The sequence below is a fragment of the Henckelia pumila genome, chromosome 4 (assembly GCF_033568475.1).
Source record: "Henckelia pumila isolate YLH828 chromosome 4, ASM3356847v2, whole genome shotgun sequence".
Classification (NCBI taxonomy): Eukaryota; Viridiplantae; Streptophyta; class Magnoliopsida; order Lamiales; family Gesneriaceae; genus Henckelia; species Henckelia pumila.
Window position 1 is genome coordinate 19,183,587 of NC_133123.1, and position 72,089 is coordinate 19,255,675.

Here is a 72,089-nt window from a genome sequence, read left to right on the forward strand (position 1 = left end):
GATTTCGATTCCATAAAGTGTTCTGGAATCCTTACGATGAGGGTTTCGATCTCGTGTAAGTTTTATGTTGTGTTATATGGATTTCAAAATCAATAAAGGGCAGATATCAGATGTTGAGTTTTCGATTATGTTTATCGACGTTTATGCGATTCTATATCGAAATCGGATTGAGAAGTTTGTATTACATGTATCCAATCTTGATTTCAGCATGTTAATCGATTTTTATAGCTATTGAGATGAGGATTTGAATGATTTATCAGCTGGTTATTGACTTGAATATACGTATGATTGGGTTTTGAAATTAGAAATGGTTTCGGGATTACGTCGGTTACCGATTTTGAATCGCTACGCCGTTTAATCGAGTTTTTGGACTGTGTTGTTATTCGATAGCTAAGCTGAAACACTTATCTTGATGATGTGAATGTTATGGAATTTTATTCTTCCGTTTCAGTTGAGTTTGGAAGGCCAACGACTCGAGACAACGACTTTGAACCGAAGAAGTTGGATTGAGGCTTGAAATGAGTTTGATCGATGATCTTATGTTGTTTTTGACTCGATTTTGATATGATAGATTGGAATGAAGTTGATATATGTATTTTGGTTGTATCTTTTAGATTTGAAGAGTTCAGAATCAAAATAAACGAAGGTATAATGAAGACATCGCGAAGTAGGAACTTTGAAACTCAAGAACGACTAATCTTGAGTTGGCCCGCAAAAACCACATACTTGTTTATGTTTTTGATTTGATTGTGATGTTGTCGATCCATCACAGGTAGTGGATCTTTATATTCGAGTTGATATGATGCTATATTGAATTGATTCTATGCCAAGGTTGCTGTTAACCTTATTTGCGAGTCGGTTACGAACTCGTTAGATGGATATCCATGTCAAGATCAGTTATGAATCTTGATGGCTTTGAAGTTATATGAATCAATTTGTATGTAAAGCGTTTACATACTCTATTTGTTGAGTCGAGTTTAAATAGAGTCAAGATGATTTATTTAACGATTTCTATATGTTGGTTATACTGAAAATGTTTTCTCACCGGAGTTTATCCGGCTGTTGTCTTGTTTTATATGTGTGCATGACAACAGATGGGGCAAGAGCTGGTCATCGACGTCATTGACAGCTGGGAGAGAGTCTAGCACGTGAGGACTCGGGTTGTAGATGATGTCTTGAACTTTAGAAGCACTAAACCTTAGTTATGTTGGTTTTGGAATACATGTATGAAACTTGATATAGTTGTGGTCGTTTACGATCTTTATGTAAGAGTGGGTGCCCAGTGAGCCAACTGTGTGGCTATGGGCTTTGATGACTCTTTGTATGAACAATCTTTTGTTTAATATTATTTACACTTTTATGGCAATGACTTTATATTACTTCATATTGTTATATTGTGATATACTATTGTTGTTTTGATAAAGACCTTGAATATACTATAGTGTATGTAAGATGTGGTAGAACATGGAGATGTCTATCATGAAATACATCTTATAGTCACTGTATGTTCTAAAACCGTTCCTAGTCGATTGAGCCGTCCGATAATAAGGATAAGGATCGCTCGAGTTTGAGACTAGCATTTGCGATGCGGAGTACCACGTTTCATTGGTAGGGAACATGGAGATGTTCGAAGCATGCAAATGGATATTCATAGGATGAATAGTCGAACTACCCTATCCGGACTTTCCAAGTGGTTATCACTTATCGATTGGATAAAGTCCGCGGTTTTGGTTGTACACCATTAGTCCTTACGACTTGAAACATCATGGAGACTCTATATGCTAGTACTGTGCTTTGACTCGTTTACCGACTCTGAGGGGGTCATCAGGTGTCGAGATTGGGTACAGTTACGACACATATAGGAGTCAATGCATTGTTGTCAAGGATTCACCACATACTTGCGAGTGTGGATATCCTATGCGATCTGAGGAGATATTAGTGTGACAAATCTCTGGCCAGAGTACTTGATGTGATTTAAGAAATGGTTTCTTAGTAGCACATGCGATGTCACTAATTTGATCTTCAAGATGCATTGCATAGTTATCGAATCTTGAGCGACTCTCGATATACCAATGGTTGTTGATTCGATCGGGATATATGGATGAAGGGACCGTACTGTACGCTAACCAAAATCTACTGGTTCTTGTAGGCACTATCAGTGATACCTAGGGAATCATGGGGCGATGTTGCTAGGCGCTTTACCATGATTCGTTGGGCAAGTCGGAAAGTGTTGTTCCGAGTCACAAGGAGTTGTGAGCCCACGGCTAGCTGTATCCCTGAACCATTGAGGGTCACACAGTGTAATGGAGTTTTAATCCCCGTTGAGATAGTTAAATTTAAAGAGTTAAATTTAATGAACTAAGGAGTTGGACTTCTTAAATAAGAGTAAGGGAGTAGGATTTCCTAAAATGACATAGGGATGGACATTTTTGGAAACCACTGAATTCGGATTCAGGAAAATTTATTTTGACTTTAAAACGTGCAGAAATGGTTTCTGTGCACATTGGTGAAATCGTTTCATCAATCGGAGTCACGATGAATTTTATATTAATTTCTGAACGAGTGGGCTTTGCTTGTCGGGCCCCAGCTTATGACTAATGGGCCCTAAGGTGTTAGTGGCCTGCATTATAAATAAGTTATTTCAGTACAGAAATTACACACAATAGGTCATAATTTTGAGACAGGATTTTCGAAACCCTAGCCCCTCTCAAAAACGTTTTCGGCCGCCTCTCCCTCCCTCTGCCCGAGAAAATTCCGGTCTGTGATTTTGAATCGCAGTAAGGAATAACGAATCAGATTCGTTTATTCTCTTCGCAGAAAACTTCTGATAGATTTTCTAGTGCAATCTATCAGAGGGATTAAACCTCTGTTCGTGGACCTGATTGAAGGAGTTCATCGGTTCCAGGGAGAGACAACAAGAGCAGATAAAATCTGTTGGTGTCCATTAATCTCGTTGCGAGATTGGAGGTAAAATTTAATAACTGTTATTTAAATTTTACACACACAATAATTTAATCGTTGAACGGTTGATACCCACACTATGGAATTGTTCCATAACAAAATTTTTAAACTTCCGCTGCACCGGGTATCAATCGTGATTGATCTGAGACCGCCAGTTTTCCAACAGTGGTATCAGAGCCAGGTTGCTCAGATCAATCGATTGAATTAATCAATTGTACAAAAATTTTTGAGTCTCGGTTTTTGAAACAAAATAAATATTTTTAATAAAAAAAATTTTTTTTTCGGGGGCGAAACCCGGGCAGCGATTGGATCGCTGCCCGGAAGGGGCAGCGATGGTCGCTGCCCCCAGGGGCGGCGCACGGCGCCGCCCAGGGCGGCGCTCGGCGCCGCCCAGCGGCGGCGCCAGGCGCCGCCAGGGCAGCAAGCGTTGCTGCCCTAAGGGGGCAGCCGGGCTGCCCCGGCCCGCGCCCCGGGTGCGGGCCAACCCGGGAGTGTCCCGGGTGGCCCGCGGGAAAAATTAATATTTTATTAAAAATTAATTTTAATATGTTAAAATTTTATTTTTGGTCCGGTCAAAAATTGTTTTTGATTGGTTCACGAGATTTCGGATCGAATTGTTCGAGTCCGTAAATTTTAAAATTGATTTTGGATAAATTTGAATTTTTGGAAAATTTTAATATTTTATCCGTAAATTGAATTTTGAAATCAATTATTTTGGTACAATTGATGATAAGATATGATCTTATGATATATTGAGTAAAATATGATTTTATTTGTAAAATTGGATTTTATAGATAAAATATGATTTTATTTGATATGGAGATAAAATATGATTTTATATGTGAAATGTGATTTTATATATAAAATATGATTTTATCTTGTTTAAATTTGAATTGCCACAGCATGTTATCCAATAAATTAATTTTGAATTAAATGTTATTGGATAAGGATGATCGATTGCCATGACCAATTTTGTAGGTGTATGTTAGGAATTTACATTTTGTCTTTATTGTTGTTGGTTTTATTAATGGGCCTGGTTTATGGCCCGATATGAATGTCATATGTAATAAAAGTGGGCTTGGTTTATAGCCCGTTCCCACCCCCTAAAAATGTATCCCCTACTTGTCATTGTTATTTATTGTAAATACATTAGATTTAGTGGGAGATCAAGATTTGAAGATGGTGGGCCCAGCAGACAATGAAGACTGAAGAAATGTAAATTGGAAGCATATGTAATAGGATTGCATTTGCATACTGCATATTACCTAGGATTGGACTAAGACCCGTGATTGGCAACCACGGGTCAATTAGAAATGGAATCGATCATCCTATATAATATGTGATATTATGATTGTATGCATGTTTAGACATAAATTGCGTGAATCCGGCAATGCATGCAATAAATTAAATATGATGAGACAAATAATTTTAATAAATAAAATCCCTCATTTTAAATATGATTTAAAATTTATATCAAGATAAATAAAGGAAATTTAAATATTGTTTAAATGTTCCTACCTTCCATCAACGGTCAATGTATGTGATGCTACCCGCGGATACGGTCCGGCTCATATTATTGGGGGGCCCGTCCGTCGGAAAGCTGTACATTGGATCGACAAATGTTGTAAGTTGGGTGGAACTCCCATGGGATCGGCTCATATTATTGGGGGATCCACATGGCGACCGTCCATCACAACTTAATATTGATGGGTCATCTTGACATGTCACTTTAAACGGCGTCATATTATTGGGCCCTTATTGGACATGAGGTAAAAACATGGGGGTTGCTTTGAAAGCAATTGGGCTCTACCTTTTGAGAATTATGGTTGGCTGATATTATTCGGGACCATAAGTTTGTCAATTGGACTCCATGTTCTCACTAAGGAAAAAGTTTCCCGTTTTCACTAGAGGGTGGTGAAATCGTTAAAATAGTGGGAGTGAGATTCATAAAATAAAATTCGCCAATTTTATGTCTTAGTAAATTATTTAAACAATCATCGATAATTGTCTGTTTTATCTCAGTAATCCACATGTTTCTGTTCTCCAACAAAACAAACTTATTGACGCAAACAATACAGAATGATTCCATAAGTTAAGATTGTCCTAAGTTCGGAAAAAGATTTTCTAAGTGTTAGAAAAGGCTTCTCCGAAAACAGCCCCGGCTAATGTAACTGCCGAAAGGTTGGCCGAATTAGAGAAATGGTTGGACCATGATCTCAAGGCCAAATGTTACATGAAAAATTGGACAAGTCTAAACAAGTTTGCCATCACTGCAAGAAACCCGGTAATTGGAAACGTAACTGCAAGGAATACCCCAAGCAGTTGCGAACTGCAAAGGGTATGTTTTACATTGAAATAAATGTTTTTCTTAATACTACTTCTTGGGTATTGGATACCAGATGTAGATCTCATATTTGCAATGAGTTGCAAATGATAACAAGAATTAATAGGATAAGGATGGGTGAGACCCAGTCAAGGCTCGGGAATGGTTCCAGAGTTAAATCCATAGCTATGGGAAATATTTATTTTTTGCAGAACGGTTTTAAGTTACTTTTGATAGATGTTTTATTTGTTCCAGATTTAATTAAAATATTATTTCTGTTTCTATGCTAGATAGAGATGGTTATTCTTGCAATTTTGTGAATGAGATTTGCAATATTTACAAGAATGAATGTTTAATTGGAAATGGACAATTTGAAAACGATCTATACAACTTAAAACTAAAAGACGTTCCAGTGAATTATGTTGATAAACCGGCGACAACAAACAAAAGGAAAATCGATAGTCAAACCCGGCAAACCTTTGGCATGCTAGGCTAGGTCATATTTCCTCAAGGAGGATGAACAAGCTAGTGGGAGAGGGCATGTTTGATATGTCTGATATTAATTCTCTACCTACTTGTGAATCCTGCCTAAAAGGAAAAATGACTAAATCTCCTTTTAAGGGGAAACCTGAGCGTAGTCAGAATCTGTTGGATTTGATCCATACAGATGTTTGTGGTCCATTTAGAGTAAGGGACTCAACATGGCCACACCTACTTCATTACCTTTACTGATGATTATTCAAGGTATGGGTATTTATATTTAATGAAATATAAGTCTGAAGCATTTGAAAAGTTCAAAGAATTCAAGGCTGAAGTAGAAAACAAGCTAGGTAAAAGTATTAAAGCACTTTGATCGGATCGAGGTGGAGAATACTTAAGTACCGAGTTTTTGGACTATCTAAAAGAGAATGGGATTCTCTCTCAGTGGACTCCTCCTATGACACCACAGCTTAATGGTGTATCGGAGCGTCGTAATCGAACTTTGTTGGACATGGTTCGATCTATGATGAGCTTCACTGAGCTTCCACCTTCGTTTTGGGGCTATGCGCTTGAAACGGCGGTATTGTTGTTGAACAACGTTCACACTAAAGCAGTGGACAAAACACCATACGAGTTATGGAATGGCAAAGCTCCTAAGTATTCGTACTTGAGGATTTGGGGATGTCCTGCTTACGTGAAGCGGACAGTGGGAGATAAGTTGGATAGTCGATCCAGCTTATGTTATTTTGTAGGGTATCCGAAGAATTCAATCGGATATTATTTCTATTATCCTGCTGAAACAAAGGTGTTTGTTTCTAGGAATGCCACCTTCTTGGAGAAGGAGTTCTTATTGGATAAGAAAGGCGAGATGATGGAACTCGAAGAGGTTCGAGAAGAACCCGAAATACAAAATAACGATCCTACACCTCAGGAACCATTGCTGGACACGCCTGAACCTAGAAGATCCGAGAGGACTTCTAGACCTCCTATTCGATATGATCTTCTTCTTGAAGGGGATCAAGATGAACCCGACATTGGATGTGATCCAAGAAACTTCAAGGAAGCAATTTCTGATGCGGATTCGAATTTATGGCTTGAAGCTATGCAGTCAGAATTGGATTCGATGCATACAAACCAAGTTTGGTCTTTGGTAGATCCTCCCGATGGAATTGTTCCAATAGGGTGTAAATGGATCTACAAGAGAAAGCTTGGGCCTGATGGTAAGGTATTGACCTACAAGGCACGATTGGTGGCAAAAGGTTACACTCAAAGACAAGGAGTTGACTATGATGAAACCTTTTCACCAGTTGCAATGTTCAAGTCCATAAGAATCCTTATTGCCATAGCTGCATGGTATGACTATGAGATATGGCAAATGGATGTGAAGACTGCTTTTCTTAATGGAGACATTAAGGAAGAAATCTATATGAAGCAGCCTGAGGGGTTCACATCCATGGGAAGCGAGCATAAGGTATGCAAGCTTCAGAGATCAATTTATGGTCTAAAACAAGCATCAAGAAGTTGGAACCATAAATTTGATGAAACAATAAAAGATTTTGGTTTCATCAAGAACCCGGAGGAACCTTGCGTGTACAAGAAAGTAGTTAAGGATGCGGTAACATTCTTAGTACTTTATGTTGATGACATCCTACTCATTGGGAATGATGTAGGGATGTTGCAGTCAACAAAGATATGGTTATCAGGTAGATTTTCGATGAAGGATTTGGGTGAGGCATCCTACATTCTTGGGATACAGATCTATAGGGATAGATCTAAGAGAATGATAGGACTCACTCAATCAACCTACATCGATACCATATTGAAACGGTTTTCAATGGATGGGTCCAAGAGAGGACATCTACCCATGTGTCATGGAGTTTCTCTATCCAAGTCTATGTGTCCCAAGACTGAAGCAGAGATAGAGAATATGACACATGTACCATATGCGTCAGCTATAGGTAGTATCATGTATGGGATGATATCTACCAGACCGGATGTAGCATTTGCTCTGAGTGTCACGAGCAGATATCAGTCTAATCCTGGTCAGATGCATTGGAAAGCCGTGAAGGACATTCTTAAGTACTTGCGAAGGACTAAGAATATGTTCATGGTTTATGGAGGACGAGAACTCAAACTGGAAGGCTATACCGACTCTAGCTTCCAAAGTGATGTGGATGACTCGAAGTCAACCTCTGGATTTGTGTTCATGCTCAATGGCGGTGCTGTCTCTTGGAAGAGTTCCAAGCAGGACACCACAGCGGATTCCACCACTGAGGCTGAATACATTGCAGCATCAGCTGCTGCTAAAGAGGCCGTTTGGATGAGGAATTTCGTCCAAGAGTTGGGCGTCATTCCTGAATTTGTTGGTCCAGTCCCGGTGTACTGCGACAACACGGGTGCCGTTGCTCAAGCAAAGGAACCAAGGTCTCATCAAAGATCCAAACACGTACTGAGGAAATACCACATAATCCGGGAGATTGTGGAAAGAGGAGACATCATTGTCGAACGAGTGGCCTCTGCAGACAATATCGCTGATCCGCTTACTAAGCCCTTGCCAGGACCATTGTTTGAAAAACATCGCGAAGCAATGGGTCTACGTAGTATGACTAGTTGGCTATAGGGCAAGTGGGAGATTGTAAGAGTGGGTGCCCAGTGAGCCAACTGTGTGGCTATGGGCTTTGATGACTCTTTGTATGAACAATCTTTTGTTTAATATTATTTACACTTTTATGGCAATGACTTTATATTACTTCATATTGTTATATTGTGATATACTATTGTTGTTTTGATAAAGACCTTGAATATACTATAGTGTATGTAAGATGTGGTAGAACATGGAGATGTCTATCATGAAATACATCTTATAGTCACTGTATGTTCTAAAACCGTTCCTAGTCGATTGAGCCGTCCGATAATAAGGATAAGGATCGCTCGAGTTTGAGACTAGCATTTGCGATGCGGAGTACCACGTTTCATTGGTAGGGAACATGGAGATGTTCGAAGCATGCAAATGGATATTCATAGGATGAATAGTCGAACTACCCTATCCGGACTTTCCAAGTGGTTATCACTTATCGAGTGGATAAAGTCCGCGGTTTTGGTTGTACACCATTAGTCCTTACGACTTGAAACATCATGGAGACTCTATATGCTAGTACTGTGCTTTGACTCGTTTACCGACTCTGAGGGGGTCATCAGGTGTCGAGATTGGGTACAGTTACGACACATATAGGAGTCAATGCATTGTTGTCAAGGATTCACCACATACTTGCGAGTGTGGATATCCTATGCGATCTGAGGAGATATTAGTGTGACAAATCTCTGGCCAGAGTACTTGATGTGATTTAAGAAATGGTTTCTTAGTAGCACATGCGATGTCACTAATTTGATCTTCAAGATGCATTGCATAGTTATCGAATCTTGAGCGACTCTCGATATACCAATGGTTGTTGATTCGATCGGGATATATGGATGAAGGGACCGTACTGTACGCTAACCAAAATCTACTGGTTCTTGTAGGCACTATCAGTGATACCTAGGGAATCATGGGGCGATGTTGCTAGGCGCTTTACCATGATTCGTTGGGCAAGTCGGAAAGTGTTGTTCCGAGTCACAAGGAGTTGTGAGCCCACGGCTAGCTGTATCCCTGAACCATTGAGGATCACACAGTGTAATGGAGTTTTAATCCCCGTTGAGATAGTTAAATTTAAAGAGTTAAATTTAATGAACTAAGGAGTTGGACTTCTTAAATAAGAGTAAGGGAGTAGGATTTCCTAAAATGACATAGGGATGGACATTTTTGGAAACCACTGAATTCGGATTCAGGAAAATTTATTTTGACTTTAAAACGTGCAGAAATGGTTTCTGTGCACATTGGTGAAATCGTTTCATCAATCGGAGTCACGATGAATTTTATATTAATTTCTGAACGAGTGGGCTTTGCTTGTCGGGCCCCAGCTTATGACTAATGGGCCCTAAGGTGTTAGTGGCCTGCATTATAAATAAGTTATTTCAGTACAGAAATTACACACAATAGGTCATAATTTTGAGACAGGATTTTCGAAACCCTAGCCCCTCTCAAAAACGTTTTCGGCCGCCTCTCCCTCCCTCTGCCCGAGAAAATTCCGGTCTGTGATTTTGAATCGCAGTAAGGAATAACGAATCAGATTCGTTTATTCTCTTCGCAGAAAACTTCTGATAGATTTTCTAGTGCAATCTATCAGAGGGATTAAACCTCTGTTCGTGGACCTGATTGAAGGAGTTCATCGGTTCCAGGGAGAGACAACAAGAGCAGATAAAATCTGTTGGTGTCCATTAATCTCGTTGCGAGATTGGAGGTAAAATTTAATAACTGTTATTTAAATTTTACACACACAATAATTTAATCGTTGAACGGTTGATACCCACACTATGGAATTGTTCCATAACAAAATTTTTAAACTTCCGCTGCACCGGGTATCAATCGTGATTGATCTGAGACCGCCAGTTTTCCAACACTTTAGCGACTTGTTTGATGTAAATAAATGCATGTATAGATGTTTGAGACCTTGTTTATGTATATATGCAAGTTTTGGAACTTTTAAATCATGCCTCATGTTGTTCTTGATGACAAGAAGTGATAGTGCTCGGTTTTGACAGCAAAGATAATCATGCAGTTTTTCTGGAATTTGGAGGCCGCTCGATCCGCAGAAGTTGACGGATCGAGCGAGCCCTGTAATTTGCGGACAGAATATTTTGAGTATTTGGCTCGCTCGATCCGCAGAAGTTGACGGATCGAGCGAGGACAAATTGTGTTCCATCCGAGAGTAGAGCAATTGTGCTCGCTCGATCGGGTGTTTTTCACCGATCGAGCGAGACACTGAATTTTTTTTTAAAAAAAATTTTGCTTTATTTTGCTCTTGGTTTATTAATTGATGTTTAATGAATGTTAATTGTTCATTAATTGCCCTAAGATGAGATTAACAACCCGAGATCCCCACAATTCATCTGAGATTGTTCCAATTTTGGATTTATTCTGAATTCAGAAGAATTCGAACCTAATTTTTTTTAGCTGGTTGGCATATATATTCAATCTTAGTAAAACAATTTATCAACCTAGAAAGACGAAGAATTATACTAAATTGTACAAGTTATGTACTATTATCTTAAATATTTATACAAAAAATACAGAACATGCATAAAAATTGGTTTCACTTAAGCTTAAATAACAGATTGAACTATATTGAGTTTACAAAATGTCTTAATAATAATTAATAATTTCGTACTTATAACAACCCCAAAAGCTTAAGTATACAATAAAAATCATTCAAAATTATTTTCCAGCGATCCATGTTCATCAGATGATATACTCATTTCTTCAGATAATATACTCGCAGCAACACAAGCTCGATTAGTGTCCATCTTCACTTTCTTTTTATTTGTACTCATTTCTTATGTTTCACGGGCTACTCCAATGAAATTACAAAATTAATTAACAAGCAGCTTCAAAAAAATATTCAAAAACCAAAATAAATGATTTACCATCGTCACTCAATCATTTCAAATGAATAATTATTCAACTGAAACGACCAACAATATAAACAGAAACCACATAACAAATTCAAGAACAAAAACATAAAAATAGAGATAAACACATGAAAATAAATAACTAAAAAATAATTTATGAACCTTAAAATACTATTGAAGGATTTTGAGTAAAACGAACGTCTGCATAATTATTCAAGAATTTCGAAAAATTAATATAAGAAAATAAATAAAGAATTTAGACAAGAAAAATAATCACAATCAATACAATAAAACTAAAAAAATGAAGATCGGGGCTTTATTCATAACACATTCTACAACGACAAAAATAATAGCAAGATCACACTTTTAGGCAGCTGATTTGAATATTACAAGAAATATCCACATAAAATTTATAATCCAGTACTAAACTATGAACATTAACAATGAAATCATTATAATCGAGAACAAATGCGAATTTTAGATAATCAATACACAATTGATTGAGATGAACCACATACCTACTTATATATGTAAAACCTAAATGTTATCCATCAAATTTGTATAATTCACGCGATGTACGGAACTTCAACATAACCACAACACAACATACAAAAGACACAAAAAATCACTCAATTGAAAAAGAAAAAAAACCCAATCATCCAGATGGAATTGCATCTAAAAATTTCTTAATTTTTCAGAAAAAAAATCTACCTTAAACTTGTTGTTTCGATGCTGGTTCTTCGCAAAGATTTTCAAAATCTATTAATGCTTCTTCGCTTTAAACTCCTTTCACCTCAGTTTATTGCACAAAACATCGACACAAATATATTGATCGTCGTTAATTTAGTCGTTAATGAAGGATTCAAGTAAAAGACAAATTGAGGAGACATTGGATTGGAAAGAGAGAAGAAGAGCTATTAAACAAATATTTATTGGTCAATGGGTATTAGTGAGTTTTTATATTATTTGAGGGTAATTTCATAATTTCACCTCAATTGGGGAGTCCAAACAAATGGCAGGCTTGTGTCAGGGAGCTGGAAGAAAGAAACTATGAATCAGGGACTGAAAAACAACTTCAGTTTTCTAATTTGGATTTAAAGGCAATTTCCCCTTGAAATAATACGTTAGAAAATTAAATTTAAAGAAAAAATGTGGTGTATATAATTGAATGGTTAGCTTATGTTTTTGGGATTAGAAAAAAAGTGTTACCATCACATCAAATTTAGTTGATAAAAGGTGTTTAATTTTAATAAATTGTATTGATATTGTGTGATGTACGTATGTGTGCGTAATTTTAGTAGACTAGTAAAAGACACGTAATGTACGTAGGAATATATTTTTATTGTCGATAAGCAGTATTAAATAAATTACTTGAGAATATATTAATATGCAACTAATAAATTATTTTAATGGTATAATTTGTACAATGTATTATAAAATGAGTGCAAAGGATCTTGGTTCAAGATTTTTTATTTGTTACAAATCTAATTGAATTTATAATTGTTGGAAACTATAGTAGCAATCAATCTTATAATTTTGTATAAATTAGACATTGGGAAAATGATAATATAGAATTGATGGCAGAACATATTTCTTAAAATAACATTTGAGAGAAGAAAAATAATATATTCTATAATGTTAATCACTTATTTTATCGCTATTGATTTAAATAAGAAAAAATTTGGGAAAAACAAAAATAAAGATAAACCTTTAAATCTGACATACTTGAGATTCGTCATTTAACCCACGCTTAGTGCAATGCGGACTCTTTTTTCTACTCTCCCCTCGATCGTGGTTGTCTACTGGTATACAAATTCAAATTTCAGTGGATCCATCGATGTTATACATCAAGTATCAAAATAATATCATTTTAATGAATAAAGTTTATGAAATTGCAAACTTTTATGAATAACTTATTTACAAAACATTTTTTTGTTTTTGTATCATCAATATTTGCGATTGAATCTAGTTTTATCAAGACTTTTGTAGTGGACATTGAAGTGCCTCTAAATAATGCAACATATATATAATTGATCATGTGAAAATACTGGTTGCGGTAGGTATATACCAACAATTTTTATTGTAGTGACCCTGCATGGAATCACCTACTAACTGGCAACTAATAACATGCATTATACTTAATACAGCAAAACTCTTAACAGAGTAAAAACTTGCGGAAACATAATCCATAATTTACATATCAGCTTAGTAAAACAAGTTCAGGCTTAATACTGTAGTGATACAACCATATCGAAGAACTTAAAAGTAAACATTATACAGCTAAACAAATCTTGCTATATAAAATCCCCTGACAGGCTCCGACTCTCTAGTCCTGCCTCGAACTACCGGCTCCATCCATCCTGCGATCTGCCCCATGGAATAGGGTGTCCAAGATAACAAATAGGACGTGAGCGCTAACGCCCAGTACATAAACATGAGTAAACATATGTATATGATGCATGCAACATGATGACTGGTAAATGGTCATCTGAAAAGTCATGCTCAGTACCGGCGCCACATGAGTGCTGCTACCGCACGGATCAACCTCTGGGAGCAACCACACTCGTCTAGTACACCAGAGTAGTCAGACATACATGTCCCCTCCATCGCGGTACTCTCAGTGACAGACTATCGAGTATAGAGCTGAGCGGCTCTATAATCAGGTATAACAAGGTATATGCTCAACGTGTATGTGCACATGATATATGAATATAGAAAGCGGTAAAACATAAATCATGCCACATAATAATGCCAAATAAATGCAACATATAAACATGTATACTCGCTGGCAATCTCAGTCAATGTGTATGTACCTAACACCGTAGTCTGAACTAAGCTAAAAGAAGACAACCCCTAGCTGTCCTAGGTCAAACCCCGACCCGACCTGGTTTCAAGTCCGACCCGACCTGGTCTCTTGGTCCGACCCCGAGCTCTTCCTTCCCAAGATCCCGAGCTACTCTTTCCTGAACTCCCGAGCTACTCCTTCCCGAGCTCCCGAACTACTCCTTCCCGAGCAGAAATAAGAAATAAGATGAAAGTGATGTGAAAATAACTGAACCCTCAACTCCTATTTATAGGGAATGGGCTGGGACAGGTGTCAATCGAATGCGTGATATCTTGTCATCTGGCAGGACACTAAGCATTCAACTCCTGAGCTCTTGACACCTAGCATGTCAACTCATGCATTGATTCTGGTTCCGCCACGCAACATTCCCGACCCGACCACAATGTGTTCTTCCCATTGCCAAACACTAGCTTGACCAAGCACTTCACTTTCTTGAGCACCGTAAGACCCGACCCGAGCCATGCTTTTCCTTGACCGAGCCCCTCGTGTCCGAACCCTCCCTTGGTTCACCATGACCGAGCACTTCCTCTTCTTGAACCCCTAGATCCTACCCGAGCTACACACTCCCTTGGCCGAGCCCCTAAGTTCGAGCCCTCCATTAGTGTTCACACCATGGCTGTCTCGTGCCACCAAGGGATGTCCCGAGCTCATGCCATGCTCCATGCCCTAGCCACACATACACATGACCGAGCCCTAGTGCCATGCCCGAGCCCTAGTCAAAGTCACACACACATGGCCAAGCTCTTGATGCTCAACCATGTCCGACCCGAGACACTCATGACCGACCCGAGCCCATGGTCAAATCCATCAACCCTAGCTCATTCTCATACCATGTGTTCTTGATCTTGACTTGCGCTCTGATTTGTTTAATTAGTAACCCTTAATCATGTTTAATATATTATTATTTTAAAATAAAATTTGGGTTACTACATTTATAGTTTGGCATTGTGCCTTATTAACCGTACGTCATTGCTATGGACAAACAAATCGGAAACAGTTTTCTTTTAAATTGAAAAATATATCCCTCACTATAATTTTTGTTTATCATCTTTACCCCCAAAATATATTTATAAAATTAATTTAACCCAAATACTTTAATCTAAACCTAAGTCAATAGAGAATAATGGTAGTTTGACAGCTTCGCATAGCAAAAATATTGCACAATATCCACACTTTTAGAATAAATAAATTAATAGATGGACACAGAAGTAGATAATTATAGACTTATAGATTAATAAGAAATCTTTTTTTTTGAGTTTATTAAAACATTTATTTCCAAAGTTGAACATCAAATATACGCTTGACGTATCTCCTATTATAATCTCTTACACATATCTATATGAAGTTTGACATGTGTCCTACACACATGTCAATCCAAATCTAATTAATTTTTGAGTAAATTTTATTTGAGATAGTCTAACGGATATTTTGGATGGTTCGACACAATCCATATATAGAAGAATTTTAGTATTTTAATTTTTTAGGCAACTGAAAAATATGATTTATGTTATATTTAATTAAGATTTTTATGGAAAAAATATATTCTCTTCATTACAAGCAAATAAAAACTAAATCATTTTGGTGTTTCAATCTTCTAAGAAATCGGATCGGTATTTAATTAAAATTTTTATGGAAAAAATATGTGCACTTTATCTACAAGCAAATAAAACCTAATTATTTTTTTGTTGTTTTACTTCTAGAAAAATGGATCCTTATCTAGCATACATGATTTACGTGAAAAAAATTGAAGATGGTATTAAATATTTATTTATTTTGAGGTTTATAAGAATATCAATTTTCATAGTTACTTTTTTTATGATGATGAGGAAAAAAATAATATTAAATATATTAACATCTAGTTTCTCCAAACATATTGAAAAGAAACAAAGTAAGAAAATGTTGTTTTCTATGTATTGAATCGTCGTGATTGATTTACAAAGATTTATACAAGAACAATGTGGCTATTCTAAGTATATTACAATTAGAATCCCTATAAAATCTCTAAACCATAAATAACACACGGAATACTTGAATAGTGCACCAAAAGATTTTATTTTTTTTGGAGTGTGAATGTCATCGATCGCTCTACTCAGTAGGAACAATTATTGCACCCAACACTGCCCATTAAGTTGGAGTGTGAATGTCATGAACTCCCAAATTTCTAAGGTGTGCTTGGAAAATTTCTTTTCCTAATGGCTTGTGAATACATCTGCAACTTGTCTTTCTGTATGGACATAATCAGTCTCTATTTCTCCATTTTGAATACGTTCACGTACATTATGACAATCCAACTCAATATTCTTCGTTCTTTCATGATATACTGGATTCGCAGTGATATGCATAGCTTCTTGGTGGTCAATTCCCAAATCTTTTAAAAGGTACCTTAGCCAAGTGATCTCACAATTGACAGATGCCATAGACCTGTATTCGGCTTCTGCGGATGATCTCGAAAGGGTGGCTTGTTTTTTTTTCTTTTCCAAGACACAGGAGCATTTCCAAGAAAAATACAGTACCCTGTCACCGACCGTCTAGTAGTCGGACACCCAGCCCAATCTGCATCACAATAGCTAATTAACTTTAATTGTCCCTGTGAGGGAAAGAACAATCCTTGACCTGGTGCTTCCTTTAAATACCGAATAAAGCGATGTACGACATCAAGATGAGCTCTTCTTGGTTGTTGCATGAATTGACTTAGTGTAGATACTGCATATGTGATTTCTGGTCTTGTTATGGTGATATAAATTAACTTTTCAACTATCCTGCGGTAATGAGTTGGATCTTTGAGGGGATCACCATCAGTAGAGTTTAACTTGAGATTTTGTTCCATAGGGAATTTTGCTGGTTTTCTTTTTGCACCAAGTAAGCCAGTCTCTTATAAAATATCTGAGTTTTATTTTCGTTGAAATATAGAAATTCCAGCTGCAGACAGTGCAACTTCAACCCTAAGAAATATTTTCAAAGGTCCAAGATCCTTGATTCGAGAAATATTATTGAGGAATTTATTGAGATCTTTGATCATCTCTTCATCATTCCCTGCGATGATCATGTCGTTGACATAAAGTAATATAGTAGTAAAATAGTTACCACGAGCTTTAGTAAACAAAGAATAATCAGACCTCGATTGTTGGAAACCATCATCATGGATTGCATATGAAAACTTATTGAACCAACTCCGGGATGCTTGTTTGAGACCGTATAATGATTTATTGATTCAAGACACAAGTTTCTCTCCCTGTCGAGGAAATACAGGTGGAGGATGCATGTAAACCTCTTCATAAAGATAGCCATGAAGAAAATCATTTTGAACATCCAGTTGGTGAAGACTCCAGTTTCGAATGGCAGCAATAGCCAAGAGACAACGTACAGTAGTAAGTTTGGTAACTGGAGTGAAGGTCTCAGTGGTCAATTCCTTCACGTTGTGTGAATTTTTTGGCAACAATTTGGTCCTTGTAATGTTCAACGGTGCCATCGGAGTGATATTTAATTTCTAAGACCCATCTGCGTCCAATGGGTTTATGATTAGGAGGAAGAGAAACCATAGTCCAAGTCTTGTTTTCATTGAGAGCTTTAAGTTCTGTTTGCATTGCCTCAATCCAATTTGGGTCCTGAATAGCCTGCTCATAAGTTTCTGGTTCAACCAAGTGAGAGATATTGTGCACAGATCTTCGATGAGCAGAAGAGACGTTAGAGTAAGAAATGTACCGATTGAGAGAGTGTTTCGTACCTAGTGTGGAAGAAGAGACTACTCCTGGTGTAAGTAACATGGAGTGGTTTACTTGATATTATTGGAGATGAGTAGGGGCTCTTGTGAGGTCGACTAGATGGACGAGGAGGAATGTTTTATGTTGGAAAAGATGTTACTGGTTCTATAGCAGGGGCAGTATATGTATAAGATGGGAAATTATTTGGTGAAGTATCATGAGATTTGGCATATGGATCGTGGATTGTTTGCGAGTTGGAGTGAGTTGGTGATGAATTTGGTTGGGTTGGTATTGGTGGTGTGTTAGATATGGTAGGCGTTGCATGTGGATTATAGGTGAAAGAGGTGTTTCTCCATCAAAAGCTATGGGTAACACAATAATCAGATTGATTTTTTAAGGGAGAAGTGGAAAAAAAGAACACTTGTCCATGAAAAATGACGTCTCGAGAGGTGAAAATTTCCCTTGTGCTCAAATCATAAACTCAATATCCCTTTTGACCAATAGGATATCCAAAAAATATACATCGACGAGCATGCATATCAAATTTATGCATGAGTGTGAGATTAGTGGCATAACATAAACAACCAAAAACTCGAAAACTTGAGTCGGTAGGTGGGTTCTGATGTAAAATTTCGTATGGTGTTTTGTGAGATAATAAGGGTGTCGAAAGTCGATTTATGAGATAACAAGATGTTTGGATGCTCTCACTCCAAAATTTTAAAGGTATATTGCTTGAAATCGAAGTGCCCGGCCCACGTTTAATAAATGACGATGTTTTCGCTCCATCAACATTCCGCTCCACCACCCCATTTTGTTGAGTACTAGTGCAAGAGTGCTGAAAAAATATTCCATGATCATTAAGAAAGGACATGGATACGAATTCAGTTCCGTTATTAGATCGAATTGTCTTAATCACACAATTAAATTGTGCTTCGACCCAAGAAAAAAAATCTTTTCAACAAAGATTGTGCCTCATATTTAAATCTCATAAGATAAACCTATGTAAAATGAGAAAATCCATCCACAATAGTTAAAAAATACCGTGCCCCAGTATGTGAATCAATTCTATGAGGTCCCAAAATATCGAAATGGATTAAATCAAAAGATGCAACAGATGAAATTGAAATGCGAGAAAATGGTATACGTGTTTGTTTGGCTAATGGACAAGCATCACAAACATGTTGAGAATCACAGAAAATGTCTGGTTCTTGCATAGGAGCAGAGGAAAAGTTTCCTAATCGTTGATGCCTAAGATTTGAGGTGGAGTTGACATTGTGTGCTAGGTGTGGATTTTGGCTTGGTTTGAGATAGTAAAGCCCTTTATATTTCTTCCCCAGGCCCATAGTCTTCTTCATAGCCAGGTTCTGCGCCACACAAAAATCGGGATAGAAAGTTACATTACATCTCAAGGCTTGAGTAAGTTTGCTCAATGATATCAAGTTAAGTTGAAAGTTTGGTACGTGTAGCACTCCATCAAGGGACAAATTAGGAGATAGTTTGACAGAACCCGCAGATTTAATATATGTTTTTGCACCATTTGGCAGTTGAACAAAATCACAATGACTATCCGATGTATTGTGCGTTAGAGATGATTTGAATATATGATCTGTTGCCCCGCTATGCACAATCCAGTGTAATGTTGAGATTGAATTGTGTTGAGTGGTATTACAAATGGGTATGGAAGAACCTGTGAAGTTTGAAAAAGCTTGTTCATTACCGTTTCTTTTGCGAAGCAAGGTCATTAGTTGATTTTACTCTTCAGTGGTGAAAGTTGTTGCTTCAGTTGTTGATTCTTTGAGTGATTCGACAATGTTGGTATGAGTATTATGAGCAACAACTCTCTTCCTTTTTGGTCTCATATTCTTCCCATTAAATTTGTGGCATACTTGAAATCAGTGCAAATAAAAACACGGATCAATTGTATGACTTTCACCATCACAGTAGCTGCATTTGAGTTGTCTTTTCAGAATTCCACTTTTCGATCATGTAGTAAGGTGCCGATTTACTTGGGCTGTGTGAGAGGATTGCATTACATGATGAACACTGTTAGTCTCACTCTTGGCAGCTACATCGGCATGTCGTTCTTGTTGGAGCACAAGAACATGAGTATTGCGAGTATCTGGAAGAGGTTTCATCATCAAAATTGAGCCACAAATTGCAGAGTATGATTAATTCAATCCCATAAGGAATTGCATGACCCTTTCTTTTTCTTCTCGTTCAGCCAAGATTTTTAACCCTTCACAAGTGTAGCAAAGAGGTGTTTGATATGAAGTTATTTCATCCCAAAGAGCCTTCAACGCAGAGTCTGTTTGAGATGGTTGAATAGAGTACGATTATGTATTTAACCCATGTTTGACTCGTTTTTTCGTCAAACAATGATAACAATGGGACCGTGAAAAGCAACTGTATAAGAAGGAAAAACATCCGTTCTCAGCCTAGATATTGTGAATCGTAAGTTGTACAGTGTTGATAACATATGAAAATTACCCAATTAGCCTTGACCTACCAACAAAAGTACAAAACCCATCTCTTATCCTCATTTTTATGATGCAGCCAACAAAAACAAGGAACAAACACATGTGATCCAAGATTTTTGTTTTTGCGATTCTCTCATTGGTGTCCAATTGGCCTACAAATTTGACACTTTCTTGGAGGTAAATCACACTTGCTTTTACTAAAAAAAAAAATCACGCTTTCTTCAGTACGAGTACGATGTTGTTTTGGGCAGCTACTCTCACCATTACATTGCATTGGAGCTTCTGCGATGAACCTTGTATATACGAAAGATCCGTGTGAAGATAGCACGATATTCGTTCTGAGAAGCGCACGTTCTACATATTCGTTCATACCCTCCCTGAAATTAATTATGAAAACTAAAGCACTTGTATTTTTTCCAATGTACGTCATTGTTTACTGTAAATATCGCAACAAAAATGTAAATCCCAGTAAAAAAAAATGAGATTCATACCTTTAGCAATACTTAGAATTCGAATAAGAATTTTGTCCAAAATAGAGATGAAATTTAAAATCTAGCGTAAAAGAAAATGAAGAGGGGAAGAAGGAAGAATATGGGAGAAGACGAGAGTGCAGAAATACAAAAAATAAAAATAGAAGTATGGGTATTTTGGTCATTATATTAAAACACACAAAATTAGTCCACGATTTCAAAATTAAATCAAACACCATATAATTTATGATATTATATTTTTTCCCTTACCTTTCACTTTCTAACCACTCTAATTATCTATCATTCATTTATCATATCCTATTAACCAAGCAATGCCTTAGTGTAGTAAATAGAGATAGATTATTGTCACTATCGATGTTTAAAGATTTCTTGTCGAATTTGATAAATTCTGGAATCATCACCTTGAGAAAACCTCTCTTTAAGATCATCCCACATAGCGGCAACGCTCTTGGCATAAATGACGATGCCTGCTATATCAGTTTTGTAACGTCCCGAAATTATCTTAATTGAGATTATAAGAGATTAGCATTAATATTATGAGATTATGAAATTCGAGGGTTGAATCGATATTTGATCAGGGACTAATTTGCATTTTGTGAAGAATTCAAGGACCAAAGTGCAAAAATTGATTTTTATATAACACTTGGCCTTATTTGCATGTGACTAGGCGTGTATCTCCTTCTTCTTTCTCCTCCAAGCCGATTCTTCTTCTTTTCCTTCATTGTTGCACGCTCCAAGCTCCGATAATTCACGATCCGTCCGGCAGATTTCAGATTTTATCGTATATTTGCGATCACAGTTTCGAAAGATTTGTTATACCGTAAGTTTTATTACGATCCAGCATGTTTTGATTTTGAGATGTTGTCAGAATCTAATTTCAATTGGATATGTTGTTCTTGAGTTAGCTGTGACGGTTCGGAAAAATAGCCGCGTTTGGATTTGTTATGAATTTTTGAAGCTATTTCGAAAATGTGGTTGTTGAATTTTGGATGATATGAGATAGATATGAGTTGTATTTGATAGATATGCTGAGTTGGTTAATTTTCGATTAGCCGATATTTAGCCGTTATGCCGCCGGTTTGAGAATTTCTGAATTTGGAAGTTTGAATGAGTTTTGGAATTTGAACTCGGAGTTATCAGAATTCGAATCGTCGAATAATTGATCGAGATTTCTTGTTCGGAGTTGGAGCCTTTGATCGAGAATAAGGTATAACCTAACATCGATCGAAAAGAGATAGAATACTCGAGATAGATATGATGCTCGAGTTCCCTAAATCACATACTTGCATGATTACTTGTTCTTGATGGAGAACTTGAATATGTTGATCGATTACATGTCCTTATATTTGACATAATATGAATTGTATTATTTGATTCATGCTTGAATGTATTTTCGTATGTATTCATCTTGAGCCGAATTATTTTATTTCTTATCGAATTAGACGTTTTGGAGACTATAATTGTGTGCATGGGTTTTTGAGGTCTCCCAGAGTCTGAATACTCCTTATAGTTTCTCCAAAGTTTATAGGATTGAGATATACATCATCCACCTCGATCGGGTGAGTCGGTGAGTTGTTGTGATATCTTGTCATCGGGATCCCAACCGAAGAACCGAGTTTTCTTTTGATTATCCGATTAGATAATCTCGAATTTTAAAGACATGAATTTCATTCTTTTCATCTTTTAATTATGTTGAAGTTATATGTCATGTCTTTGATATATTATTTGATATTGCATGTTATGTTGCTTTTACTGGGAATATTATTCTCACCTGATTTATCCGGTTGTTGTCTTGTTTTGTATGTGTACTTGGCAACAGGTGGGGCAGGATCGAGTCAGAGGCGACATGACTAGTTCGGGGTGTGATTGATAGAAGTGGGGACTCATTTTAGAAGTCGAATATGTATTTCGAACTTGTTTGTATTTTTGAAGTAACTAGCCTGGAACCGATGCATGTTATATCTTTTGAGTATTTGATCAACTCTAGACATTTCATGTATTGTAGAATGCGATTTGAATGTATTAATGCATGTTGTTGTATGAAATATTGAGTTGTGTTGCATTTTTCAGATCTGAATGCCTTAGTTATTTTTCGAGTTTTAGCAGGGCACGGACCCCGTTCCTACATCCGTGCATGGGTCCGTGTACCTTCTCTTTTGTTATTGTTTGAATTTTAGGCTAGGCACGGACCCTGTACATGCATCCGTGCATGGGTCCGTGTGGTCTGAGATCGAGTCAGAAACCTGAAAATTTTGATATGTTGTGCACGGACCTAAGCACGGATGGGGTACGGAGTCCATGCAGAATACAAAGAGTTGGATTTTTAGTGTGTTTGATTAGCACGGACCCTGACACAGAGGTGGCACGGGGGTCCGTGTACCTTGCATCTGTTGATCCTTGGCTATAAGTTAATGCACAGACCTGAGCACGGAGGCGTGCACGGAGTCCGTTCATGTTTTAAAAATAAAAAAATTTCTTTACCTTTTGTCTTGACTCTCTTTTGATGCTTGAATGATTTATTCTCGATTAGATGATTAGAACCGAGGTCCTCACATTAAGTGGTATCAGAGCAATAAGTTTCTTGCACTGAATTAGAAGTGAGCGGGGTAGATTGAGTCCGCTTGATTTAATTTCTCGCATGTGATTGAATTTTTTATTTGATTATTTGAATTCCATGCGAGCATGCTTTATTATTTAAGAATTATTTGAATTACATGATTTTGTGATTTAAATTGTAAAGCATGAATTATTTGAGATACAAATTATAATTGATTCCTGTTTTGAATTCGAATACTTATGAGATTGAATGATTATACCGGTTTGAGTAATGGGCGCGGAATTGTTGAAATTGAGATATTTGTGTCCTGATCCTCTTGAATTATCAGAATTGTCTCCTCAAATAGTTTTGAACAAGCAACAACCAGCAGTAACCCTTTAAATGAACAAGATAGTACTATGACTGATAAAATGGATGTCACTTCGACACCGATGAAAACCTTGCTGATGAGATTTCATTCTTTCAAACCACTGACTCTGAAGCGTACCGAAAATGCTGTTGGGTGTGAAATTTGGTTAGATGAGATCGATCAGTTGTTTGACTCTCTTAACTACATAGATGATGGTCGAATCCGGTTAGTTGTGCATCAACTTCAGGGTATTGCAAAAAGTTGGTGGATATCGACGAAGAAAGTCTTAGAGAATCAAGGTACGCTTATTTCTTGGAGTCAATTTAAATCTGAATTTTGTCAGCAGATTCCTTTCCAGCAATTATCCGGATATAGTGGTAGTAACAGAAGAGATTATTTCCGACCGGAGGGAAATCAATTCAAAAATCAAGGGTGCGGTTCTTCTTGTTCCAGTGGCTCGAAGCAGTTTAATTCGGGACAGAGTTCAGGATCTTCAGGTATGTCTTGCAGCTATTGTGGAGGTCGACACCTCAGTGAGCATTGTCGTGGAATTTCTAGAAGCTATATCTGCCATCAGACTGGACACTTTGCCAATGTGTATCCTCAGCATGGTTCTGAACGATCTCGGAGTGAGAATTCTTCTAGACCGACAGCTCAACCTAAAAGTCAAGCTTCTGTAGTTCATTTTTTCAGCCACCGCAACAGAATCAACAAGAGGTAATCAGAACGTGAATCAACCTCCGATGCAACAGGCACAAGTCTTTGCTCTTACCAAGGATCGGGCTTCGGCTGCACCTGATGATGATATAACATGTAATTGTTTTCTCTCGAGTTTTTCTTCTCATATATTGATAGATACTGGTGCATCTCATTCCTTTATCTCCGAAAAAATTTTATGATGCTTTCTTTTCCATTTGAGCCTTTGCCTGCTGCTGTTTCTATTATTTCGTGTTTGAGTGGAGGAATTGTTTTCTGTGAGGCTAGTCCAAAATTGTGAACTTTGATTTGATGGGAATATGATCGAACTAGGCTGTATTGTGCTTGGGTTGTCAGATTTTGACTTTATTGTCGGTATAGATGTTTTAACCAAGTACATGGCTACCTTGGATTGTTTCCAAAAAGTGGTCAGATTCAGACCCGAATTGGCATACAGGTGGAAACTTTTCGGTAAGGGTTCTTGATCCAAGATTCCTTTGATATTTTTTTTGTCGATTACCCGTTTGTTACAGAAAGATGCAGAGGGATTATTGATTTATGCGGTTTATGTACTGAAATCTAGCCCCAAATTGGTTGATATACCAGTGGTTAAAGAGTTTGCTGACGCCTTTCCGGATGAGATTCCTGGATTGCCTCCAATTCGCGAGATCGAGTTCAGCATTGAATTGATGTCAGATACTCAACCGATATCAAAATCTCCTTGCCGAATGGAACCGGTTAAATTGAAATAATTAAAAGAACAGCTCGAAGATTTAATTGCCAAGGGTTCATCGGTATATTCGAAGATTGATATGAGATCAGGATATCATAAGCTGAGAGTTCTAGAGGAAGATGTTCCTAAAACTGCCTTCAGAAAGGGTATGACCACTTTGAATTTATAGTCATGCCGATCGGTTTGACTAGCGTTCCAGCAGTGTTTATTGGTCTTATGAACCGAGTCTTTCAGAGATATCTGGATGAGTTTGTGATTATTTTTCATTGATGATATTCTTATCTATTCGAATAATCGTACTGATCATGCAGAACATTTGAGAATCATTTTTCAGACCTTGCGTACTGAACATTTGTTTGCTAAATTGTCGAAGTGCGAATTATGGTTGGATCGAGTTGCCTTTCTCGGTCACATTATCTCCGGAGATGAGATTTCTATTGATCCCAACAATATTGAAGCAGTTATGAATTGGCCTCGACCAATATCTGTGCCTGAGATTCAAATTTTTATGGGTTTAGCGGGTTACTATCGCAGATTCATCGAGGGATTCTCCTCTATTGCGAAGCCGGTTACTCAGCTAACTCAGAAGAATGCGCCTTTTGTCTGGACCGAAGCTTGTGAGGCTAGTTTTATTGACTTGAAGAAGCGGTTGACCAGTTCTCGAGTTTTATCTATTCCTTCAGAGGAAGCTTGTGATAGCTTGTGCATCGAGGCAGCTGAAACCGCAAGAGACTCGATATTCGATTCATGGCCTTGAGCTTGCAGCGATTGTGTTTGCTTTGAAGATCTGGAGTCACTATATTTATGGTGAGACTTTTAAAATCTTTTCAGATCATAAAAGCTTGAAATATTTGTTTTTGAAGTCTGAACTGAATATGAGACAAAGAAGATGGTTAGATCTGTTGAAGGACTTTGACTGTGAAATCAAGTATTACCCGGGAAAATCGAATGCAGCTGCGGATGCTTTGAGTCGAAAGGTCTGTACTTTATCTACTATTGGTGTCTCTCATTTGATCGATGATTGTTGTACTTCTGCTTTAGAGTTTGAAACAGATAGGAGGTCTATCAGAGTTTTTGCTACTCAATCCGAACCAGAGTTGTTTGTGAAGATCAAAGAGGAACAAAAATCTGATTCGAGTATTCAGGGTTCGATAGAGAAAGTCAGATCAGAACACCAGTCTGAACTTCAGATCAGTGATGATGATTTATTTGTGAATAATCGTATTGTTGTGCCTGAAGTTTTTGAGTTGAGATAGAGAATTTTGCGAGAGGCACATTGCAGTCGATTTAGCATTCATCCAGGTGGGCAAAAATGTACAAAGATTTGAGAAATCAGTTCTGGTGGAAGAAGATGAAGAGCGATGTTACGAGGTATGTATCCCAATGTTTGAGCTGTCAGCAGGTGAAAGCAGAGAGAAAGCGACCAGGTGGTCTGTTCCACAGTTTATCTGTTTCTGAATGGAAATGGGATCACATTTTGATGGATTTTGTCATAAAGCTACCACAATCAGTCCGAGGTTGCGATGTTATCTGGGTAGTGATTGATCGATTGACAAAATCTGTCTGCTTTATCCCGTATAAGATGACGTATCGACACGATCAGATGGCCGAAATCGATGACAGAGATGTTGTGAGATTGCATGGTGTGCCTAAATCTATTGTTTCAGACCGAGATCTTTGGTTTACTTCTCACTTTGGCACTAGTTGGCATGATTCCTTACCTCTTGTTGAGTTCTCGTACAACAACAGCTATCAGACGAGTATCGGAATGGCTCTTTTCGAAGCGTTGTACGAGAAGAAATGTAGATCTCCTTTGTACTGGGATGAGATTTGTGAGTCACCTAATTTGGGACCAGATATGATTCGAGACATGGCTGAGCAGTTGAAGATTATACAGACGAGAATGAAGACGGCTCAACGCTTGAGTTGTGGCGGTCGTGATAAATTTTGCTAGACCCAATTCCTTGATCCGTTAAGCCCATTAAGAATTTTTCATGCGTTCTGAACCCAATTTCTTGGTCTGTTAGATCTTATTAAAATCCCTTAATATTGATTTATTAAATCTAAAACATGAATATCAACTTAATCTTGTAAAATGGAACCGGGATACTACAGTGCACTTCATGATTGAGGAGCTTATCATGTAATTCCTCAAACGAGATGGCAGTATCTCGGGCTTGAATGGCATGGGTGAGTTCTTTATATACATCATCCAAACCATGAAGATGTTTGATGGTGAGATCCTCAATATCCATAGGAGCATTCATGAGAATCAGTTCATCATCTTTAGATTTGATGAACTGCAAGAATTCAGTGATGGACTGAGAGCCCTTGACTGGATTGCGCAGTTACGTCTTTAACTGAGGGATTCGGCCACGAGAGAGCTTTCCATAGGTGAGAGCTAGGGTGTTCCAAGCGTCTGCAGATGTGGTAGCAGTAGCAATAAATGGAATCAAATATGGAGACAGCGAGCCGATGAGAATATTCAAAATCAGTTGATCCTGGCATATCCAGGCGGTGTACGCAGGATTTAGCGCTTGAGTTATGGCGGCCGTGATAAATTTTGCTAGACATGGATGAGTACCATCAACAAATCCAAGTAGATCATGACCAATAAGGGGGGTCGTGAAATGTAGACGCCATGAGAGAAAGTTGTAGGAAGTGAGCTTCAAGGGCGCATAAGCAGCAACATTGAAGGAGATTGGTGTAGCAGGAGCAGCTGCGAGAGTGGTGGTGGCGGCCATAAAAATGACGGCGACGGCGACGACGACTGCTCGGTGAAAAAAAGGGGCGGCGTTGGCGGCTAGTATAGTAGGGCTAGGGTTTTGAGTGGTGATGCCAGAAACTTCTGATACCATGCAGAAACTGATGAAAAATATGATTTCAATATATTCCAAAGAATGAATACAATACATGTTTATATATAACTAGAACTAATGAGAATAAAAATAAATACAATATACAAAATATACAAAAGATAATATAGAATATATTCCAAGATATAGAATATACTCCAATAATAACAAGGGTGTAGGGCTAAGCGACGCTATCATAAATGGCTATCTCGAAAGGGATGCCTGTTCAACATGATATATGCACATGCATCATATGTATAAATAAGTAAAACATGTATCACGACACATAAAATACAATATATAAGCATACATGTTAGCTGACAATTTCAATAAGTACTTACGTACCTCAACCACTTGTCTATGTTTACCAGTGTCTATAGTCCATCACTACAAGCCACATGAATATCATATCACTATTACTTGTCTAAAAATCTTAACTAAGCTATTAGATACTCCTACTAAATACTAGAGATTCGGACTATGCGTTCGTTTTCAGTCTGTTGATGTCGAAGGCCACAACTCCAGCACAGCTCCGCTACAAGCCCAGTAGCACCTCACTAGTGCCTGACCCTCGAATATAAGGCTAGAAATACTAAAATTATATATACTGAGTGCACAACCCTCCTCAAACACACACTAATTGTGAGGATTTTTCAGCCTATTTATAGACAAAGTTCGAAAGGTATGAACCTTGGATCGGATGGTCCGATCCTGCATGTAGGCCACGTCTCGGGACACTTGTCTTTGGAAGCTCCGAACTAGACTTCGAAAGGTCCGATCATGTTCGGAAGCTCCGATCCCACACTTCGAATGATCCAATCTCATATGCTAATGCAGTTTACGTGTCAACAACACTTTAACACCTCACGAAGCATGCAGTTCGGAAACTTTGATCGTACCTTCGGAAGGTTCGAACTCGCCACCTGTCAATCTCTTTTTGATAGCACACTGAACACGTGATTGATGGAGTTCAGAAGGTCCGAACTAAACCCTTTGCTTCCGAATCACTTCGGATGGATCTGAACTATTCGGGTCATTGGACTTCTCTAACCATTTTTGGACATTTTGGAGTTGATTTTCATTTGGTTTAACATAATAAAACCCTTTAATTCATGTTTTACCATTTAAACATATTTATCCACTATAAACACATAAAACAGAATTCAAGTTACTACAATTTATTGTAATTGTTGAAATGTTTGGGTGTTATTGTGTTATTTAGTTTTATCTTCTACAAATTTTAGCGCAATTCAGCCGGAAAAATAATATATATGTTGATAATTTTACGATCATACCATATATGTTCTTATAGAAAACAATAGAAACCTACAACAAATAATACAATTTATTTGTTCCAGGGTGTTCATAATCGTGGATGATAACACTCACTATCATGGAATTAGATTATCATTCTCAAATAGCAACATCCCTCAAATTAGTCCAACAATAATTAATATATATATAAACAAGAACAAGATATCGTATCCAAGCGTTTGTAGTCCAACGGTTAGGATAATTGCCTTCCAAGCAATAGACCCGGGTTCGACTCCCGGCAAACGCATATTGTCATCAGTTTTTTTCCCTACCGACCACGAAAAATGGCGTTTCCAGGTGATCTCCTCCACCGATTCTTTTTTTTTTTTTCGGTTACATTCTAACGTCAGTCCATGGCTTTTGATATACGAATTCTCACGTCAGTCCATGGTTTTTCACCCATCACGGGATCCATGGTTTTTCACCCATCACGGGGTGTCCATGTTAATTTGTGTAAACTTGTATAATAATTAATGTCATTCTTTATGTTACATGTATCAAACACTACCTTAGTTGTTCACTTGCATCCTTGAAGCAGCTCATTATCATGCCACAAAGAACCAAGCTGCCGATATCAAGTTTTTCTCTTTTTTCGCGAGTGTTCTTACTATGGAAAATCGCATAAAATGTACATTTAGTTATTTACACGCAAAAATAATAGGAAACCCATATGAAAGACAATAACAAAATGTAATAAAACCTTAAACCATGCAAAGTATAAACAACCTCAGAAATTCACACCACTGTCGAATATACTCTGACATTCCAAATTTCATCCTCACGAGGTACATGTAATCCTAAACGAAAGCGAAATAGATAGCATATCATCCAGACATATGTAATCATTATCAACACCCTCACGAAACCGACTAGCAAATGAACATGCCATACCTACACATAATACGTGTACCATCACATGCACACTCAAGCAGCCTTCTTGTCTTTCAATGGCCCTCTTGGAATCTTGCTCAGAACTTTAGCATCGAATACTGCATACTGTTTCTTGAGCTCGGCGCTTGCCTTCTCAGCGAAAGAGTCCACCTGACGTTCGTACTTCTCGTAAAACACGGGCACGATGAACATCAACACAACAACTGTTTATAAAATGAAGATTGAGTTAGAACATGATCAGTTTGATACACAATAACGATTTAGTTAACATCATATTTATTCTGAGACATACTTATGTATAGTAGGGTCAAGAAATCACAACAACTTCCAATGGATGATGCGACCCACAAGCCAGCAATCACCTGCTTGGTAACAGCATTCAGAGTTGAAGAATGAGTTCGAAATGGAACAAACATATACAAGATGAATTACCAAATTGTGCCACTCGGTTCCACCCATGGTTATAAGCTTGTAATTTAGAGGATAAAGAAACCAAAACTTAAATTTGTTTTTAATCGTGCTAGCTATAGTTAGAAACTTGCGTAAAACCGACAGTGGCAAGATCTTCAGTGATAGATCCAATTACACCTAAGCCGAATTTGGAAAAACGACAAAAGAATTTATTTTGTTAGCCACCATTCACAGGAACCAATAAATTTCCAAGCAAGGGATAGACATACCAAGAGAAACTTCTTCAAATCCCTTCCCATCGCAATGTCCCTGAGAATAGCAAATGCCCGATTGATCTCAACCCTCAGATCAGATGCAAATTGCATTGTCGGATCTTGAGGAATCTCGACTTTTGGGATGCGTGGTGGAGTCCTAAACGAGAAGCAGAACACCAATCATTAACATCCCATTTACGCAAGAAAATAAAGTAAATAGATAGACATCTTACTTGTTGATAAAAGTAGTAGCATTTGACCACAAGAACGAGAGAGCCAACACAAGAATCAAACTGTGGCAGACCAATGTGAGCAAATGATATTCAATGACATCGAACAAAACCCAGATCGCAGTCGCCCCAGCAAGCACTCCAGCTGAGAGTTTCTTGTCCCTCCATAGGAACAAGTCAGCCGCTAAGAATCAAGAACATTAAAGACTCACTTAAGATACATAGTACAGCAAAATATTTCACGGAAGTTTAATTTTTATTACATGTTTAGCTTCAAATATCTCGACTGATCAATCAAATCTAAATGATTAACGTTCCTAGAGTTCGTTCAACATCTCGAGAGGATTTCCACTTAAAAGGCTTTATTCGTACACACGAAATTATAAAATTAATCAGCACCGTCTCTTCAATTTCAATAACTAGATCTGGATCCAACTTCACCAATAAGAACTAAGACAAAGGCAGAGATGAAAACTAATCAAAGTTTGCAAAAGGAAATCAAACATAAAAGGGTCCTCGTAAAGCTTAAATCCCCGCATCAAACACAGTCATCAATTCAAAATCTTGGTATAAACAAACATTTTCAAATAAAAAATCTTAAATAAAAACATAAAATTTAACAAAACATTAAAGACAACCCAAAAATTAAAGAACACGGACATTTCACAAACTTCACAGGTTAATATATTTCAGAAATCGAAAACCCTTCAAAACCCAGATTTGACAAGTTTCAACAATTTTTTAGAACGCATAATATAGCAAAAAAAATTCCAATATATCCACATATCAACACACACAAAAGAAAAACTAACTAAAATTTTAAATGGGTTTTTTCCCCTTTATCCTTCTCTATTCTGACTCACGTTTGCCACCGCCGAAGACTTTGTGAACAGGCTTCTCCCTCCCAAAGAGACGGTACACCTTATCCTTAAACGCCGACGGCTTCTCGGACTCAGAATCAGACGACGACGAAGAATCGTCACCGTGGATTTTGTCGGCGATCTTGTCCATAAAAGATCCCTCCTTCTTCACCTCTTCCTTGATATGATCCGCCATCAGCAGAGGTATAGATACAGCGAAGTGAATCTACAGATTTATACGCAAAAGTGTGTGTGCAGGATTCGAGTAACAGTGAGCTGAATGAATCTTGAAATGTGAAGGAGATTCTGGTAAGCGACCTTTATGTGTAAAAAGGGGGGTGGAAAGGGAGGTCAAATCGTGGCCGTTGATTTGTGTGGGCCGGGGAATGATCGGCCTAGATTATGCCGGATGTGTTGTGATTATGTCTTTAATTTAATTTTCTTGATGGGTAAGTTAACTTAGGGAGGCTGTCTTGTTGAAATGGAAACTACTAGAACTAAGGCATAAAGGACACGTATGTCATTTTATTATTTATTTTTTTATATTCTTATGAGAATAAGACCTTATTCTATAAATCGGGATGCTAGATATCACTAGATCAAGAAGGTTGTGGCATGCATGTCTTTTTGTTAGTTTTTTTGTTTTCTTTGCAAGCAATGAAATTTGTATATTTTACTCCCTTCGTTGCAATTTATTTGTTTTCTGCAAAGATTAAAATCATTGGAAGAACAAAATTTACGAGAGAAATTTGTATTTATTACTGTTTAATTTATTCAAAATAGGGTTGCACATTTTCCCAAAACATAATCAATCTTCTAATTATAAAAACTAAATTATATATTTGAGACAATTGAAACATATATAAAAATGTGATAACAAAGCCTCACCATATTTGTTTACATAAGATGGTTCACGAAATTTTTGCTAATTGTGTGATCATTGATGTATTGTATTGTATGAGTATGTTTCTTTTGAGACGGTATCACGGATTTTTATTTATGATTTGGGTTAATCATGTCTATATTTACAATAAAAAGTAATATTTTAACATGTGACCCAAATAAGGGTTCCGTTTCATATCTATATTTACAATAAAAAGTAATAATTTTAATAGATGATCCAAATAAAGGTTTCGTTTTATAAATTTGAAATGTGAGAAAATCTCACAAGAGTTTTGTGATATTGCATAACTTATTTAATTTTTAATCACTTCTTAACACTAAAGCTCTCGTGATACCGAAATCTCTTAACATATATAACAAATTTTACGTTAATGTAAGAATATGAAAAATTAGGATTTTGTTCTTGTAAATTGGTTTGTTTTAGATTTTAGTTCTTTAACTTTGTAAAGTTTGGTTTTCATCTATTAACTCGAATTTTTTTTTTCGTTTTTTTCACGAAAGTCACGAAACCCATTGAATACTATTTATTTGATATTGATTATCTCTTACGTGAAACATATGGTACAAATAAAGATCATGCTACAAACATTAAAATCCATCTGAATGAAAAAATAAAATCAAAATGACACCCATTAATATTTCAAAATAAGAGAAATAAAATTTTTCATTTTGCTCTGGTAAATTTTAATATATGTTATATTATCGCCACATGAACAATATGTAACGGAGTATCGATACCAAATAAGTAATATTTGTTGAATTTAGTGACTTTAGACAAAAAAAAAATCAAGACAAGAAAAATCCAAATTACGAGATGATACCAAACTTCAACAAGTTATAGAACTAAAATTCAAAGCATATCGCCCACAAGAGCATAGGCGAGTTGGTAAGGCCTGAGGTGATGTGAGAAGAGATTTTCCAGCGTTGCGAGTTCGATCCTCGTGTGGAGCATATTCTCTGCTGAAATATTGTGGGGTATCTTCTGGGGGTTGGCCATGTTGCTCTCTCCTTCAGGTCCCTGCCGCTCGTGCACATCCCTCGATTTAATAACATCCGCATGAGCCAATGAGTCAGACTGACTCATGTGAAATAGGGTCCCCTCCAAGGTCAATCCTTTAAAAAAAATTCAAAGCATATCACTCATAAGATCAAAATCTTAATTTTCCATGTAAGAATAAGAAGTATCAAGTATTAAATTGGATCTGGCTACAAGCAACACGCGTATAGGGGCTTTAATTGTGTCATTAAACGCGCATAAATACTTAATGATCATTATGTAAGTTAATTTTATACTCGATTAGACGTAAAATATTATAAATCAAGTATATATATTAGGGGTGGAATAAGGTCGGGATCCGTCCCATAAACCCCCTAACCCAACTCCCGTCCCGAAAAGAATCGAAAAACTTTTTTTTTCTCCCGATCCTGTACCCGAAATATTTCGGGACCCGGCTATTCGGGATCCCGTCGGGTAGGGACAGAAAATCCCGAATTATAAAAAAAATGTGATTATTTTATTAAATATTATTTAGAAACTTATATTTATAAATAAAAATAAATATTTAACTTAAAACATATAATATTAAAATATTTTGGATAATTTTTTAAGATTTTGTTAAGAAAAAAAATGTATCGGATACATTATTAATAAAATGTTTGGATATAATTACTAAATAATTTTTGTTAAATAGATTGTCAAATTAATATCTTGAGTTTTGTTCTACATATTGTTCTAATTAGATAATTATAAATATGAACTAATTAAATTATTAATTTATTTTTAAAAAAACACAAAAATAAAATGTCATTTCATGATTTTACAATTTTATCGTTCCAATAATAAAAATTATGCGAATTAAGTCCACAATTAAATGTTATATGAGTTGAAATCTAATAATATTTAGCTTATTATATTAATAAAGTTATTAATAAAATATATTATTGAAAAAGAGTTGATCCGAAGGGGACCCCATCTCACATGAGTCAGAGGCCCATTGGCTCATGCGAGGGTTAAATCGAGAGATGTGCACGAGTAGGCAGAGACCTGAGGGAGGGAACAACATGGTCCAACCCCCAGAGCATACCCCCAAATATTTCAATGAGGAATATGCTCCACACGAGGATCGAACCCGCAACGCTGGGGAATTTCTTCTCACGTCACCTCAGGCCTTACCAACTCGCCTATGCCCCTGTGGGACGGGTCGGAAATCCCGTCGGGATAAGGTTTTATTCCCGATCCCTCACCCAATATTAATCGGGATGAGAAAAATACCAAAAGTTCGGGTCGGAAAAATTTCGGGTTGTGATTTTTTCGGGACGGGAATGAGATGGGATTCGGGAAGGGTCGGGATTTCGGGAATTTTTGTCACCCCTAATATATATGAAGTAACAACATATTTTATACTCGAAAAATCATATCAAAGTGGTTCCAAAGTGAAATCAAATAAAAGGAAAAAAAAACGAATTAAGGAGATTTGATGACCCATAAGTTGCAAAATAAGCATGCCTTGATATCGTATATGTGTTAGAATTTGATGCAGAAAAGAACAACTTTTGAAACTATTGATTTCAAACATTTCATATGGCGGCACCACATTTTTTTTATATTTATTTTTAAAAAAAATTGGGCCCAAAATTGAAACATATTTATGAAATGAAGCTTCGTCTTTTTTTTTTAAACTAACGCAATATATTAAAAACTCACAAAATCATGTGATATAATATTATAAAACCAAGGTAAAAAACCACCAGACAACCAAACTAGAGTGTTCGGAGATAAAAGAGCTTTCCTAGCTAATAAATGTGCAACTCCATTTGCCGAACGTTTCATGTATGATATAGAAAGGAAAACAGGTTGTTCGTTCTTTAATCTCCAGCATTAGTACTCCAACTGGACCCCGAGAAGGTTGAGTCAATGTCATTATTGTTGGAAAACTGTGTTCAGATCAATTAAGAATTGATACCCGGTGCAGCGAAAGTTTAAAAATTTTATTTTTATTATATGGAACGATTCCATATATGGGTATCAAAACTTTTACGATTAAATTTGTTCAAGTAAATGTTGGAAAACGCGGCTCTCAGATCAATCACGATTGATACCCGGTGCAGCGGAAGTTTAAAATTTTATTATGGAACAATTCCATAGTGTAGGTATCAACCGTTTAACGATTAAATTATTTGTGTGTGTAAAATTAAATAACAATTATTAAATTTTACCTTCAATCTCGAATCGAGATTATTGGACTCCAACAGATTTCTCTGCTCTTGTTGTCTCTCCCTGGAACCGATGAACTCCTTCAATCAGGTCCACGAATAGAGGTTTAATCCCTCTGATAGATTGCACTAGAAAATCTATCAGAAGTTTTCTGCGAAGAGAATAACGAATTTGATTCGCTTATTCCAGACTGCAATTCAAAATCACAGACCGGAATTTTCTCTGACAGAGAGGGAGGGGTCGGCCGAATAGTTATGAGAGAGAGCTAGGGTTTTTTCGATTTCTGTCTCTCAAATTAATGACCAGTTGTGTGTAATTTCTGTACTGCAATAACTTATTTATAATGCAGGCCACTAACAGCTTAGGGCCCATTAGTCATAAGTTGAGGCCCGACAAGCAAAGCCCACACGTTCAGAAATTAATATAAAATTCATCGTGACTCCGATTGATAAACCGATTTTACCAATGTGCACAGAAACCATTTCTGCACATTTTATAGTCAAGATAAATTTTCCTGAATCCGAATTCAGTGGTTTCCAAAAATGTACATCCCTATGTCATTTTAGGAAATCCTACTCCCTTACTCTTATTTAAGAAGTCCAACTTCTTTATTCATTAAATTTAACTCTTTAAATTTAACTATCTCAACGGGGATTAAAAACTCCATTACACTGTGTGACCCTCAATGGTTCAGGGATACAGCTAGCCGTGGGCTCACAACTCCTTGTGACTCGGAACAACGATTTCCGACTTGCCCAACGAATCATGGTAAAGCGCCTAGCAACATCGCCCCATGATTCCCTAGGTATCACTGATAGTGCCTACAAGAACCAGTAGATTTTGGTTCGCGTACAGTACGGTCCCTTCATCCATATATCCCGATCGAATCAACAACCATTGGTATATCGAGAGTCGCTCAAGATTCGATAACTATGCAATACATCTTGAAGATCAAATTAGTGACATCGCATGTGCTACTAAGAAACAATTTCTTAAATCACATCAAGTACTCTGGCCAGAGATTTGTCACACTAATATCTCCTCAGATCGCATAGGATATCCACACTCGCAAGTATGTGGTGAATCCTTGACAACAATGCATCGACTCCTATATGTGTTGTAACTGTACCCAATCCCGACACCTGATGACCCCCATAGAGTCGGTAAACGAGTCAAAGTACAGTACTAGCATATAGAGTCTCCATGATGTTTCAAGTAGTAAGGACTAATGGTGTACAACCAAAACCGCGGACTTTATCCACTCGATAAGTGATAACCACTTGGAAAGTCCGGATAGGGTAGTTGATTATTCATCCTATGAATATCCATTTGCATGCTTCGAACATCTCCATGTTCCCTACCAATGAAACGTGGTACTCCGCATCGCAAATGCTAGTCTCAAACTCGAGCGATCCTTATCCTTATTCTCGGACGGCTCAATCGACTAGGAACAGTTTAGAATATACAGTGACTATAAGATGTATTTCATGATAGACATCCCCATGTTCTACCACATCTTACATACACTATAGTATATTCAAGGTCTTTATCAAAACAACAATAGTATATCACAATATAACAATATGAAGAAAGATAAAGTCATTGCCATTAATAAAAGTGTAAATTATATTAAACAAAAGATTGTTTTTTACAAAGAGTCATCAAAGCCCATAGCCACAAGTTGGCTCACTGGGCACCCACTCTTTCAGTAAAAATAAAATCACAATTAAATTTTTACCTCGTCAAGCAAAGGCTTGATCGTGGACTCCAACAGAATTTAATCTGCTCTTCTTGTAAATCCCGGGAACCGATAACAGTCACGATCTAACTCTGAAATTAGGTCCACGAATGAAAAACAGAAACCCTCTGATTGACTGCACTAGAAATTAATCAAAAGTTTTACGTAGAGAATAAACAGATATGATCTGTTAATTCGATTTGTAATTTTTCACAAAAATCACAAGTCGAATTTTCTCCAAAAGGGACAGAGGAATTTTCGAAAAATCCTCTTGAATAGTATAGAGTGAATTTCGAAAATTGCAGTATTCAATGTGTCTAATTTTCGAACCCAACACCTCTATTTATAGATAATTTCTAGTTATAATTGTATCAGGACTCTAACTCCTTAAAGCCCACAATCCATAACTTAAGCCCAACAAGCCAAGCCTGTTGTTATAGAAATTAATATAAAATTCATCGTGACTCCGATTGATAAATTGATTTCACCAATGTGCACAGAAACCATTTCTGCATCTTTTAGAGTCAAGATAATTTTTCTGAATCCGAATTCAGTGATTTCCAAAAATGCCCATTCCTATGTCATTTTAGGAAATCCCACTCCCTTTTAATTAAGAAGTCCAACTTCTCTTTCATTAAATTTAACTCTTTAAATTTAACTATCTCTACGGGGTTTTAGTAATCCATTACTTGTGTAACCCTCAATGGTTCAGGAATACAGCTAGCCGTGGGCTCACAACTCCTTGTGACTCGAAACAACAATTTCCGACTTACCCATCGAATCATGGTAAGAGCGCCTAGCAACATCGCCCCATGATTCCCTAGGTATTACTGATAGTGCCTGCAAGAACCAGTAGATTTTGGTTAGCGTACAGTACGGTCCCTTCATCCATATATCCCGATCGAATCAACAACCATTGGTACATCGAGATTCGTTCGAGATTCGATAACTATGCATTACATCTTGGAGATCAAATAGTTACATCGCATGTGTTACTAGAAAAACCCATTAACCTAAAATACATCATGTACTCTGACCAAAGATTCGTCACACTAATATCTCCTCAGATCGCATAGGATATCCACACTCGCAAGTATGTGGTGAATCCTTGACAACAAAGCATCGACTCCTATACGTGTCGTAACTGTACCCAATCCCGACACCTGATGACCCCAATAGAGTCGGTAAACGAGTCAAAGTACAGTACTAGCATATAGAGTCTCAATGATGTTTCAAGTAATAAGGACTAATGGTGTACAACCAAAACCGCGGACTTTATCCACTCGATAAGTGATAACCACTTGGAAAGTCCGAATAGGGTAGTTCGATCATTCATCATATGAATATCCATTTGCATGCTTTGAACATCTCTATGTTCCATACCAATGAAACGTGGTACTCGGCATCGCAAATGCTAGTCTCAATCTCGAGCGATCCTTATCCTTATTTGCGGACGGCTCAATTTTATAGGAACTGTTTAGAATATACAGTGACTATAAGATTTGTTTCATGATAGCCATCCCCATGTGCTACCACATCTTACATACACTATAGTATATTCAAGGTCTTTATCAAAACAACAATAGTATATCACATTATAACATTATGAAGAAAGATAAAGTCAATGCCATTATAAAAGTGTAAATTATATTAAACAAAAGATTGTTTTACATAGAGTCATAAAAGCCCTTAGCCACAAGTTGGCTAACCGGGCACCCACTCTTTCAATCTCCCACTGGCCCTAAAGCCAACTAGTCATACTACGTAATCCCATTGCTTCGCGATGTTTGTCAAACAATGGTCCTGGCAAGGGCTTAGTAAGTGGATCAGCGATATTTTCTGTAGAGGCCACTCTCTCGACACTGATGTCTCCTCTTTCCACGATCTCCCGGATGATGTGGTATTTCCTCAGTACGTGTTTGGACTTCTGATGAGACCTTGGTTCCTTTGCCTGAGCAACGGCACCCGTGTTGTCACAGTACACCGGGACTGGACCAACAGCTTCAGGAATTACACCCAACTCTTGGATGAATTTCCTTATCCAAACCGCCTCTTTAGCAGCAGCTGATGCTGCAATGTATTCTGCCTCAGTGGTGGAATCCGCTGTGGTGTCCTGCTTGGAACTCTTCCAAGAGATAGCACCACCATTGAGCACGAATACAAATCCAGAGGTTGATTTCGAGTCATCCACGTCACATTGGAAGCTAGAGTCGGTATAGCCTTCCAACTTCAATTCTCTCCCTCCATAAACCATGAATAAATTCTTAGTCCTTCGCAAGTACTTAAGAATATCCTTCACGGTTTTCCAATGCATTTGACCGGGATTGGCTTGGTATCTGCTCGTGACGCTCAGAGCATAGGCCACATCCGGTCTGGTAGATATCATCCCATACATGATACTACCTATGGCTGACGCATATGGCACGTGTGTCATCTTCTCTATCTCTTCGTCAGTCTTGGGACACATAGACTTGGATAGAAAAACTCCATGACACATAGGTAGATGTCCTCTCTTGGACTCATCCATAGAAAACCTTTTCAATATGGTGTCGATGTAGGTTGATTGAGTGAGTCCTATCATTCTTTTAGATCTATCTCTATAGATCTGAATTCCTAGAATATAGGATGCCTCACCTAAATCCTTCATCGAGAATCTACCTGATAACCATATCTTTGTTGACTGCAACATCCCTACATCATTCCCCATGAGTAGGATGTCATCAACTTAAAGTACTAAGAATGTTACCGCATTCTTAACTACTTTCTTGTACACGCATGGTTCCTCCGGGTTCTTGATAAAACCAAAATCCTTTATCGTTTCATCAAATTTCTGGTTCCAACTTCTTGATGCTTGTTTGAGACCATAGATTGATCTCTGAAGCTTGCATACCTTATGCTCGCTTCCCATGGATGTGTATCCCTCAGACTGCATCATATAGATCTCTTCCTTAATGTTTCCATTAAGAAATGCAGTCTTTACATCCATTTGACATATCTCATAGTCATACCATGCTGCTATGGCAATAAGGATTCTTATGGACTTGAACATTGCGATTGGTGAAAAAGTTTAATCATAGTCAACTCCTTGTCTTTGAGTATAACCTTTTGCCACCAATCGTGCCTTGTAGGTCAATACCTTTCCATCAGGCCCAAGCTTTCTCTTGTAGATCCATTTGCACCCAATTGGAACAATTCCATCGGGAGGATCTACTAAAGACCAAACTTGGTTAGAATGCATCAAGTCTATTTCCGATTGTATAGCTTCAAGCCATAAATTTGAATCCGCATCAGAAATTGCTTCCTTGAAGTTTTTTGGATCACATCCAATGTCGGGTTCACTTTGATCCCCTTCAAGAAGAAGACCATATCTAATAGGAGGCCTAGAAGTCCTCTCGGATCTCCTAGTAATAGGCGTGTTTTGTGATGATTCTTGAGGTGTAGGATCGCTATTTTGTATCTCGGAATCTTCTCGAATTTCTTTGAGTTCCATCATCTTGCCTTTCTTATCCAATAAGAACTCCTTCTCCAAGAAGGTGGCATTCCTTGAAACAAACACTTTTGTTTCAGCAGGATGATAGAAATAATATCCGATTGAATTCTTCGGATACCCTACAAAATAACATAAGGTGGATCGAATATTCAACTTATCTCCCACTGTCTGCTTCACGTAAGCAGGACATCCCCAAATCCTCAAGTACGAATACTTAGGAGCTTTGCCATTCCATAACTCGTATGGTGTTTTATTTACTGCTTTAGTGTGGACGTTGTTTAACAACAACACCGCCGTTTCAAGCGCGTAGCCCCAAAACGAAGGTGGGAGCTCAGTGAAGCTCATCATGGATCGAACCATGTCCAACAAAGTTCGATTGCGACGCTCCAAAACACCATTCAGCTGAGGTGTCATAGGAGAAGTCCACTGAGAGAGAATCTCATTCTCTTTTAGATAGTCCAAAAACTCGGTACTTAAGTATTCTCCACCTCGATCCGATCGAAGTGCCTTAATACTTTTACCTAGTTTGTGTTCTACTTCAGCCTTGAATTCTTTGAACCTTTCAAATGCTTCAGACTTATATTTCATTAAATATAAATACCCATACCTAGAATGATCATCAGTAAAGGTAATGAAGTAGATGTTGCCACATTTAGTACCAATCCTAAATGGACCGCAAACATCTGTATGGATCAAATCCAACAGATTTTGACTACGCTCAGGTTTCCCTTTGAAAGGAGATTTAGTCATTTTTCCCTTTAGGCAGGACTCACAAGTAGGTAGAGAGTTAATATCAGACATATCAAACATGCCCTCTCCCACTAGCTTGTTCATCCTCCTTGAGGAAATATGACCTAGCCTAGCATGCCAAAGGTTTGCCGGGTTTTGACTATCGTTTTTCCTTTTAATTGTTGTTACCGGTTTATCAATATAATTCATTGGAACGTCTTTTAATTTTAAGCTATATAGATCATTTTCAAGTTGTCAATTTCCAATCAAACATTCATTCTTGTAAATATTGCAAATCCCATTCACAAAATTACAAGAAAAATCATCTCTATCAAGCATAGAAATAGAAATAATGTTTTTGACCAAATCCGGAACATATAAAACAACTCTCAAAAATAACTTAAAATTGTTCTGCAAAACTAAATAAATGTCTCCTATAGCTTTGGCTTCGACTCTAGAACCATTCTCGAGCCTTAGCTGAGTCTCACCCATCCTTAGCTTACGACTTCTTGTCATCACCTGCAAATCATTGCAAATGTGAGATCCACATCCGGTATCCAATACCCAAGAAGAAGTATTAAGCGAAACATTTATTTCAATGTAAAACATACCCTTTGCAGTTCGCAACTGTTCGAGGTATTCCTTGCAGTTACGTTTCCAATGACCGGGTTTCTTGCAGTAATGGCAAACGCTTTCATCTTTTATCCCAATTGAAGCCTTGGCCTTTCCCTTCTTATTTGGTACATTCTTCTTGGGCGAGGCAGAACGTTTCTTACCCTTTTCACTTGGCCCCTTCTTGGAGTAAGAAGAGGAGCCAACCAAGAGTACCGGTTTATCCTTCTTTAATGTGGCCTCATAAGACACAAGCATATTGACCATCTCTTCAAGGGTGGCCTCTATCTTGTTCATATTGAAGTTCACCACAAATCCGTCAAACGACGAAGGAAGTGAAAGAAGTAATAAGTCCGCGTTTAGCTCATGCTCCAATGTCAAATCGAGTGTTATCAACTTTTCAATGAGCCCAATCATGTGTACCCCATGCTCACGGACCGAAGTCCCATCTCGCATGCGGCATGTCATGAGCTCTTTGATGGTGGCATACCTTTCCGACCTTGACTGAGCTTCAAAAAGTTCCTTGAGGTGCACGTGTATGTCAGCAGCATTCACGGCATCCTCAAATTGCCTCTGGATTTCATCAGACATTGAAGCTTGCATATAGCATTTAGCCTTGATATCATGGTCCCACAATTGATCAAGTTTTTCCAATTCTTCCGGACTTATATTAGCCGGTGCTTCCTTTGGAGGATTCTTTTCTAACACGTAGAAAATTTTCTCCGAGTTTAGAATAATTTTCAACTTACGAAACCATTCCGTATAGTTTGCGCCAGTCAATTTGTTTTGTTCGAGAATTGAAAACAGTGGATTGCGAGAAGTCATTGTAATAGTATACTGAAAAGGAAACAGACAATAATCAATGATTGTTTAATTAATTTACTAAGACATAAAATATGGCGAATTTTAATTTTATGAATTACACTCCCACTATTTTAACGATTTCACTACCCTCTAGTGAAAACGGGAAACTGTTTTCCTTAGTGAGAACATGGAGTCCAATTGACAAATCATGATCCCGAATAATATCAGCCAACCATAATTTTCAAAAGGTAGAGCCCAATTACTTCCAAAGTAACCCCCATGTTTTTACCTCATGTCCAATAAGGGCCCAATAATATGACGCCGTTTATTGTGACATGTCAAGATAACCCATCAATATTAAGTTGTGATGGACGGTCGCCATGTGGATCCCCAATAATATGAGCTAATCCCATGGGAGTTCCACCCAACTTACAACATGTGTCGATCCAATGTACAGCTTTCCGACGAATGGGCCCCCCCCCAATAATATGAGCCGGACCGTATCCGCGGGTAGCATCTCATACATTGATCGTTGATGGAAGGTAGGAATATTTAAACAATATTTAAATTCCCTTTTTATTAATCTTGATATCAATTTTAAATCATATTTAAAATGAGGGATTTTTAATTTTGAAAATTTGTCTCATCATGCAATTTATGTATGCTTGCGGGATTCATACAATTTAGTCTAAACATGCATACATCAATAATATCATATATTATTTAAGGATGATCGATCCCATTAACTAATCGACCCGTGGTTGCCAATCACGAGTCTAAGTCCAATCCTAGGTGATATGCAAGTATGCAATACAATCCTATTACATTGAGCTTCCAATTTACATTTCTTCGGTCTTCATTGTCTGCTGGGCCCACCATTTCTTCAAATCTTTGTCTCCCACTAAGTCTAATAAATTTAAAATAAATTTTGATGACAAATATGGGATACATTTTTAGGGGTGGGAACGGGCCATAAACCAGACCCACTTTTATTACATATGACAATCATATTGGGCTATAAACCAAGCCCATTAATAAACATCAACAACAATAAGACAAATATAAATTACCTAACATACACCTAAAACATTGGTCATGGCAATCGATCATCCTTTATCCATTAATTAATTCAATAATTAAATAATTGGATAAACATGCAAAGGCATCATAATTTAAAAGATAAAATCATATTTTATCTTATCCATCCATAAGATAATATCTTATCATCAATTGTACCAAAATAATTTATTTTATAAAATTTAATTTAACGGATAAAATTTATAAATTTTCCAAAAATTCAAATTTATCCAAAAATCAATTTTAAAATTTTCGGACTCGAACAATTCGATCCGATGCCTCGTGAACCAATCAAAAACAATTTTCGATCGGATCAAAAACTAGAATTTCAAAAAAATTAAAATTTTAATTAAAAATTAAAAATAATTTTTCCGGGCTGCCCAGGACAATCCCGGGCAGCCCGCGCCCCAAAAAGGGGCCCGGGCTGGGCAGCCCGTCGCTGCCCCTTGGGCAGCGACGATCGCTGCCCGATTTGCCCATTAAAATTCAATTTTAAATTTTCGTTTTGTTTCAAAAAACGAGGCTTAAAAATTTTGTACAATCGATTAATTTAATCGTTTGATCTGAGCAACCTGTCTCTGATACCACTGTTGGAAAACTGTGTTCAGATCAATTAAGAATTGATACCCGGTGCAGCGGAAGTTTAAAAATTTTATTTTTATTATATGGAACGATTCCATATATGGGTATCAAAACTTTTACGATTAAATTTGTTCAAGTAAAAATAAAATCACAATTAAATTTTTACCTCGTCAAGCAAAGGCTTGATCGTGGACTCCAACAGAATTTAATCTGCTCTTCTTGTAAATCCCGAGAACCGATGATAGTCACGATCTAACTCCAGAATTAGGTCCACGAATGAAAAACAGAAACCCTCTGATTGACTACACTAGAAATCAATCAGAAGTTTTACGTAGAGAATAAACAGATATGATCTGTTAATTCGATTTGTAATTTTTCACAAAAATCACAAGTCGAATTTTCTCCAAAAGGGACAGAGGAATTTTCGAAAAATCCTCTTGAATAGTATAGAGTGAATTTTGAAAATTGCAGTATTCAATGTGTCTAATTTTCGAACCCAACACCTCTATTTATAGATAATTTCTAGTTATAATTGTATCAGGACTCTAACTCCTTAAAGCCCACAATCCATAACTTAATCCCAACAAGCCAAGCCTGTTGTTATAGAAATTAATATAAAATTCATCGTGACTCCGATTGATAAATTGATTTCACCAATGTGCACAGAAACCATTTCTGCATCTTTTAGAGTCAAGATAATTTTTCTGAATCCGAATTCAGTGATTTTCAAAAATGCTCATTCCTATGTCAATTTAGGAAATCTCACTCCCTTTTAATTAAGAAGTCCAACTTCTCTTTCATTAAATTTAACTCTTTAAATTTAACTATCTCTACGGGGTTTTAGTAATCCATTACTTGTGTAACCCTCAATGGTTCAGGAATACAGCTAGTCGTGGGCTCACAACTCCTTGTGACTCGGAACAACAATTTCCGACTTACCCATCGAATCATGGTAAGAGCGCCTAGCAACATCGCCCCATGATTCCCTAGGTATTACTGATAGTGCCTGCAAGAACCAGTAGATTTTGGTTAGCGTACAGTACGGTCCCTTCATCCATATATCCCGATCGAATCAACAACCATTGGTACATCGAGAGTCGTTCGAGATTCGATAACTATGCATTACATCTTGGAGATCAAATAGTGACATCGCATGTGTTACTAGGAAAACCCATTAACCTAAAACACATCATGTACTCTGGCCAGAGATTCGTCACACTAATATCTCCTCAGATCGCATAGGATATCCACACTCGCAAGTATGTGGTGAATCCTTGACAACAAAGCATCGACTCCTATACGTGTCGTAACTGTACCCAATCCCAACACCTGATGACCCCAATAGAATCGGTAAACGAGTCAAAGTACAGTACTAGCATATAGAGTCTCAATGATGTTTCAAGTAATAAGGACTAATGGTGTACAACCAAAACCGCGAACTTTATCCACTCGATAAGTGATAACCACTTGGAAAGTTCGAATAGGGTAGTTCGATCATTCATCATATGAATATCCATTTGCATGCTTTGAACATCTCTATGTTCCATACCAATGAAACGTGGTACTCGGCATCGCAAATGCTAGTCTCAATCTCGAGCGATCCTTATCCTTATTTGCGGACGGCTCAATTGACTAGGAACTGTTTAGAATATACAGTGACTATAAGATGTGTTTCATGATAGCCATCCCATGTGCTACCACATCTTACATACACTATAGTATATTCAAGGTCTTTATCAAAACAACAATAGTATATCACAATATAATATTATGAAGAAAGATAAAGTCAATATCATTATAAAAGTGTAAATTATATTAAACAAAAGATTGTTTTACATAGAGTCATAAAAGCCCTTAGCCACAAGTTGGCTAACCGGGCACCCACTCATTCAATTACTGCAACATCCAATTGAGAATCAGAGAAGATATTAACATTAGAAAAACCATGTTCAATACAAAAGTCCATTCCAGCTCGAATAGCCAAAAGCTCCCCCATTCAACACTAAATTTGGATACTGGATACCAGTCGCCTTATCCCCTAAGACCTGACCAGAAGAATCTCTAACCACAATACCGACACTGCATAATTTCCTGTTAGTATCGACACCCGCATCAACATCCAACCTTAATTGATCATGTATTGGTGGTTTCCAAATCCGATCCATAATCCCATTATTCAAGGAATTTTGGACATCACACTTCATTCTCGCACTATGGAAACCAGATAACATAGTCCAAGGCCCAATCCATAGTAAAATCTAATACTCTGCTCTTTGGTCTATGTTTCCCATTACAATAATCTCGCCAAACCGCCCATGCCATCACAGCAAAATACTCCATCTCTTGTTTATTTAACTTTTCCAATAGTAGAATATAACAGTCAATAAAAGATTCCCCTCTAAGATTTTTAAAAAGTCTCCAAAAACTATATTTTTTCCAAGCATTTCTCGCAAATTGACAAAACAGAATGCAATGGCTAGTAGTGGTCAAATCTGACTTACAAAGAGAACAAAAACTATTAGTCGGTACATGATGAGATTTAAGATTTACCTCCATTGGAATGAAGTCTCGAGATGCTTTCCAGAGGAAAATACACACTTTTGGTGGTATGTTTAGTTTCCATAAGAATCGTCACCAATAAGCAAGCTGATAAGATGATTGAAATGGCAGGGGACTCGAATTATTCATGATCCAGTAACCTGATTTAACAGAGTAGATTCCATAATAGTTCTCTTTCCAATATCTAACATCTGGGCATCCGCTTAGGTTAAGTATAATACTCATAATGGTTTCCGCTTGTTGTTAGGGTGTACTTCGAATTCTGAATAAGAGTGCGTCAACAGCAGCAATAGCAGCAACAAATACGAACAAAGTCGAGGCGAGAGAAACTCTCTATCCGCAAGACAAAATTGCCCGTTAACAGTGCTAAACGTTGGCAGCAATCGTATCTAAGATACAACGACTTCTGAACGAGATATGGCAGCACAACGAATATCTCGAACTTCAACGAACGAAAATATGTTTTAACTTTTCTTTGAGAAAGTGAAGGAGAGATATTTTAGAAATCAAAAATCTGAAATATATGTTATCTGATGTTTTTCTATCTTTTTTCTGTGTTATAACCACAATATATATAGTCTTATACACGAAACAACACGTTTGAAGGCGTAAGGATGCAACCCATGACAGAAAAAAGGCCAGAAACAATCGTGACTTTTCAGTCTGCAGAAGGTGCGCTCGGGCGGTAATTTTCTACCGCTCGAGGGGCCAACTTTAAGCCAACCTACTGTCTCGCTATTTTGGTACCGCGCCCGCGCGAAAATTGTTACCGCGCGGGCGCAAGTCGCTTTGAACTTACTGCTCGGGCCTACTCAATAAAATAATAAAATATTATTTTAAATAAATTTTATTCAAAAAGAATAATCGGATCAGAAGACCACACCACACCACACCACACCACGCCTCGCCGCGCCGGCCGGCCGCGTGCGCGTGTGTTTGTTGCATCGATTAGCGTCTTGCCCCTTTACAAAACATCGGTGCCCTAAGGGCCCAATCCCATAGTTCAATGTTGGACTATATAAGGTGAGCAACAAATTGGAGTTGTTCCAATGTGGGACAACCAATTCCCCATTTCCCTAAACTTTTCAAGACTTTTTGGACAAGTTTTTCAAGCCCATTACTTCCACAATTCATTCAATAACAATTTCCAACAATCCCCCACATGAATGAATTTCACGTATATTAGCATTCTCATTAGAAAATCATTTTGAGTTATTGTTACATCAGGATAGGTAGCTTGTGGTTTTGAACCTACCTTAGTAAAATACTATTGGATTTACTAGTTGCATAGTGACGCGATGTCTTGAACTAGTCAACCGTTTGTGTAAACCAAGACAATATTACTTACATAACAATACTCTTACATATTTTGTTCTCACGTTGTGTCTATTTCGGCCCTGGACCATATCTTAGATTCATAAGTGTTGCAATCAAAGTGGCCAATACTTTGCACTTATATAGGTGATCTCCTATCAAGAGTATCCTGCGTTACTCCACCTCATAGGTATAGGAATCATTAAAAGAAAACTTAACCTCACCACATTTTGCAGGTCATTTAGACTTGGATATTTCAGGAATGAGTAAGTAACAATTCCAAGCACTCAAACTAATATTTATAACTTAGTTATCCCATTGAACCAAGGTTTTGGGATCTCCAATTCTCAAGGTTGGGTTACCGCTATAAATATTTTAATTTGTGGATTTTAAACTCATTCCTCCAAGTAGTTTGTACATTTGATCTCTATTTATACTTTTTGTAAGCGGATCCGCAAGGTTTTCCTTTGACTTCACATAGTCAACCGAAATAACCCCATTCGAGATCAATTGTCTTATGGTATTGTGTCTCCGACGAATATATCGAGATTTACCATTGTGCATACTACTTTGTGCTCTTCCTATTGCTGACTGACTGTCACAATGAATCGTAATGGAAGACATTGGTTTATTCCAATATGGAATATCTTCTAGAAAGTTTCGAAGCCACTCGGCTTCTTCTCCAGCTTTATCTAGAGCAATGAACTCGGACTCCATAGTCGACCGAGCTATACAAGTTTGTTTAGAGGATCTCCATGACACCGCTCCTCCACCGATTGTGAACACATATCCACTCGTAGACTTGGAGTCTTTCGTGTCAGAAATCCAATTTGCATCACAATATCCTTCTAGGACTGCAGGATATTTTGTATACACTATTCCATAACTATAAGTGTATTTCAAATATCCAAGCACTCTCATTAGTGCTTTCCAATGATCCTCACTTGGATTACTTGTGAACCAACTAAGTTTGTTTACAGTATATGCAAGATCAGGACGGGTACAGTTAGTTAAGTACATTAAACTTCCTATCACCCTTGCATATTCCACTTGTGAAACAGGTTCTCCTCTATTTTTGGCTAAATGTGTACCCAATTCCATAGGTGTTCTAGCCGGAGGACGATTTGTGGCATGAAATCGTTCAAGAACCTTTTCTACATAATGAGTTTGGGATAACATAATTTCAGCAGAAAGTCTAGAGACTTTAATCCCTAGAATTATATCACACAATCCCAAATCCTTCATATCAAAATGTTGTCTCAACATTTTCTTGGTTTTCACAATCAATTCATGGTTGCTTCCCATGATTAACATGTCATCTATATAAAGGCAAACAATTACATATGCATTTGTATTACCTTTAATATAGACACATTTGTCACATTCATTTATTGTGAAATCATTTGACAACATAACAGTGTCAAACTTTTGATGCCACTGTTTAGGTGCTTGTTTGAGTCCATACAGCGACTTGACAAGTTTACACCCTTTTCTTCTTTTCCGGGTACAATAAACCCTTCTGGTTGTTTTATATATATTTCTTCGTCCAACTCTCCATTCAAAAACGCTGTTTTAACATCCATTTGATGTATCTCTAGATCATGCAATGCTGCAATAGCTATGAGAACACGAATGGATGTTATTCTAGAAACAGGAGAGTAGGTATCGAAAAAATCATATCCCTCCTTTTGTCTAAAACCTTGAACCACTAGTCGAGCTTTATATTTATCTATAGATCCATCTTCTTTGTATTTCCTTTTAAGAATCCACTTGGATCCCAAAGATTTACATCTCGGATGGAGATCAACCAACTCCCACGTATGATTGTGCATGATGGAATCTATTTCATTTTGTATGGCTTCCTTCCAAAAAGGAGCCTCAGGATTTGATAAAGCCTCTTGAAGAGTTCTTGGTTCATTATCTAACATGTATGTTAAAAAATCAGGACCAAACGACTTTTCAACTCTTACACGCTTGCTGCATCATGGTTCCTCGTTGTTTTGTGGAGTTTCAGTTGTATTTTCACGAGTTCGCTTGTTCAAACTAATTTCTTTCCTTTCTTTACATGAAAAGATATTTTCAAAGAATACAGCATTCCTTGACTCCATAATTGTGCCTTCATGTACATCAGGAATCGTTGACTTATGTACTAAAAATCGATATGCACTACTATTGTATGCATAATCAATAAATATACAGTCAACCGTTTTATGCCCAATTTTTATTTGTTTTGGCTTAGGTACTTCTACTTTCGCCAAACACCCCCACACTTTGAGGTATTGGTAAGAAGGTTTACGAATTTTCCACTGTTCATATGGTGTTTCGTCTTTTCCTTTGATTGGAATCCGGTTTAGAATGTGAGTTGCTGAGAGAATCGCTTCACCCCACATATTTTGAGGTAAGCCAGAATTTATTAACAACGCGTTCATCATTTCCTTTAATGTTCGATTCTTGCGTTCTGCAACGCCATTGGATTGAGGTGAGTAAGGGGCTGTCGTTTGATGAATGATGCCCGAAGTTGAGCAAAATTCTTCAAAAGAAGCCACATACTCTCCACCTCGATCACTTCGAATCATTTTAATTTTCGAACTTCGTTGATTTTCAATCTCAGTCTTATATTTCTTGAAAGCTTCGATCGCTTCATCTTTACTTTTCAATAAATATACGTAACAAAATCTGGTCCAATCATCAATGAATGTTATAAAGTACTTATTTCCACCTCGTGTTTGTACCATTTTTAAATCACATACATCAGTATGCATTAATTCAAGTGGCATAGTACTTCTCATGACATTATGAAATGGAGCTTTAACCATTTTCGCTTCAACACAAATCTCATATTTGTTTTGTGGATTTCTTTTAAACGTATGAATTACACTTAAGTTTGCAAGTCGTTGCAACGTATTGAAGTTAACATGTCCTAATCGTTCATGCCATAATTCATAGCTTTCAAGCAAGTAAGCAGAACCAACAACTTTATTCTTCGCCTCAGGGCGGATAACATTCATTACATTCAATTTAAAGAGACCACTATCTTGGTACCCTTTGCCAACAAATACACCAGATTTAGTTAATACAAATTTATCAGATTCAAAAACCATTCTAAATCCAGCCTTGCTCATAAGTGAACCAGAAACTAAGTTCTTCCGAATGTCTGGCACATGCAGCACATTCTTGAGCGTCACCTCTTTGCCCGAGGTCATTTTCAACACCACATTTCCTACTCCCACAACTTTAGATGTTGCGGAGTTTCCCATGAACAACTTTTGATCCCCAACGATGGCATAGGTGGAATACATGTCTTTCTCGGCACACACGTGACTCGTAGAGCCGGTATCGATCTACCATCCTCTTGGATCATCCACCATGTTGGTCTCACATATAACAACACTAAGATCAATATCAGAAAGTGCTAAAGGTACATACCTTTCTTGAACCATGTTCACTTGCCTTGGTTCTGATTTTTGTTATTTTTCTTTGGAAGTCGGCAGTCCCTTGCCATATGATTCGGTTTGCCACAGTTGTAGCAACTTCCTTGGAATTTCTTCGCTTTCCCCTTTTGCTTTCCATCATGGGGGCGCTTCCTCTTTTGACACGTACTAGACTCCGCCAGATTTGCTTTGGCCTCGGTTTCCATCATCTTTTTACTTGACTTGGCCTCAGTATTCCTGTTGTCCTCCTCAATGCGAAGTCGCACTATAAGATCTTCAAGTTTTAACTCCTTACGTTTGTGCTTCAGGTAGTTTTTGAAGTCTTTCTACATAGGAGGCAACTTCTCAATGATAGACGCGACTTGGAATGGTTCATTGATTTCCATCCCTTCGGCCAATAAGTCATGCAAGATGATTGTATCTCTTGCACTTGACTCATTACAGTTTTTGAGTCTATCATTTTGAAGTCCCGAAATTTGCCAACCACGAACTTCTTTATACCGGCATCTTCAGTTTTGTATTTCTTTTCCAAGGAATTCCAGAGTTCCTTGGCCGTATTGACTGATGAATAGACACTATAGAGAGTGTCATCAAGGCCATTCAGAATATAGTTTCTGCACAGAAAATCGCTGTGGTTCCATGCATCAACAGCGGTCCTCCTTTGGGTGTCAGAATCGCCTTCAATGACGACGGGGGGATCCTCCTTCAGGAATCTATACAGATTCAATGTTGTAAGATAGAAGAGCATTTTCTGCTGCCAACGTTTGAAGTCGGCACCAAAAAACTTTGGCGGCTTTTCTCCATGTGCAGGGGCGGAAGCGAGCGGAGTAAAGGAAACGGTAGACATCTTCAGAATCCGAGAAATACAAAATTTCGTCTTGCGATTGTTGTTAGGGTGTACTTCGAATTCTGAATAAGAGTGCGTCAACAGCAGCAATAGCAGCAACAAATATGAACAAAGTCGAGGCGAGAGAAACTCTCTATCCGCAAGACGAAATTGCCCGTTAACAGTGCTAAACGTTGGCAGCAATCGTCTCTAAGATACAACGACTTTTGAACGAGATATGGCAGCACAACGAATATCTCGAACTTCAACGAACGAAAATATGTTTTAACTTTTCTTTGAGAAAGTGAGGGAGAGATATTTCAGAAATCAGAAATCAGAAATATATGTTATCTGATGTTTCTCTATCTTTTTTCTGTGTTATAACCACCATATATATAGTCTTATACACGAAACAACACGTTTGAAGGTGCGCTCGGGCGGTAATTTTCTACCGCTCGAGCGGCCAACTTTAAGCCAACCTACTGTCTCGCTATTTTGGTACCGCGCCTGCGCGGCAAAATGTTACCGCGCGGGCGCAAGTCACTTTGAACTTACTGTCTTGCATGTGAGGTGCTGCGCCCGCGCGGTAATAATTTACCGCTCGGGCCTACTCAATAAAATAATAAAATATTATTTTAAATAAATTTTATTCAAAAAGAATAATCGGATCAGAAGACCACACCACACCACGACGAGCCGGCCGGCCGCGCGCGCGCGCGTGTTTGTTTCATCGATTAGCGTCTTGCCCCTTTACAAAACATCGGTGCCCTAAGGGCCCAATCCCATAGTTCAATGTTGGACTATATAAGGTGAGCAACAAATTGGAGTTGTTCCAATGTGGGACAACCAATTCCCCATTTCCCTAAACTTTTCAAGCCTTTTTGGACAAGTTTTTCAAACCCATTACTTCCACAAATCATTCAATAACAATTTCCAACACCGCTTTGAACAATGAGAAATTCATGTGTATAACATTTGCATTATAGTCCCCCGTCGGGTTAATTAACATCTCCACTTTGGCACTTCTTAATTCCTCAATCAACGACCTGCATTGAAAACTCCATCTTCGTTCCCAATCACCATCTTGGACATCTCCTCGGCCGTTCAAAATATCTGCCCAGCTTTGGCTTGCCACGACGCCTCCGCCTCCGGGCACCATATCCATCTACCACCGCCTCTGCCACCGCCAGTGTCAGACCCGTTTCCGTGGGGCTCCGGATCATAGCAAGAAGAAATGGACCGACCCCAACCTGCAAACCCTCTACTCGACCACCAAAATGGGTCTTTACGACGTGCTCAAGAAGAAATAGACCGACCCCAACACCAACAATCTGCCTGTGTCTAGCAAGGTCGCCGTCGGCCTCGTGTTCGGTGCCATCGGTGGGGAACCCTGCCGACGTGGCCATGATCTAGATGGAGGGCGACGGCCGGCCGACTCAGAAAAACTTTAAAAAAAAAAAAAGAAAAAAAAGTTTTTCAAATCGCGATCTAAGACTAAGAAGAAAATGGGGAAACGTGATTCTGAGATTGGGGATTATTGTTCTCAATTTTCACGTAAAGATATGTAAAATATTTTTTTTAAAAAAAAATAAGCCACATGCGCTGGCGTCGGTGCAGGGAAACATTCATCTATCTATTTTTGTTTTAAAAGTATGAATAGAGGGCAAAGTTTTCCATTGTGTATTTACTACATTGCCCAAAAAATATGAATTATTGGTATTAATTGCATGGGCATGAGTGAAAAAATGGTGTAAAATTTAGGGACAAATTTGGAATGTGGAATTTATAAAAATCAATGTGTTGTTCATTCATTTAATTCATGCATTTATTATTATTATTATTATTATTATTATTATTATTATTATTATTATTATTATTATTATTATTATTATTATTATTATTATTATTATTATTATTATTATTATTATTATTATTATTATTATTATTATTATTATTATTATTATTTTACCCATTGAATACAACATTTTAATGGTTGTCATTATATTCCTAAATTCATTCAAAAAAAATAATAATGAGAAAAAAATTATAAAATAATGCATTATTTCTAATACCTATTTTTTATTATAAACTATTTTTTAATTTTATAAATGAATCATTATTATTTTTTGTCTTAAAAAATTTAAAATTATGTGGTAAATTAATAAGCAAAAAAGCTCTTGTGGATTATGTTCTAAGTGAATCATTTTTATTTTTATTTTTAATATTAATATTTATGGGTAATAATGATTTTTTATCTTGAAAAATATAGAATTATTAGGTTAATTTATGCATTTATTATTATTATTATTATTATTTTACCCATTGAATACAACATTTTAATGGTTGTCATTATATTCCTAAATTCATTCTTAAAAATAATAATGAGAAGAAAATTATAAAATAATGCATTATTTCTACTACCTATTTTTTTCTTATAAACTATTTTTTAATTTTATAAATGAATCATTATTATTTTTTGTCTTAAAAACTTTAAACGTATGAGGTAAATTAATAAGCAAAAAAGCTCTTGTGGATTATGTTCTAAGTGAATCATTTTTTTATTTTAATATTAATATTTATGGGTAATAATGATTTTTTATCATGAAAAATATAGAATTATTAGGTAAATTAAGAGGAAAAATCTGTTATGATAATATAATAGTAAGATACTAAGAAAAATGATGAATTAATCATACTAAAATAGATAATGAATTACATAAGGATTGTAACAAATATAACAATATAAAAATTCACATATTTTTTGTATTATGACAATAAAATAACTGATCATTTAAAATATTTAAGCAATATTTACACTTCTACAATTTTTGTTTAATATAATATATAGATATATAACATCACCATAATTTTATGAAGAATAAGTTTCATAATATAATAATCTATTAATAAAAGAATGTTATAATTAAGGTCATATAAAAACATATAGGGATATAAAAGCAAAAAAAATATTTTAGTTAGGGTATAAAAGTAAATAAATGTTCTTAAAAGTAAAAGAATGTTATATTAGAAAAAAATAAAAAATAATATAAATTTTTTGAAATATTTAAACACAACATTTTAATTGGTTTTTTAAATAACATATTGCATTTGTAAAGTTAATCATATAATATAGCAATATAAGTGAAATCAAAAAATAAATTATTTTCATATAGTTTATTTTTTATTACAAATATATTGTGTCAATTCACCTCTTATTTAATTATAGAAATTCACCTTCAATGAATTGGTTTGAATTATTTTCTATCAATTTAATAAAACAAAATTTAAAACACATTTTTTTAAAAAAATTCTTTAAAAAAAATAAAATTTGGTTACGACATACTTATAAGAAAATTTGAAAATAATGATACGTCATAATTCAGTACATATTTGATTATAAAAATAAATTAGATAAATAAAATTTTATCGAAACATAATTCTTAGGAAAATATAAAAACAATTAACATAAAAATGATTCAGATGTTGGAAAATAAAAATATGCATGTATTATTTAAAATTATTAAAGATAATATATATTTAAAATATTATCTAATATCTATCACCTATCTAAAAGTGTGAATAAAAGGGTAAAGTTTTACTATTGTGAAATAACAACTTTGCCTTTTTATTTACACTATAAGTAAGGTCATATAAAAACATATAGGGATATAAAAGTAAAAACAATATTTTAGTTAGGGTATAAAAGTAAGAGTAATTTTCAGCTGCCCAACAATTCCTGCCCAACTCGTCCCCGATCACTAAAACCCACTACCGGGTTTTAGTTGTTTTTTTAAAAAAAAATTCGTATCACCAAAACCCACTAGTCGGGGACGAGTTGAGTATCATTGGTTGGACAGCTGAAAATTTCTAATAAAAGTAAATGAATATTCTTATTATATTATAGGTAAATAGTAATATTCATAAATACATTATACATTTATGACATTAATTAAATTGCAACTAATGCATACCTTAATAACATTACCTAATTTATTTTTTAATTATTATATTATGAAAAGAACTATTTTTTTTTCATTTTTCACAATTTGTTTTTATTTATTTTACACTATGTAATGTTAGGAAATATAAAAATATATAGGAATAAGCTAAATTTTAGTTTGTGGCTTAACTGAATTGTAGCTAATCAAATAGATAAATAAATCTTTAAAAAAACAAAAGAAAAAATATAACTTACGAAATTAATATTAAAAGTTAAAATTAAAAAATTAAGAATATAATATAAATTATGAAAAGAACAAAACTAAAACAAAAAATTTAGTATCATAATATTAAAAGTTTTCTATTATCTATTATCTATCTTAAAGTGTGAATAAAAGGGTAAAGTTTTACGATTGTGAAATAACAACTTTGTCCTTTTATTTACACTATAAGTAAGGTCATATAAAAACATATATATATTACCTATTTAAAAGTGTGAATAAAAGGATAAAGTTTTACGATTGTGAAATAATAACTTTGCCCTTTTATTTACACTATAAGTAAGGTCATATAAAAACATATAGGGATATATAAAAGTAAAAACAATATTTTAGTTAGGGTATAAAAGTAAATGAATATTCCTATTATATTATAGGTAATATTATATTACCTATCTAAAAGTGTGAATAAAAGGATAAATTTCTATGATTGTGAAATAACAACTTTGCCCTTTTATTTACACTATAAGTAAGGTCATATAAAAACATATAGGGATATATAAAAGTAAAAACAATATTTTAGTTAGGATATAAAAGTAAATGAATATTTCTATTATATTATAGGTAAATAGTAATATTCATAAATACATTATACATTTATGACATTCATTAAATTGCAACTAATGCATACCTTAATAACATTACATAATTTATTTTTTAATTATTATTTTTTAAAAGAACTATTTTTTTTCATTTTTCACAATTTTTTTATTTATTTTACACTATGTAATGTTAGGTAATATAAAAATATATAATAATAAGCTAAATTTTAGTTTGTCACTTAACTGAATTGTAGTTAATCAAATAGATAAATAAATCTTGAAAAGAACAAAAGAAAAAAAAAATAAAACTTACGAAATTAATATAAAAATTTAGAATTAAAAAAATTAAGAATATAATATAAATTATGAAAAGAACAAAACTAAAACAAAAAATTTAGTATCATAATATTAAAAGTTATCTATTATATGTAAAAAGTAATAATATTTATAAATACATTATACATTTATGACATGCATTGAATTGCAAATAATGTATCTCTTAACACCATTACGCAATTTATTTTTTAATTATTATTTTTTTGAAAAGAACCATTTTTTTTCATTTTTCACAAATTTTTTTTAAAGTTAGGCAATATAAAAATATATTAGAATAAATTAAATTTTAATTTGTGGCTTAATTGAGTTGCAGTTAATCAAATAGATAAATAAATCTTGAAAAAAATAAAAAAAAACTAAAGCTTACTGTATTAATATAAAATGATAGAATTAAAAATATATAAGAATATAAATCTTGAAAAGAATAAAACTAAAAAAATAATAATATTAAAATTTAAGAGTTAAAAACAATCTATTTACGAAATTAATGTAGGAGTATAAATTAAATCTATTACCTATCTGAAAGTGTGAATAAAAGGGTAAAGTTTTATCATTGTGAAATAAATTTGTCATTTTATTTATACTATAAGTAAGGTCATATAAAAATATATAGGGATATAATACAAGTTAAATGACAAAAAATAAAAATAATATACAAGTTACATGAATATAAATGAAAATATATATACCACAATATAACCCCAAAAAAATATGTTGAGTTAAATGATCAAAATAAAAACAATATACAAGTGACATGATTAAAAATAAAAATGCATCGTAATATGATTAAAAATGAAAACATTTAAGTTACAGGATTAAAAATACAAATTCACCATTAACATGACTAAAACTAAAAAAAAAAATTGATCATTATATTGTATTATGTCAATTGATTTTCATAATTAATAATTAAAGTTTATATGATTTTTATTATGAGCCGTGAAAATTTTAATAATTATAAAAAATAATAAATAGATATATTTTATAAACAAAATGTCACCACGTGCATCGCACATGCTGTTTACTAGTATATATATATATATATATATATATATATATATATATATATATTGTGTTGATTGTGTCTTTGGATTTCATATAATCGGAGGGGATGTTGTCGAAATTTTTATAGTTTTTAAACAAATTTTTCTTAGGTAGCTCATACAAAAAATCTATAAAATAATTAAGATGGATGAAGTATTATTAATCAATGGAGAGATTCTTAAGAAAGTAAATTAATCTATGGATTACTATTAATCAACGGAAAGGGTTGGGTAATCCTGGGGCTCGGGTGGGGAAAGAGAGGTCAAGAGGAGACCGGCCTAGAGCTGTTCCTAGTAAGGTGAGTGTATATCCCGCTTATACCACCATTTTCATCTTGGGCATGAAGAAACCTCGAAAACCCGCCAAGATTACCCTGGATTCATATAAACCTGGGCTCATATTCTTGGCTGGATAAGATTAGAAAGACCAAGTCCACTAATCATGGACCTTGTCTACTGAAAATCACAAGACACGTTCTGCCTCATAGTAACGCTTAGTCATATCGCGCCCAAAAGACCAAGTCCACTAATCATGGACCTTGTCTACTGAAAATCACAAGACACGTTCTGCCTCATGGTAACGCTTAGTCGTGTATCGCGCCCAAATTATCAAACTCAACCCAGTCAATTAAATGTGTAGTAGCTAGAGTAGGGATCATTCCCACGAGAAAAGTGAAATTATTTGTGTTCTTAAAAATACTGAAAATAAATAAAAGGGGGATTTTTAAATTTTTTGAAACTAACTAACTAAAATTAAAAGCAAATAAGATAAGTTCTATCAACTAGCATGCAAGATTAAAATTATAACGAGGTATTCAATTAAAAACAAGGCTTGGTATCGGCCGACTACGCCCTTGAAGTTATTCACTCGATCATCGATTCTCTAAAAATAATTAATCCCCATTGAATATTCATCACTGAAAATTTAATTTCTATATCACTTTAATCTTAGTTAATTAGACACAAGCGTTCTAAATTAACCCTTACCAATAAATCAACCAAGATGCAAGCGATCAAGATTTAAATTCAAGATAACATTCAAACTAGTGAAATTGATGAATCTAGACAACACAAACACAAGTGGTTTCATTTAATCTAGTCAATCATTATTCTTACGATATAACAAATTCACAAGCAAAATTATTAATCATAGTTGCTTCACAAATTAGAGGGATCAAAAAATTACGGATTTGATATCTAATTTAGATTTTGATTGTATGAGAGAATTATTAGGTGATCAATCCAGTAATCAAACACACAAGCATGACAATAAATTCCAAACAACTCTTGATACTCAAATAAAAATCAAACAATGAAAATTAAAATCAAAATCTCACGATATAAATAAAACTTCAAGGATTCGTTTTCTTCTACCAAATATTAAACTTAGCCACTAATATTCATGAATTCTTTAAATAATATTGAAAAAAGAAATTAATTCTAAGAAGAAAGATGAAACCTAGCCGCTAGATGCATTCTCCACTCTTCAGTCGTCCAAAAGATGATAAGATCTCCTCCCAATCAAGTTATATAAGATATTTAAAATATAGAGTCTGTAGTGACCCGCACCGTGACCACCTACTAATCAGAACTTAAGCATGCATTTAATCAATAAAATAATCTTAATCAGATTAACTGCGGAATTAAAGTAAGTCAAATACCATTCTAGCAAATCCTAGTGATCAACCATGCTATCCAGCCTTGGTCACCACCTAACCTCCCTGTCTCTGGAATAATTACCTGCAACTGCCCCATGGAATAGGGCATCCAGCCAAAAGAAAATTAACCGAAAGTGAACCTAACATGCTCAATACGAGAGTATGATTATACACTATTATATGCGCATAAATGCAAATGAACTGGGTACCAAGACACTCAGGTCAAGAAACTAGCTCATAGACCAGGCCCATGGTATATAGCACGCTGCGCCGTTACCTCAGGAAGTGGCTCATATACCCAGTGGATAATGGTGACCTGATACTAGTACATGTGCCCAACCATCACGGTGACCTGACACAAGACTTACATATCCAACCATCCACAAACTCGTAGGGTGAGCACCCTATTATAGGATACCTATAAGGTAAAGACTCAATATGTTCATGTATGCAACATACAGTCATGCCATGATGTATATAAAGGCATATAAAACATGCAATCACATAATCCATGCAAACACATAATACATGCATTCTCAATCTGGATATCTCGAATAATACTTCCGTACCTTTCTAAGGCAGATCCTAGAAGTTCCCCCATCTAGGTCCAAACCTTCCATGCAACACTACAACATAAATAACCATGCATTACCTAGCATTCCAAACATCATCTACTAGGCTCTAAAACCTTGATTAAACTATAGCCTACTCTTTATTTACTATAGGGAACCAAAGCCATACCTTCGTCCATCGTCAGCCCGCTGATGTTGCATGCCCCAGAGCCTGGGCATAGCCTAGCTACGACCCCTGGACGCCTTGCCAGAGCTCCGCCGCCTGGCTACTACTGCGGACACTGTCCGCTATATAAAAACTACTACCTACTCCAACTCTTAAAATAAGAGTACCCAAAAGCTCTTAAAATCGAGCTAACATGGGCCGAGAAGAGGTTTGATAGAATTTCAAATGTGAGCCCTCGGACCCTTATTTATAGACAATGTTAGGACGGTCCGATCACTACATGATATCCACGTTTCATGCATGCAAGTTCGGACGGTCCGATCCCTCTTCGGATCGTCCGATCTCTTACGTCCGATACACCTGTAGAATTCTTTTTGACATATGTCCTGGGCGAGTTCGGACCATCCGATCCCAAGATCAGATCGTCCAATCTCAACATCCTCCAAAATTTGATCGTTCCCCCGAAGTCCCTTGGGTTCGGACCCTCCGAACCCAGTGTGGATCCTCCGATATGCCCGAGCCCAATAATCCCATTTAGCATTCCCGCGCATTCTGGACCCAAATCCTTGGTCCGATAGATCATATAAAAATCTCTTAATCATGTTTTATTAAATTAAACATGTTTAGCAGCTTAATCTTGTAAAATGGAACTGGGCTACTACAGAGTCCTTCCTGACAAAGTTTCCTTTTAAAAACTATTTTTCCCAAATTTTCGTCCCGCTCGAGCGAAAGAAAACCGCGCTCGAGAAAGACATTATCTGCCCAATAACTCTTCTCACATACACAGCTAACGCAGATGCGCCTCATTCTTTCCTTCTTCATTGCGCAGATGCGCACTCTATGGCACATATCAGTTGGATGCCCCATTGCAGCGCAAATTCCACACCTTCACATTTTGTCCGTTTCCTACATCCATTTGACGTACAAGAGACGTCAGATCAATCATTTGTTGTTCAAGGGAAGAGACATTTACCTCATTGTTCCTTTTTGGGTGTTGGATCACTTCTGCTGGTGCCAAACTGCTGAGAATTTGCTGTCATGTTCTCGATTAAGTTCCTCGCCTCTTGCGGTGTTTTGTCTACAAGAACTCCCCCACTTGCCGCATCGACCATGCTCCTATCATGAGGTAACAAACCTTCATAATAATACTGAATCAAGAGATTTTCACTTATTTGATGTTGCGGGCAACTAGCGCAAAGCTTCTTGAACCGCTCCCAATGTTTATGAAGTGACTCTCCCATATGTTGCTTGATGCCATAAATCTTCTTTATGATATTCGCTGCTCTCAAAGCTGGAAAATACTTCACTAAGAATATCATCTTCATCTCTGTCCAAGTTGTGATGGATCCAAGAGGTAGGTAGTATAGTCAATCCTTTGCAGCATTCTTCAGAGAAAAAATAAAGGCTCTCAGCTGAATTTGTTCCTCTGTCGCTCCATGGGGTTTCATGTCTGTGCAGACCACATGAAATTCTATCAGATGTTTATGGGGATCCTCACCTGTAAGACCATGGAAAGAAGGTAAAAGATGTATTAGCCCATATTTCAGTTTGAAAGTAGAATTAGCTTCTAAGTAGGAAAAGTAATGCATAAAGGTTGTTGATTCAGATTAGGGGTGCCAAGCTATCTCAAACTCAAATTCGCATTTGCAGCCATCTCTTCTCTAGGCTCTTCGAATCTCCTTCGAGCTTCCCTTTTTCTTCTATGGAATGTTCTCTCTATCTCCGGATTGTAGGAAAATTCTTCTTCTTCTTCCGAAGATTCACCTGCACGCATGAACAAACCAGAGAAGCACTAGGGGAAAAGAATATAAATAAAATAAAAAAAAAACAAATAAATTAAACGCCCTCCCCCGCAACGACGCCAAAATTTGGTAGTGCTTATTCGTATCGCGCCCAAATTACCCAACTCAACTCAGTCAATTAAATGTGTAGTAGCGAGAGTAGGAATCGTTCCCACGAGAAAAGTGAAAATATTTGTGTTCTTAAAAATACTGAAAATAAATTAAAGGGAGATTTTTAAATTTTTTGAAATTAACTAACTAAATTAAAAGAAAATAAGATAAATTCTATCAACTAGCATGCAAGATTAAAATTATAACGAGGTAATCAATTAAAAACAAGCATTGGTATCGGTCGACTATGCCCTTGAAGTTATTCACTTGATCATCGGTTCTCTAAAAACAATTAATCCCCATTGAATAATAATCATTTAAAATTTAATTTCTATCTCACCTTAATTTTAGTTAATTGGACACAAGCGTTCTAAATTAACCCTTACCAATAAATCAATCAAGATGCAAGCGATCAAGATTTAAATTCAAGGTAGCATTCAAACTAGTGAAATTGATGAATTTAGACAACACAAACACAAGCGGTTGTATTTAATCTAGTCAATCGTTATTCCTACGATTTAACAAATTCTAAAGCGGAAATTATTAATTATATTTGCTTCATAAATTAAAAGGATCAAACAATTACGGATTTGATATTTAATTTAGATTTAGATTGTATGAGAGAATTATTAGGTGATCAATCCAATAATCAAACACACAAGCATGACAATCAATTCCAAACAACTCTTGATACTCAAATAAAAATCAAACAATGAAAATCAAAATAAAAAACTCACGATATAAATAAAACTTTAAGGATTCGTCTTCCTCTACCAAGTATTAAAACTTAGCCACTAATATTCATGAATTATCTAAAAAATATTGAAGAAAGAAATTAATTCTAAGAAGAAAGATGAAAACCTAGCCGCCAGATGTATTATCCACTCTTCAGCCGTCCAAAAGATGATAAGATCTCCTCCAAATAGATTTATATAAGATATTTAAAATATAGAGTCCTTTCTGACAAAGTTTCCTTTTAAAAATTATTTTTCCCAGATTTCCAATTTTCGTCTCGCTCGAGCGGAAGAAAACCACGCTCGAGCGAGACATTCTCTTCCCAATAACTCTTCTCGCATACACAGCTAGCGCAGATGCGCCTCATTATTTCCTTCTTCATTGAGCAGATGCACACTCTATGGCGCAGATGCGCTGCCTTTTTTTCTCCATCTGCGCCAATCTTCACGTAGAGGCACTAATCACCAATTTCTTTCCTCATTCCTTTCTGCGCAGAAGCGCATCATCATGGCGCAGATGCACTGATGAACCAGCGCAGATGCGCCCTGCGATCCCTTTTCTTTCTTTATTGTTCTCTCTCGAATGGACAAAAGTCGGGATCGAGCGAGAAGTTCTCTGTCTGTTCCTTTTATTTGAGCTCACTCGAGCGGCAAAATTATGCGCTCGAGCGAGAAACTTTCTGTCTGAGTTCTTAAGTTCTTCCTTTTTCGGCTCTTTTCTTCCACCCTTTGCTATGTTTATTCTCTTTTCCTACATCAAATCACAAACAATGATTAGGGACTATAAAATGAATTTAATCAATGAAAATTCTTCTAATCATACAAATTAACTTAGATAAATATAGGAAAATATCACCATATCACCCCATGTTCACAAATCATCTTGGTGTGAAGACGTGGGCCTCGTCCTTGCATCGTGGTTACCATCGAGAATCCTGAAATGGTCACCAACCTTTGTATCTTTTAAATACCCCTAGTAAAGGTAAAATCAGAGAGTTTAGTTCATTGTCACATGAACTTTTTATACTCATTTTCTTGAGCATTATTTTTCATTTTTTGTGAGCATTTCACTAACTTGAGCTTCGAAGTGGCTACGTCGAAAATCTTTCTGGTGCTCCACTAATCTTTTTCTCGTTTGAGTGTGTGCAGACCATCCAACCTGGGTTCACCATAATGCGTCAAGAGTACTCAGGGAAATGACACATTGTACCCAAGAATTACATTACCCACTCAGCTCACCCAATTTTCCCGAGAAGCATCATTGGTGCCCTTTGTTGGAAATAAGATCTATAGACATAGATATGGTTTCTAATCGCAAAGCAGTCCAAGGTAATCCCTCCAAAAAAATCTTCGGACGCCAGAGTCCATCAGGAGAATCCACCCCTATCGGGCCCCAGCAAACTATCACTGTCACTCCATAATAGTTGGCATAGTGGATTGAAGCAACTATCCACAAGGCAATGACAAATAGGTTACCTCCCAATAAAAACCAATGAACAGAGGAATAGTAACATCAAGACAAATCCCAGTCTCGGGAAACGTCTAAGAAGGACGAAGAAAATTCTCAGGTAGGTTCAAAAGCTCTTACCATGTTTGAAAAGTTGAAAGAGCTAAAGAGGAAAGTGAAAAAAATTGGAGGGGCAACCCGGGTCTTCCTAGACTCCCTGAGCACGGGGAATGAATGCCATTTTCACCCCAAATAGTGAATGAACCATTAACAACTCATTACAAGTCTTTTGAGATCCAGGATGATGGTGGAAATACTGATACGGAGGAGCACCTGGTTGTTTCCAAAAATATTTCCATGTTTCATTGTTATGAGGACATGATTAAGTGCAAGGCTTTTTTCACCACCTTGGTGGACTCAGCCCAGCTCGGGTTTGAAAAGCTTTAATCTCAGAGCATCCATTCTTACGAAAACTTTAGAAGCATATTTTTGCACCATTTTATTAACAGCCAGAATTAAAAGAATACTGCCTTCAGTCTGTTTGAAGTGAAGCAGACAAGGAACAAATCATTATGAGCATACATTCACTGTTTCAACAAATCACCCTTGGAAGTTCCCACCTGTGCTCTTGAGACCAAGACTACAACTTTCACTTAGAGGTTTTGAGAGGGGGATTTCTTTCGCTCTCTGGTGGATAAAATACCCCAGGATTTCAATAATCTACTATCTCAACTGGAAAATTATATCAATATGGAAAAATCCCAAAGAAAAAAGTGGAAGGAAGAGGAGATCAGGTGGGAACAATAGCGGACCGAAGACAAGGGAAAAATCATTGGACATTCCTAGCACACACCTTTGAAAGTCTCAAGAGATCGGACCGTGCATCTGTGTGATGAGGACAGGCTGTTCCGAGGCCTTTCGGATCCTTTGCAACATGGAAATTTTTCTCCTACCATCAGGAGTGTGGTCCACTGAGTCCGGGGACCCCGAGTATAGAGGGTGAGAGCCCTGACCCATCTCTTCTTTTCAAGGTTGAGTGGGATGGACCCTAACCATCATGTCCTTGACAGCCTTGTCGGTAGCAGCCCTCTGCTTGGCCTCCCGAGTCTCAGCAACATGTCTCTCTTTGGCCTCCTGGGCCTTAGCTGCTATCCTGGCCTCCTCGGCCGCTCTCTTGGCCCAGGATATTCTTCTTAACAGTGGCTTGATGGGCTGTTGTATTTTTTTTCTTTGATTTATTTTTTTTCCACACGCTTCTGGGAAAAAAATTGTTTCATCTAGGGTTGTATACAAGATAAAAAAGGAGAACATGCATCATAAATTAACAGTGTATAAATAAAAAAAAGAGTAAAACAGTAAAGAGGAAACATACCAGGTTGAGCACCCGACGTCATGAGCCCGTCAATCACCATATCCACAGGATCCTCAGTCCGGGTGCCCAACCTATTGGAAAATTATTGGATTCTTGGAATGAATGGGCTTTTCCATTGTGTATGGAAATTGGGCTTGTAAAGTTAAATGGGTGGATGGTTAAGTGGGAATATTGATGTTGTCCCACATTGGAAAAATAAGTTGGAATGGGAGAGTTTATATTGTGTTACACTTTGAGAATGTGTAAGAATAATTGGTCAAGAGGCTCTTTCATGCGCGCGCCCCCGTGCACGCCTGCGCTGGGGGGTGCAAATCTTGGGTCCGATTTGAACTGAAAATGGCTTGACTTGTGTGCAAGCGTACGAGCGCGACCCGGGTGTGTTGAATGTCGGACTGATCAAGGCAAAAGTTTCTTTCCAGTGTTGGCTCCGTTTTGCTCCTACACGGATTTCTTTGCATGCGCCTTCTTCTTCCTCCCTCAAACACTAAGCTCATACTGCCTCTGCATGCTGCTCCTCAACTTCGAACTTCCTCACGATAACGTTCAGCTACAACTTCAGTTTGCTGCTGTGGTGCTCTCGTGCTAGGTGCCACATCGTACTACCCGTTGTATCCTGGGAAACAAACGTCCGGTGTCATACTCCGAGCACAATCGGGAGTGGACGAATTTGTTTTAAGAAAACTGTACGTCGTACAGGCCTCGGGTTTCCTTCTAATCGTTGCTTCTTGCCTTCGTTGCATTTTTCTTTCCATACTGTCTCGGCTCTTGCGTGTCGTTCATCTTTTCTCTCGGCTTCTACAGATTATTCTTGCTTTGGTTTTATTAGCTCCTGGATCTTGTATTATTGGTGGCTTTGGTTCATCAATAAGTTTGAAATAACAATCTTAAAACAAATCGTGTTTACCTTCGTCGCTCGATTACGCCCGTTATGGATGCTTATTCCACTCACTCAAATGTTCCAAAGCAGCTGCTCCTACTGCTACAATGACTCTAAGCGATGCTGACAGGCCGGAGAAATTCGAAGGCTTGAATTTCAAAAGGTTGCAACAAAAGATGTTGTTCTACCTAACGAATTTGAATCTAGCAAAGTTCCTCTCTGAGGATGCTCCCAAATCTGTTGAGGGAGATGTGCAGACTACTAGTGCTGTTGATGCATGGCACAATTCAGATTTCTTGTGTAGAAATTATATAATGAATGGTTTGGCTGATTCACTGTACAATGTGTATAGTGAGAAAAAGACGGCCCGAGAGTTATGGGAGTCTTTGGATCGGAAATATAAAATCGAAGATGCCGGAGCTAAAAAGTTTATTGTTGGTAGATTCTTGGACTATAAGATGATTGACTCTAAATCTGTGATCAGTCAAGTTCAAGAACTACAAGTGCTCTTGCATGAGATACACACGGAGGGAATGGTGCTTAGTGAAACTTTCCAAGTGGCAGCTATTATTGAGAAGTTGCCTCCGGCTTGGAATGATTTCAAGAATTATCTGAAGCACAAACGAAATGAGATGAATGTTGAAGAACTTATTGTTCGACTTCGTATCGAGGAAGACAACAAGAGTTCTGAAAAACAATTGTATTCTCCAAGTGCCGCTAAGGCTAATATTGTTGAGCAGAAGAAAAGCTCAAAGGCAAAGAAATTTGCTGCTGGAGGCTCCAAGTTGGGTCCAAAGAAAGACACGTTCAAAAAGAAATTTCTTGGTAAGTGCTATAATTGCGGCGGTCCGGGCCACAAGTCTTCTGAATGCAAGAAACCGAAAAGAAACCGTGAGGCAAATCTCATGGAGGACATATCTAAAGAGGTTTCAAACATGGACCTCTGTGCTGTCATTTCTAAAGGGAATATGGTTGGATCAAATCCAAGAGAATGGTGGATTGACACTGGTGCCACCCATCATGTTTGCTACGACAAAGAAATGTTTGCAACTCTAGCTGAATCCGAGAATGGTGATAAGCTGTTTATGGGGAATTCTGCTACCTCTGATATCAAGGGACAAGGAAAAGTGATCTTGAAAATGACTTATGGGAACGAATTGACTCTCAACAATGTGTTGTACGTGCCGGAGGTTCGAAAGAATCTGGTTTCCGGATCGCTTTTAAGCAAGCATGGTTTTCGCATTGTCTTCCAGTCCGATAAGGTTGTTTTGTCTAAGAATGGAATGTTTGTTGGCAAAGGTTATGTAAGCAATGGTTTGTTCAAGCTTAATGTAATGGCTATTAAGCCCGTTATTAATAAAATGAAATCTTCTGCTTACTTGCTTGAGTCTTCCAATTTGTGGCATGGTAGACTAGGACATGTTAATTATGATACGATTCGTAGATTAATTAACTTAAAGAGAATTCCAACATTCCAACTAAGACACAACAAAAATGTGAAACGTGTGTTGAGGAAAAACTAACAAGATCATCTTTCAAATCCATTGAAAGAAATAATGGACCCCTTGATTTAATTCACACTGATATATGTGATTTAAAAGGAGTGCAAAAACGTGGCGAAAATAAATACTTCATTACTTTTGTTGATGATAGCACAAAATATTGTTATGTGTATCTTCTTAAAAGTAAAGATGAAGCTATTGAAAAATTTGTCAACTATAAAAGTGAAGTTGAAAACCAACTTGACAAAAAAATTAAGGTGCTAAGAAGTGATCGTGAAGGTGAGTATGAATCACCATTTGCTGATTTTTGTGCTCAACATGGTATTAGACACGAAAGAACTGCACCTTACTCTCCACAGCAAAATGGGGTTGCAGAGAGAAAAAATCGCACTTTGAAAGAAATGATGAATGCACTATTATTAAGTTCTGGTTTATCACAGAACATGTGGGGAGAAGCTGTTCTAACAGCTAATTAGCTTTTAAATAAGGTACCCCGAAAGAAGCAAGATAAAATTCCATATGAATTATGGAAAGGAAAAACACCTTCCTATCAATATTTGCGAGTGTGGGGGTGTCTTGCTAAAGTAGTTTTACCTACTCCGAAAAAGGTCAAGATTGGACCTAAAACTGTTGATTGCATTTTCATTGGATATGCACACAACAGTAGCGCTTATCGATTTATTGTATATGAATCTCAAATTTCTGACATTCATAATAATACAATAATGGAATCAAGAAATGCATCATTTTATGAAAATGTGTTTCCTTGCAAATCTAAAGAAGAACCATGTTCTTCCAAAAGATCTCATGAGCTTATGGAAGTTAACCATGAGGTTGAACCTAGATGTAGCAAGAGAGCTAGAATTGAGAAATTATTTGGTCCTGATTTCATCACTTTCATGATGGAAAGTAAACCTCAAAGCTTCAATGAAGCTGTGAATTCATCTGAATGACCTCAATGGAAAGAGGCTATAAATTCTGAAATAGAATCTATTTTGCAAAATCATACGTGGGAACTAGTGGACCTTCCTCCAGGAAGTAAACCTCTAGGTTCAAAATGGATTTTCAAAAGGAAGATGAAATCAGATGGAACAATAGATAAGTATAAAGCCATATTGGTAATCAAGGGTTACCGTCAACGTGAAGGGCTTGATTACTTTGACACTTATTCTCCAGTAACGAGAATAACTTCAATCCGGGTGATTCTTGCAATTTCCGCTTTGCGAAATCTTAAAGTACACCAAATGGATGTAAAGACTGCTTTTCTAAATGGAGATTTAGAAGAAGAAATTTACATGGAACAACCTGAGGGATTTTCTGCACGTGGGCAAGAAAATAAGGTTTGTAAATTGGTGAAGTCTTTTATATGGATTAAAGCAAGCACCAAAACAATGGCACAAAAAATTTGATAAAGTCATGCTAGAAAGTAGATTTAAAATCAATGAATGTGACAAATGTGTATACGTTAAGGACAATGGAAATGGATATGTCATTTTATGTCTTTACGTAGATGACATGCTTATCATCGGGAGTAATGATAAGCTTATTCAATCTGTAGTGACCCTTACCCAGATCATCTACTAAACAGAACTTAGGCATGCAATTAACTTAATAAAACAGATATCAGAATAAAACTGCGGAAACCAATAACATTATACAATCCCAGGTAAAGAAATCTGTAATTATCCAATTATACAACCAAATCGAATAGCTGTATAAACCCAAACAACAGTAATAAAGCCTAGACGAAGTTCCAGCTGGCCAACCACTGACTAGCCCCTCCTGGATCCACCCTCCTCGTCCAATCGCAAACCTGCCCGATGGAATAGGGTGTCCAGAAAATACAGAGTACGAGACGTGAGCATAAAACGCTCAGTGCGAGAGTATGAGTATACATGCATGCAAAGTGAACTCCCTATAGACTCGAGGTCAAGGATTAGATAACAGAGACAGACCGGGCCCTGGTATGTAGCACGCTGTGCCGTCGCTTCAGGAGGTGGCTCCCATACCGAGATAACCGTGGAAACACCGGACCCAAATCGATGGAAGTCCATCCACTAACAGGATAGGGTACAACCCTACTACAGACATCTCGAAGGAGATACAGCAAGATGCAAATGAATGCAGCATAATATCATGGCATATAAATCATGCAGTCACATAATACATGCATACTCAGTCAGGATATCTCGAACAGTACTTTCGTACCTCAAATACCAGGTAGGCACTACCAGCTCTAAGTCCAAGCCTAAAGTCCGCCTACACAGCGAAATGATATCACTATCATTACAGTGCTCTAAAATCCTTAACTAAGCTATTGCATACTCCTAAATATTTATAGGAAGCAAAAGCTATACCTTCGTCCGTCGTTAGCCCTTTGATGTCGATGCCTCCAGAACTTGGGCACAACTCCGCTACGACTATCGAACGCCTCTCCGACCTCCGGACCAAGCCTAAGAAGACTAGAACAGCTCGAATATGACTAGAAATAGAGAGGAAATCCGGAATTGGCAAGGAGA

General features: G+C 36.7%; 1 protein-coding gene and 1 non-coding gene across 3 annotated transcripts; one reads left to right on the forward strand and one right to left on the reverse strand.

The window, feature by feature from the left end:
• Positions 1–29,462: 29,462 nt before the first annotated feature.
• On the forward strand, positions 29,463–29,534 carry TRNAG-UCC (transfer RNA glycine (anticodon UCC)). Its single transcript has one exon. It is a non-coding gene; the product is annotated as a tRNA-Gly (tRNA).
• Positions 29,535–29,942: 408 nt separating this feature from the next.
• Positions 29,943–32,236, reverse strand: LOC140860373 (reticulon-like protein B2). Of its 2 annotated transcripts, XM_073263366.1 has the most exons (6): positions 31,937–32,236; positions 31,077–31,257; positions 30,859–31,000; positions 30,471–30,540; positions 30,179–30,381; positions 29,943–30,084 (listed from the first exon to the last, which is right to left on the reverse strand). In XM_073263366.1, the coding sequence occupies exons 1-5, from the start codon at positions 32,127–32,129 to the stop codon at positions 30,212–30,214; spliced, it is 756 nt and encodes a 251-aa protein (XP_073119467.1). In that variant the 5' UTR covers positions 32,130–32,236; the 3' UTR covers positions 29,943–30,084; positions 30,179–30,211. The 2 variants fall into 2 exon arrangements, with proteins under 2 accessions (XP_073119467.1, XP_073119466.1); XM_073263365.1 differs by having other exon boundaries at positions 29,943–30,381.
• Positions 32,237–72,089: the final 39,853 nt, after the last annotated feature.

What these genes read in the sequence shown, in the direction of transcription:
- LOC140860373 (XM_073263366.1), bottom strand. Translation starts at nt 32,129, where the DNA reads ATGGCGGATCATATCAAGGAAGAGGTGAAGAAGGAGGGATCTTTTATG. An exon ending in ATTTGAAGAAGTTTCTCTTG is followed by an intron (nt 30,541 to 30,858) that starts GTATGTCTATCC and finishes GTTACCAAGCAG; the next exon opens with GTGATTGCTGGCTTGTGGGT. An exon ending in CTTGACCCTACTATACATAA is followed by an intron (nt 30,382 to 30,470) that starts GTATGTCTCAGA and finishes TTTTATAAACAG; the next exon opens with TTGTTGTGTTGATGTTCATC.